General features: G+C 34.0%; 1 long non-coding RNA gene across 1 annotated transcript; it reads right to left on the reverse strand.

Annotated features, from left to right (window-relative positions):
• Window positions 1-6,829: 6,829 nt before the first annotated feature.
• LOC308633693 lies at window positions 6,830-20,784 on the reverse strand. Its single transcript, XR_014018844.1, has 3 exons — window positions 20,652-20,784; window positions 7,986-8,075; window positions 6,830-6,953 (listed from the first exon to the last, which is right to left on the reverse strand). It is a non-coding gene; the product is annotated as an uncharacterized lncRNA (long non-coding RNA).
• Between the last annotated feature and the right edge of the window lie 51,305 nt (window positions 20,785-72,089).

Raw genomic sequence — 72,089 nt, forward strand, 5'->3', positions numbered from 1 at the left:
TAAGCAGGAAGTGTGAATCAGGTGGTATAGCAATACCAGACTTCAAACTATACTACAGAGCAATAGTAACAAAAACAGCATGGTACTGGTACCAAAACAGGCAGGTGGACCAATGGTACAGAATAGAGGATACAGAAACCAACCCACAAAACTACAACTTTCCTATATTCGATAAAGGGGCTAAAAGCATGCAATGGATGAAGGATAGCATCTTCAACAAATGGTGCTGGGAAAACTGGAAATCCATATGCAACAAAATGAAACTGAATCCCTTTCTCTCACCATGCACAAAAGTTAACTCAAAATGGATCAAGGAGCTTGATATCAAATCAGAGACACAGCATCTGATAGAAGAAAAAGTTGGCTACGACCTACATACTGTGGGGTCGGGCTCCAAATTCCTCAATAGGACACCCATAGCACAAGAGTTAATATCTAGAATCAACAAATGGGACTTACTCAAACTAAAAAGTTTTTTCTCAGCAAAAAAACAATAAGAGATGTAAATAGGGAGCCTATATCATGGGAACAAATCTTTACTCCTCACACTTCAGATAGAGCCCTAATATCCAGAGTATATAAAGAACTCAAAAAATTAGACAATAAGATAACAAATAACCCAATCAACAAATGGGCCAAGGACCTGAATAGACACTTCTCAGAGGAGGACATACAATCAATCAACAAGTACATGAAAAAATGCTCACCATCTCTAGCAGTCAGAGAAATGCAAATCAAAACCACCCTAAGATACCATCTCACTCCAGCAAGATTGGCAGCCATTATGAAGTCAAACAACAACAAGTGCTGGCGAGGATGTGGGGAAAAGGGTACACTTGTACATTGTTGGTGGGACTGCAAATTGGTGCAGCCAATTTGGAAAGCAGTATGGAGATTTCTTGGAAACCTGGGAATGGAACCACTATTTGACCCAGGTATTCCCCTTCTGAGTCTATTCCCTAAAGACCTAAAAAGAGCATGCTACAGGGACACTGCTACATCGATGTTCATAGCAGCTCAATTCACAATAGCAAGACTGTGGAAGCAACCTAGATGCCCTTCAATAGATGAATGGATAAAAAAATGTGGCATTTATACACAATGGAGTATTACTCTGCATTAAAAAATGACAAAATCATAGAATTTGGAAGGAAATGGATGGCATTAAAGCAGATTATGCTAAGTGAAGCTAGCCAATCCCTAAAAAACAAATGCCAAATTTCTTCTTTGATAAAAGGAGAGTAACTAAGAACAGAGTAGGGAAGAAGAGCATGAGAAGAAGATTAACATTAAACAGGGATGAGAGGTGGGAGGGAAAGGGAGAGAGAAGGGAAATTGCATGGAAATGGAAGGAGACCCTCAGGATTATACAATATTACATACATGAGGAAGTGAGGGGAAAGGGAAAAATAATACAAGGGGGAGAAATGAATTACAGTAGAGGGGGTAGAGAGAGAAGAGGGGAGGGGAGGGGAGGGAATGGGAGGGGGATAGTAGAGGATAGGAAAGGCAGCAGAATACAACAGACATGAGTATGTCAATATGTAAATCAGTGGAAGTGTAACTGATGTGATTCTGCAATCTGTATACGGGGTAAAAATGGGAGTTCATAACCCACTTGAATCAAAGTGTGAAATATGATATATCAAGAAGTATGTAATGTTTTGAACAACCAATAAAAAAAAGTTACTAACCCACAAGGACAAAGAAATGGGAAGGAGGTGAACTTGATTCAAGATAGACTTGGAAGATATCACGCAGAAAGTGGTAAATGACTTAGAGCTAAGGAAGCCACCATGTGGCATGCCATTCAGTGCCACAGCATCTCAGAAAATGCCCAGGACCACTGTGGGCCTGGGTACAGAGTAGAGCTCAGTGAAAAAAAGTGGTTTAAAGTTTGTATAGGAAAATCCTGAATAAAATGAAACACAGAGCTCCCAAAACCAAGGACACCAGAAACAGAGAAAGTTTGTGCTTGTTAAATCTCCCTACAACTGTGCGAGGGAGGTGTCTCGACCTCTTCTTACAGGTGAAGATACTTCTTTTATACTAAAAAAAAAAAGTAAAGAACTTTTTAAACTAAAAATAATGAGAAATCTCCAAAAACTTTTGTTTATATGTGTTTTATCTACTGTTGGTTAGAAATTAAACCTGAAAATAATATCCCCCCCCAAAAAACAAATATTGTATCCTCAGTGCCCAGACTGGTAGTTAAGCATAGTAAGTGCTCAAAAATTTGTCAAAATGATGAATAAGAATCATTTTAATTCAAAATCAGAACATAGTACAACTGAATATTTGTTCTGCCTTTTGTAGAGTGGAAATGTTGGAAAAATTATACTTTGTGTGAACTTAAACCCTACATACATCCTCTAATGTAGTTTCAGAGACAAAGTGAATTTACTGTCATATACATATATTTGGAAATACAAGTTAAACCCACAATATAACCCACAATATAATATAATAAATGTTTAACCCATCCCTTCTTTTTCTATGCAGTAGTACCTAGTGATTTTTTAAATCATTATATATAAGTTTACACTTTTCAGGATTTTACATAAATGAAATAAAATGTAATACATTCATTTTTTTCTGTCTTCCTTTAAAATTTTAGGAAACAACTAGTAAGTTTCCCATTATTAGTTTTACCATTTTCCATTCCTACCACAGTATATGAGAGTTTCACTTCCTCCAAATCCTCATTATAGTTAGTATTATTAATTTTGGGAATTCTAATATATAGAGCATGGCAATATATTGTGGGTTTAACTTGTATTTCCAAATGACCAGCATCTTTTCTTGCGTTTGGTATCTATAGATGTTCCTGGGTCAAGTGTCTGTTCAAAATTTCTATTAATAAAAAAAATTTAAAATGGATTTGTTTTCTTATTGTTGTATTAGAGAGTTAATTTCACATTCTGAATACAAGACCTTTTTTATATGTATGGTTTCCAAAGAGTTTCTTTCAGTCTGTGGCTTTTCTTTTAATTTTCTTAAAAGTGGAATGAAATTTCTGGATGATGCTTTTAGTGGAGAATCTAAAAATCTTTAGTTCAAAGTCAAATTTAAGTCAGAATTTTTGTTTTTTGTTTTATATTTAGACATATGATTCATTTTCAGTTGCTTTGCAAATATTTGGAATATATCAATCAGTGGTTTATCTGTGATTGTGATATTGTTGGCATATGGATATCTTACCTAGTTATTGAAAAAAACTCCTCCACTGACATGCTTTTGTAATTTTGTCTCATGCCATCCTCCATAACTGTATGAATGCATTTTTGGATCCTACATACATCCCACTGATGTATAGATATATATGTGCTATATATATATATATATATATATATATATATATATATATATATATATATATCCTACCTTAATATCAATATCACACTGCCTTGGCTATTGCTCATTTATAATAAGTCTTAACATGATTCTACTTTCCTTGCATTTCTATATAAATTTCTGTATTAATTTTAGAATCTTCAAAATTCTCATTCAATTGCCTAGATCAGGTTTACCTGAAGTTTAACTCAGATATCCAAAAGTATACTTCATGCCATTGCTTCATTCATCTACTCACTCTACATATTAAGTGTCCACTATGAAGCTGACCCAGTACTATACAGTAGGTTCATAAGTGAACCAGATTTATCAAGTTTATTTCTTTGTATTATAGTATACTATGTATACATTTTTTTTAAACAGACAACCTCATAGGAAATAGTAAATGATAAAGAATCCATAATAACCAGAAGCCTCTTAAGTTTGTATTTTTAGGATATTTACCATAATGTTAATTATGATAATGCCACTACCATTTTCAGGGAAAAAATATAAGAATTCAAGATTATCATAGAGTTTGTATATTCATAATGTACATTTTTAAGTTTGCTAGTGGTTAAATCAATTATAGAGTGATGCTTTATGATTGACATTTTTGTGAAATTCATCTCTCATTTTATAACATTGTTCCAGGGCTATATTTAGAGAATGAATTCAGTAATAATAATCTATAAAATAATCACTATATTTTGTCTATGGTTTATGTTAATGATGCTAAAAATAAATTTCTCTATTGTTTAAGTATACACAGTTCATATGAAACACATTGTCTTTTGTTCCATACATGCTCATTTGTCACGTAATCATTGTCCTAATAATTCAGGGGATGTGTTAATTAGCTTTCCATCATTATGACAAAATGCCAAGATAAATTTCAGAGCATTCAGTCCTTTGTTGCTTAGCTCCATTGTTTTGGGAACTATGGTGAGGCAGAGCATCCCTCGGAGAGCATGGGGGCAGCAAAGTTGCTCACTTTATGGCAGTGGAAGCAGAAACAGAGAGTGGGAGAGGCCAACACCAAAAACACACCTATAATTTTATATCAGATCTTTAATGATAGTACAGTTCTTCATAGTTAATATCAGGCATATCTCTTCCATAACAACTCTTGAGTTTTTCACTTAAATCCTGATCAATTCTTAGGGATTCTCTTTGAAATTCTGTGGTTTTACAGCTCAACTTTATAGACTTCATCACCAGGAGCCATTAACCTTGAGCTTCTAGTTAATATAGGTTGTAGAATCAGAAGACTTGGGGACCTGGTAGTGGATTTATGTGTTTCCAGCTACCTTGGAATATACTGACTCACTTCCCTATGATTTCTTCATGCCTAATGAGGAATGAGATTTTGACTATAGCTAGACATTGGAAAATTCATATGTTTTTATTGTTGTTGTTGTTCTCTTAACTCCTCCCACAACTCTTTAAATACAATTTTCATTAAATTATCTTCAGAATTTCAGATAAATGTATTTTTATTATTCTATTAGGACCCTGTGTGATAACACAGTTTAAAGAAAATGTAATAATATTACATAAAATAAACCAACACTCCCAAGTTTAAGTGAACTGTTCAAATTTCTATACTGTGTTATATGTGGGAACTGATTTCATTAACTATAAATCTAAAATATAAGACTCTGAAGTTCTAGTCTTTATTAATAACTAGGTCATTCAAACATGATCTCTGTCCTACAGAGAGAACAGGTGGGTGAAAAACTGTTTTCCTTTAATTTGGTATATATTGAGATCAGCAAATTCAGTAATAGGAAAAATTATATATTAGTCTTGTAGTGACAGCAAGGAAATGTGTCCAAGTATGATTGTAAGTCAATTTACAATGAAATTCATAGAAAAGATGAAATATTTTTAATTTATTATATTGAAAGTGGATTTGAGTTTGGCATATTTTAAAGTAGGCTTATATTTTTAATTGTGGCCTTTGTCTAGGGAAGATGCATCATTAAAAAAATCATTACTAGACTCAAATACTAAGAAGTGTTGAGTAATGCTTTTTGGCAAAACAGTTTCCTCCATTGAATTTTCAAAGAACCTTGAAATGATTGACAAAACCAAGTTTCACCAAAAAGAGATGAGATATTATAAGAAACTAAGATGACTTGATCAAAGGATACTTAATGTCATAGGAAAATAATCAAAATATAAAATTAATTTTAAAAAGTCCCAAACAGGCTTAGAGTATATATTTCATACATATAAGGGATCAATCAATAAATGGTTAAATGACCAGGAAGGAGGGCCGGATTCTTTCCACCATTCCAGCCCTACCCAAGAAATGCTACAGAAAAGGATCTTTTACTTGAATAAAACAAACAAACAAAAATGTAAAGAAGGCTGTGGAAAATAAAAGGAAGATTATCAAATGAAGAGAACATTCCATCCCAGAGTGAAGAAGGGTGGGCTACCAGAGCTGCAAATAGTTCAGATGAAAGGTTTATTCCTCCCTACTAATAACCTAAGAAGGACACAGCAATACCAGTCCAGGATTGTAAGGCATACAACACGAAAATGGCAGGAGAAGCAAATAAACAAGTGGAAGAAGACCTCACACCAGTGATTTCTCCATGCTCATTCCTCTATCATTATACTCTGAGAGCCCAAAAGTTGCCATTTTAGCAGAATATCAGTGCTCAGAATGGAAATATACAAAAGTTAACATATCTGGTGAGAAACTATGAAATAATTTAAGAGAAAAGGGAGAGAGGAGGTTTAACTCTGTGTTGTTCCAATTCTTTTCTACTCTCAGAATTTCCCCATCTTCCTACTTTATTCAGTAGCAAATTCACCATAAAAAGCCATAAGAAATGGCAGGGTTTGATCTTGATTGCTGGACTTCTGTTTGCCCACATTGCAAGCTGACATTTAAAGTTATAAGAGAAAATGAGTTCATGTACAAAAGTAGGCACAGATTGCTCAACATCAAAAACTCCATACTCCATACTCCTGTCACTGAAGCAGATTCTCATATTTTTGCCCTGCTATGAAAAAATAGGTAAGATGAAAGTTTTAAAAAATTAAATAATATATTAGAGTCTATTTTATATTTATTTAAACATTTATTTAACATTCCTCCTCTACATATATATTTTTTTATTTAAGTTAATTTGATATTTAAGAGGACTTACCTCAATGTTTAAAAATTTTATCACATTTCCCATTTATTACAAAGGACTTATTACAAAGTTACTAAAAATATGTGCATTTTATTTGCTTATATTATTTTTATATGATTAAGGTAAGATGAACAAAATGAAAATATTTATTAGCTGAGCTAACAAAACACTCTTCTAACTCTCAAACTGTTCCAACATGATTACTTTTAATCCTGTAGTTTTGAGGTAAATAAACTTTAGGGACTGAAAGCATTATTTTTATATGTTTAATCCTTCATTAATAAGTTCTGTAGAGTACCTGCCTGGTCCCTGGGAAGTGCTTGTTTTGCATTCCTTTTTACCTGAGAGTCTCCTTCCCAGCAGTGCTTCAGAACTGACAGCTTTGCTTGTGGTGATAAGAGCTTGAAGCCTCAGTAGCATGCTGAGTCCTCTAGGCTTCCAAAACAACAAACCAAGGCCCCACACCTATAAAATCAGAAGAACAGCAAGACACTGACAAACCAAAAGTACTGTAGTGATGCAAAAAGAGAAAAGCAGGTAAATTAATCATAATCTGTCCTTACCTTTGTAGAGGGTTCAGGTTAGGCTATTTTGTGTAAAAGTGACTCTACCATTAATTTCCAGGTTTACTTTAAATTCTGGATGAGAGCCAGGAAGGAGGAATGCTGTTTATTAACAAAGTCTAAATACGTGAAAACTTTTCTAAAACTGTCACTGAAGCAGGTTTCTAAATGTCTTGAAAAAGGCCCAACCCATATGTTTAGGAATAGTTAAATTAGGATGGTGAGAATTAATGATTAAATGGGCCAACCATTATCTACTCTAGCAGCTTGTAGATTTCAGCAATCAACATCTTCTTTTCTTTCTTTTTGAATCAGTTTTCTATAGACCCAAGAGAGGAAGGATTTTTTTTTTTTTTTTTCCACAATGATTGAGTCCAATCCAGGTTTCTCAGGCGTCCCCAACTGTGTTTACAGATAGGGTTTCATAATAGGATTAACCAGGATGTCATGGCCTCTTTCCTATAACCTCAGATATAAGAACTGCAGTCTGTCAAAATAATCCTTCTAAATATTTCTGGGGCATCTTTTATGTGCTCATGGCCATGGCCTGTCCTGCCAATCATTGCTGCTCCTAAAGGCTTGTGCTAAGGGCAACCGTATCCAGAGAATCTCATCTTCTGCAGAAGTACTAACTAAAGTTTCTGCAACAAAATTATTACTTTTTCTCCTCTGTTTTCCTCTCTTCTTTCCTCTTTTCTCTCTTCTCTTTCCTATTCTAGCCCTTCCCATTTTCTTTTCACTCTTTTCTCTCCTCTCTGACCTTTTCTCCTTCTTTCTTCTCTTTCTCATTCTCTCTCTCTCTCTCTCTCTCTCTCTCTCTCTCTCTCTCTCTCTCTCTGAAAAATTGGGGTGTTTTTCATTACTTCTCTATCATTATCAAAGTAGAGTAATATTTTAAGATATTATATATACATATATACATACACACACACACCTTATAGATTATAAAATAAATTCTTGAACTTTCAATTCTTTTGTTTTTCTTTTTTTCATATAGTCCACACAGGTTCAGGAAATTCTATACCTGTAAAAATATTTAAATGGTATTATTAGATTAAATTTTAAGATATATCAGTAGCAAATGTTAACTCAGAATTAAAAATAAATACTTGAGACATTTTAAGCAGAAAAAAAATTAAAATGCTATATGCATGAATTCTGACTTAAAACATTTTGTTTCTCTTGATTCCACAGCTGGCATCTATTTAGCCATAAATCAAAGTCAGAGTCTTCCTTTAGATTTTTTTGTCTTGTCACTGTTGATCTATTTATTTTTAGTTCTTTCCATGAATACATGTCCCAAGGGCCTCATATGAAGCATGAGTACAGTGGTATGAAACCACTTGTAGTCTGGATAACAAATACTACACGGAACTGTGTAATTCCCCTTTAAAAACCAAAAAAATTTTACTGGGTAATACACAGTGTACCTGAATCTCGTGAAACATCTTAGCTCTGATGTAAATCAGTTCTGGTGACTTGCTTCAACAGTTTGTCAGGCATATTAAAGCTTGTTAGATTTTGCTTAATCTTGAGCTGTAAATGTGATATAACAACCTCATTTTACCTTTAATTTCAAAGAGTAATCATGTTGGTATTTCTTTCTAAAAAACAGCGACTATAAAGTCTAAGTCACTCTGGCAATTTTATACTGATTATGTGATCTTCCATTTCAACCAAATTTTATGAAAATATCCAACCCAAACTAGGAACAAATTTGAGGGATTTTTTTTTTCTTGGCTTTCCCATTGTGGACTTAGTATGATATTTTGGTTTTACCAGGGGAATATGTGTAAGACATTTTAATCAATAATTGTGGTCTCAGCTCTTATTAGAGATCATTTTCAGATGCTGAATTCCCATCCTCGTGTATTGTTGAAACATATTCCTTCTCTACATTCACTGGAACCATTATCATCCATCAAATCAACCTACAATGAAAATCAGGGTTATATCTAAAGGGAAAAACAATCTTAAATCAGCAGTGTAAGAGGTTTAGGAGCATTTGGCGAGTTTCTTGTTTTAGAACACAAAAATTTGCTTTAATTATTGCTGTGGCAGTTTTCAACACTATCTCCTGGAGCCATTACTCTCTGGTGGGTATCCTCACTTGTTGTATCATTTTCGGATACCAGTTTAGCCAAAGACATAAACACAGGATCTGTATCTTAAGGTGTCTGCCAAAAGTTCATATGTTAGAGAACATAAGAATATTCAAAGGTGAAGTGATTAGATTATAAGAACTTTAATCAATATAATTAACAGTGAATTAATTCACCGGGTTGTAACTATAGACAGGCAGGGTATGCCTGGAGGAAGTAAGCCACTGGAGGCTTGCCTTTGGGGTTTATAGTTTATCCCTGATAAGAGGAGCTCTCTCTCTCTTTCACCATGCCCTGAACTTCTTTCTTCTGCCATGATGTTCTGCCTCACTTCAGGCCCAAAGCTATGGAATTGGCTGATCATAGATGGAAACTCTGAAACCATGATCTTTAAATAAACTTCTCCTCCTCTAAATTGTTCTTGTGAGATCTTTTACTCATGGTGATGAAATGCTGACAAAACAGGAATTGGTACTGAGAAGTAAGGTTGTTGCTGTGACTAGCCTGACCATGTGGTTCAGAAATGTTTGGAGCTGATTGATGGGAGACATTTTGAAACATGTAGAGACACCAGCTGGATATGCATTAGAAGGTGTTTGGGTGGAGCCAAATGGGTGATTCTGGTTTGAGCTCACAAGACCAGAATGTTGATAGTTTATAGGAATTCTGACTGTGGAAATATACAGGGAAGCGTTTTTCTGGTGAACAAACTCGCAGAGAGGAGGGGGTAACTGGCACTCTGTTTCCCACCCTTAGAATGCCCTGCAGTTTCTCCTAGAAACTAGTAAGATAACTAATACATGTGCTATGTCTAGCTGTTATAACCAAACCCTGCATGAGGAGGCTCTGTGCTAGAGAGTCTTATCAGCCTTGACCTTGATCTCAGGCACACAGCTCCTGGGAATAAAAGAACTCTCTTGTTAGACAACCACAATGTTTCACTGAGCCCAAACCTGTCCACATAACAGTAACTTTATACAATGGACTTTCTTGAGAGCTACACAAAGTTCCTAATATTGTGCATTGCAACTTAGGATGTAACTGAGGAAGAGGCTTCATAGTGTTGCTAAATCTGTAATCTGCCTAGTAATACAATAAACAATATGTACCAATGATGCCAATGACCTAAAGTAACCTATTGATATAAATAAAGCTTGGTAGCTTGGCCTCTCTGCCATTCTGCCATCTTTCCTGCCCCTGCATCTTGTCTCTACATCTCTTTTTATTTTCTTTTCAGGTAGTAGAAAATAAGACTTGGACTCAAGAAATTTCAGAGGAGGACAACTTAATGGAAATTTGACTAGAGGTCTTTCATGTTACATTGTGGCAAAGAATTTGTCTAAATTTTGCCTATGTCCTGAAGCTTTCTGTAAGGTTTAATTTAAAGACAATGAACCAATTAATCTGGTGGAGAAAACTTCAAGGCAGCAAAGCATTTAAACAGTGACATGGTTATTGCTGGTGGCTTTTACCAAGGTTACTGTGATAATCAGTAGCAGAAGGCAAAGTCTACAGATTTGAAAAACTTACTTACAGTTTGGTCAGGAAAGTCTGAGTAAAACTAGAGCTAAAGAAACTGTCATTGTTAAAGAGATTACAGATACCTAAGAGATGCTGAGTTCAGAAACAATAGAAAAGATGCTTAATAGCATCTCAAGAATTGAACATTTCAAGAATTTGCAGGAGCACACCCATCTCAGGCTCAAGTGTATAAAAGTAAAATTTCCTTTCTTTGAAGAGACAATAGCGTTAACTCTGCCTAGAAAAGGGGGCTGAGGAAGTTGTTTCACTGTGCTCAGCTACCTGGGTATTCAGTGGCTGCTGCCGTCATGGTTCCAGGAGGCTTGGCTACTACTGGAAAAAGTGTTAGATCTTGGCATCAAGCACGTGGTGCTCATATCACAAGACTACATGATATTGGATTTAGGTGGTCACTGCAGCTTCCACCAAGATTTCAAAGGAAGGCCTGGGAGATTATACAAAGCATATAAGGGTTGGAATATCTGCAGGCATCCCTTGAGAAGGTGATGCATAAAGTTGTCAAAGGAAACCAAAAATGTAGTGGAGATTCTCAAGATTAAGAGATACTATTAATGTGGAATCTTTGTGGAAAGCTGTAAGAATCCAGTAGAAATAAACCAAGACATCAGCCATAGCGGTGGGGCTACACAAGCCCTGTGGAGAGAACATCAGGATGCCATGTGCTCTAGATGCTGGATGTGGAGCTTCAGGACTTGTTTGCCCATCTGGATTTTTAGTCTTGCTTGGTTCCATTCCTTCTGTCAATGCCCCAACTTATCCCTGTGGAACGGGGATGTTTACTTAGTGCCATTAGAGATTAGATACATTTTACTTGATTTTGATCTCGGCAGGGGCAAACATCCAAGAGTTTTCCTTTTCTCTCAGGTGAGATTTTTGCATTTGGACTTTAGGCACTGCTAAAACTATTAAGACTATAGGGACTCTTGAAAACAGAATAAATGTATTTTGCATTGTGAGATGGGCATGAGGTTTTGGGAATGAGAGGTGTGGTTTGGATATAAGGTGTCCCTCAAATGCTCGTGTGTAAGAAAATGAAAGATTTTTAGAGGTAAAATAATTAAATTATTAGAGCTTTAATCTAATTTAATCTACATTTAATCCATGTAATCAGTAGATTAATTCACTGATATGGATTAACTGGGTGATAACTGCAGGCAGATGGGGTTTGACTAGAGGAAGTAGGTCACTGGGAGCATGACTTTGAGGTTTATATTTTGTAATTGATCAATGGAACTTTCTCTCTCTCTCTCTCTCTCTCTCTCTCTCTCTCTCTCTCTCTCTCTCTCTCTCTTCCTTCCTGGTTTTCATCTCTTGAGCTGCTTCTGCCCCCACTATAACCTTCTATCATGACTTTCTGCCTAACCTTGGGCCCAGAGCTCTATAGTTGGCTGATCGTGGACTGACCCTCAGAAACCATGAGCCAGTATAAATATTTTTGCTCCTAAATTGTTCTTGTTAGGTCTTTTTGTCACAGGAAATAAAAGCTGACTAAAACAACTGACCTATAATTTTTTGAAGAAATAAGTGGTTTGCTTAAAGCAGTACCATGCATGAATCATTTTGGAAATTTGACTTAAAAAAATTTATAGCCTTATGGTAATGACCTTATGCCTTATGGCACACTGAAAAGGCATAAATCAGCTGAATCTTGAGATTTAGTTTCATTTCCCCAGTTTCTTAATAAGTGCAGTGACAAGAATTCTGTTAAAACTTTTTATTACAGTAAAGATAGATAATCCCCCAGATAGCTTATCTTCAGTTCTTGCACAATTATTCATTATTTTGTGAATGTAGAACCTCCTTCAAGGTGTCAAGTATATTATCATCATTGACCCAGAATAAGCAACTGAGTAATCAAGCAGACTATGTAGGTTATATAATTTCTACATTTAAAAATTTTGTAAAAGAAATAATTACTTTAAAATTTAGGAAGCATTAACAATGAATGTTTACATTTAAGATTAAAGATTAAAAACCATTTAAATAGTTTTAAAGATATTAGAAATATTGTATGTGTATGCATATGCATGCATTCTGTTTTAAAATACTTTGTTCCTCTTTTTTTCTACAATATCTTTATTTATTTATTTTTATGTGGTACTAAGGATCAAACCCAGTGCCTCACACATGCAAGACAAGCGCTCTACCACTGAGCTACAGTCCCAGCCCCAATACTTCATTCCTCTTAATTGCAAAGTAGACCTTATTGATTTAACTGTTCATAAAAATAAGAATACTGTTAGGTCAGTGCTTCTTTAGTATTGTTCTGCTTATTTCTAATTCTTCCCTCCACATATTATCTCTCTCTTAGGAGTCTTATATTTTCTGTTAACTCAAGATTCAGACTATATCACAAAATAACTCAAATGCTGAAATGTGGGAAGATTTACTTCTTTTGATGTTATTTTATTGCTACTGAGGCATTCAAAAACAGAATTTACACATTTTTGCATATAGAGATTTTATAATTCTCAAAAGTGGATTAATTATGTATTTGTGCAGAATTTTCAATACGATAATATATTTTTCTGCACATAATTTCAAGGTTGTTTGTTTATATACAGTCTAAATTACACTAAGCTTTATTATATTTATAATTAATAATTTATATTTAGTAGGGCGCTGAACAAAACACTAAGACAGTCCCAAAGCTCCTTATACCTGCTTGTTCCCCAGGAACTCTGATCAAGAATTTACACCTATGATTAGGTTATGTTCCATGGAATAATTGACTTTGAGAAAGGAAGATCATCTAGAGTGAGCCCTTAAAAGAAACTGGAATATAATTAACATCAGATATTCAAAGCAGGAGAATCATTTGACAAGGAAAATTAGTAGTCTCTAAAAGCAGAGCATATCTGCCAGCTGCCAGACAGCAAGGAAGCAAGTGTTTCTGAATTACAAGAAATTCAATTCAGTCCACAACCTGAATGGGTTTGAAATAGGAATCTTCCCAGTAGGCTCTGGAAAGCCTAGTCAATGCCTTATTTTCAATCTTGTAAGACCTAAGCAGTGAACCAGCCATGGACTTCTGACTTTCAGAACTTTGTGCTAATAAGTGTGTATATTTTTCAGACACTAAATTTGTGATAAGTTTTTATGTATCAATTAGCAATTATTAATACAACAGTAAGTATAATGTACCAAGGTCTTCACACTTACCTCACTTAATGATGAATATAATCCTGTGAGATAACTACCTGTGAGTACTTGTGTTTTACCGTGCAATAATAAATAAATAAATACAGCTGAGAGAATACCTTGCTTGAGTCAGTCTAGAATTGGATTAAAAATCTGGTGTACTTAAACCTAAAACTGTAAGTCTCTACTGATCTCTATTTTATTTTGTTGTATTTTCTCCCCGTATTGTGATCTGATCCTAGAGTTTTCATGATCTTTGATAATTAAGCCAGTAAATAGATGGAAGTCTAAAAGATGTTCAACAATGGGAAAGTAAAAAGAAGGAAACAGAAAAATGGAAAACAGCAAAGGCAAACATAAAACAAAAACCAAAATGGTAAACCTAAGCTTTAACACATTATTGAGTACATTAAATATAAGCAGTCTTAATATATGAATTATGCTGGCAAGGATGTGGTGAAAGAAAATTTTCATGCTATTGGTGGGAATGTAAATTAGTATAGCCATTAAAGAAAAGCCATAGAGGTTTCTCAAAAAAGAAAAAAAAATAGACCTACCTATAATCCAGTTATTCAATTTTTGAATAAATATCCAAAGCAAAAGTGATCAGCATAACAAAGACATATCTGCACTCTCACGTTTATTGTGGTACAATTCATAATAGTTAAGATATGAAATAAACTTGAGGAATACTTGACAGATGAATGTGAAAAAGTGTGGTATGTTTATATAATGGAAAATTATATATATATATATATATATATATATATATATATATATATATATATATATATAATGAGATCTTGTCATTTATAGCAAAATGAATTGAACTAGAAGACATTGTGTTAAGTGAAAAAAAGAGACACAGAAAGACAAATGTCACACATTTCTCTCATATATGGAAGCTTTAAAAAGTCACTATGAATGTAAAATAAAGATTATTAGAGGTTGAGAAGTATGAGACTACAAGGAGGAAAGAGGTGGGGATGGATAATTGATACCAAAGCACACATAGAAAAAAATAAGTTATTGTGCTACACAGCACAGTAAGATAACTATAGTTCACAGTAACCTATTATGTATTTTTTGAAAATATAGAAGAGAGGATTTCAAGAATCACAGCCATGGGTATGGAGTGTCCATGTTTCTCCTTTGCTAGCAAAGCAATAAAACATTTTTTTCTTTTTCTCAAAATCATGTCCTCCTTATTGGATTTGTATCAGGGATGACAACGGAGTTTCGGTTACAAATGTGATACCCAAGTGGGACCTGAAAGCAGCCCCTGATCCAGCTTTCTTGGGCAGGTCTGGCTCTCCAAGGAATCCCATTTCCATGTTGAGAGCCAACTGCTGGAGAGTTAGGAGAAGGTGAATTTGCCTTGGATTGCAAAAGAGGAGCTATTTCTGTGAGTAAAGGGAAGGAGTGGGGGATTGTCCCAGCAGCTTCCAAAACTCCTTTTGCTTTGGGGAACTCCCACCTTCTCTCCCTGAATGATATAGGCTGCTCTATCATAGTCCACTTTGAGAAAAAGAAAACTGAACTCAGTAAAGTCAGGACACACTTGGCCATCTGATATTTCCCCCAGTGTTCATACTGAAACCCTTGATTTCACACATTTGGTTCCTCTTTGGGGAAACATCTGGTCCCTCTTTGTGGGGACATCTATGATGCCACTGCTGTAGAAGTCATAAGTAGAACTGGAAAACCTAGGTATATTTACTCCTTTCTGGTCTGTTCTATCTAGGCTCTCCTGTTTGTTAGTCTTGGGTTTGAGAATTTCCTCTAGTTGTATGTCTATGTTTTTGTTTTGTTTGTATATGTTATTCCTCCTTTTAAGACATGGTCAATACTGCATTGATTCTATAGGTAGTTTCTTGGGAAAGATATTGACTGGTCAATTTAAAGGTTCTGGCCATTTGTCAGCCATGGTTTGGGTCTCCTCTCTCTTTATGTCTTTCTTTTTTGTACAATCTTGCAACGAAAGTTGGTCTGTGAATAAAATAATGTTTTTTAAAAAAATAGGAACCAGGATATCAATATTTCTGTTTTAGACAGCTCGTTCTTTCCTTCCTTCCTTCCTTCCTTCCTTCCTTCCTTCCTTCCTTCCTTCCTTCCTTCCTTCCTTTCTTTCTTTCTTTCTTTCTTTCCTTCCTGCTAGGACCAAAGACCTAACAAGAACAACTAAAGGAGAAAAAGTTTATTTGGGGGATCACAGCTTCAGAGGTCTCAGTTCATAGATAACTGACTCCATTCCTCAGGGTTCAGGGTGAGGTAGAACATCATGCATGGTGGAAGGGTGTTTTAGAGGAAAGTATCAGGATGTGGGCATCAAGAAGCAGAGAGAAAGAGAGGGAAGGAGGGAGGTAGAGAGGGAGGAGGGTGGAGAGAGAGAGAGAGAGAGAGAGAGATTGATTCCACTCTCCAGAGACAAAATATGTACCCCTAAGGCATGCCTCCAGTGACCAACCTCCTCCATTCACACCCTACCTGCCTACTTTTATCACTCTGTTAATCCCCATCAAGAGATTAATTCACTGATTGGATTATGGCTCTCATAATCCAATCATTTCACCTCTAAAACTTCTTTAAATGTTTCACACATAAGCTTTTGGGGAACAACTAATATCTAAAGTGTAACAATCTCCAAACATAAAGAAATGATAAGAAGATGGAAATGTTAATCACATTGATTTAATTAGTGCATGCTATATGTAAGTGTGATAATATAAATGTCATATCCCATTAATAAATAAAATTATTACATGTTATTCAAAAATTTAAAAAATAGTGATTATTAAAAATACAGAAATTATAAGATGCAGATGGAAAGACTGGGTTGAATAATGGAAAGACTGGGTTGAATAATATACCATTATATGTTATCAAAAGAAAATCATTTTAAATGTAATTGAGGAAAACTGAAATAAAAGTGTGGAAAAACATAAAATATAAAACATTAATTATAGAAAAACAGGCATGTCTACATATTATATTATATAAAGAATACTTCAGAGGAAAGAAAATGTTGAGAAACTATGTTATATAATGAAAAAATGGTTACTCCACCAAAAGTTACATTCATCTTAACTCTGTTTGCCAAATAGTAAAACTGCAGATTTTGTGATACAAAAACTAATAGAGCTGAGAGAAAAAATACACAAACCCACAGTTACGCTTGGTGGCTTCAATAACTCTTCTCAACAATTCATAACATAACCAGACAGAAATATTAACAAAAACATCAACATAAATCATCTTCATCATTGAGTTTATAAAACTGACATTAACAGAATATTTCACCCCCCCAAAATGGAAGAATACACATTTTTTAAGTTCCTCCAGACAAGCTATCAAACAAACTTCAATAAATTTAAAAGAAATATAATACTGTATTATATGTGTTCAAAAATAAATTAAGCTATAAATTGATAACAGAATGATAATTGGTAAAATACCAAAACTTAAAGGCAAAATGACATAATTGTAAATTAGTTGGGAGTCCAAGAGAAAATCTCAAGGGGCACAACATACAAACAAACAGCAAACAAACAAAAACTACTGAAATGAATAAAATTTAAATGCAACACAGAATTTTTAGACTCATCTAAAGCAGTACATAGAGAAAGAGAATAATAAAACTAAGAGCATGAATTAATGAAATTGAAAGTGTAAAAATAGAGGAAAATTAGTAAATCAAAGAAGTGCTTCCAAAAGGGATTGTAAGCTTAAATTCTAGCAAAACTGAGAAGGAAAAAAATAGCAAGACAGATTGTCAATATCTGAATGAAACAACAGATATCACTATAAACACTGCACACTCAAAACAATAGTGAAGCTATACCATGAGCAATTATATATACATAGAGTATATATGAATGATTTTTCAAAAAAATAAAATTCCACAATTTAATTCATATAAATTCATTCATAGTATGATAGTCTATTAAGAAAGCCGAATTTATAGTGTACGATTGACCCAGTTTATTTCATTGAGAAATTCTACTAAATGTTAATTGGAGAAATGAAAGCAATTTGTTGTACATTTTTATGTCTTCTTCAACTATAAAGTATTTATTAAATCCCTAGTTTATAAACTACTATAAGCTAAATTATTCTTCATGCTTCTTCAACACTTTTTTCCCCTAAAAATAGCTCCTTGTGGTTTCAGTCAAATTCACTAAATAATCTCCTGTATCTGTAGGATGTTCAACCAAAGAATGATTCATGCATGCTTAACAAGTTAATTCTGCTAAGGGGCTGGTAGAAGGTTGAGAATGTTTGGGGAACATATGTATATGTTTTCTTGGCCTCATGGGAAGTCAACAAAAGCCCACTATTTAAAAAAGACAGAATGTTAAACACATGGCACTTGTTTCATCCTATTATATTGAACCATTCAAAATCTGCAACCTCACTGCCCACTCATGACAGCACAGAGAAATTAAAGCATTGAACCTTTACATAGCCTGGTAATCTCCACATTTGTTTCATCTTAATGATTCATATTTCTATAATACATATATAATTTTCAATATAAGATTATGTATATAATCTTTGAGCTAGTGCCTGTTTGAGGAAATTAAGTACATGCATGACCAGTTATATGCTTTTTGTTTTTACATACCATAAATTAAGTCTCTATGTTTCTTTCTTTGAGGTTATTGTTTTGTTTTGTTTTTGCTTTTGTGCTGGGGACTGAACCCAAGGTCTCAGGCATGCTAGGAAAGTGCTCTAACACTGAGATACATCCCCTTTCTTTGAGTTTTATTAGGTCAGTGCAATATTTGTTAAATTAATAACATTTCTTCTTAAAACTATTTTAGGAAAGCACAAGTAGTAGAGTGAAATTGAGGTGAGGGTTTTAGGATGGCACTTTCTCTTGTAGATTCCTGATAAATGATAAACAATTCCACACAAAGAGCTAGAAGGTGTGCTTTGCTTCTAGAGTCATGTACACTTTTTTGACTCCTGGACTCATTTATAAACCTATTCTTCTAGGTAAACTAGTCTTTCTTCTGATACCCAAAGCCTTCTCTCAGGAATCTCTCATTCTGGCATAATTAAAAGAGGGGATGGCATAATGAAACTATGAATGCAATTTTTGCCTAAAGCCAATACAATAAAGATGGAAAAATTTATTTTGCTTCAACTGGCAAAGAATTATTGATTGATTGATTGATTGATTGATTGATTTCACTGTTCTTGCAGTAAAACTTAAAGAAGAAATTTGGAGGATACATTCTAATCTCTGTGTGTGTATGTGTGTGTCCATGTACAGTATGCATGTGTGTGTATATATCATATATATGAGTAATACATACCTCTAAATATCAACAAGGATTCAAATATTTTATTATGCCTTTAGTAATATCTTTTTCCTGGATGAGTGCTATTTTATCTCTCCTTAAACAGAAATTTTTAAATCATTTTAAATGCTAGTTAAATATTGCATATTCCATACACTTTGACCCTTCCTATTGTTATAGGGAAATAACAAGCTGATTTAAATTGATTTATAAACTCATTTCCTATGAAGAGAGAGTGAGATAAAATCAGTAGTAAAATGTTTGCAAGCAACGTATTAATTTGCCTTTGCCCAGAATCTTACCTTAAGTCAGGCTGCCTTACCATAATTTTATGACTATGATGTTTACTTAGATACTCAGAAGGGCGGTGGAGGTGAGAGAGGTGAAGCATGCACAAGGGAGGTAGCATGAGCAAATAACTGATTTAAATATTCTGTTTCATGTTGTTTTACTTTATTTTTTGAGCTTTGATATATCTATTTACATGAAGGCAATATTAATGTCAAACATAAAATCTATGTTGAGAAACTGAAATGAAAGACATAAAAACATCATCTTATGTCTAACACATAGTAAATATTCAGTACAATTTCCATTCTTGCATTTTATAGTTTATTAAGCTTAATTCATAATTTAACTAGTATCTAGTTTTCATTGAATATATATTATACCAAAGGCATAATACATTGTGCTACAAAAATTAAAAAAGATTAAAGTGACACAATTCTTTATACCTCAAGGAATTCAGTTTTATTTTGGGGGTGGGGGAAAAGCATGCACAAAAATAAAACAAACACAGAGAATTTCTTCATATTTCAAGACAATTAGAGTTGTCATTAAGGTTTATGACCTTAATTATTAATTTGGAGAGACATTTTTAAATTAAGTATTTTAGAATTTACAGATGTATAAATTAAATACTTCTATAAACAAAACAATAGCCATATTCTGGATCAATAGAGAGATAGTTTTTTTCCAGAATTGTGCCTTACAATTTAAGAGTTGGTGATGATAGACAGCAAGACTGTCATCAAGATTTAGAGACTTACATTCTTCCATAAAATTTTGGTCACTTATGTTTTCCCTCAGGGAAGGTGGAAAACAATCAAGAATTATTGCAGGCTGGGTGTGGTGAGGAAGGAGAATTTCCTTCAAAACCTTGCCTCAACAATTTAGAGAGGCCCTAAGAAAAGAGCTGATTGTTTAATTGTTCTGTGTTACTTCCCTCTCCTCCAAGTGGCTTCAGTTTCGAGGGCAGTTTCAAGAAGTAATCAAAGAGTTTTATCAGTTGATTGTCTGCTCCTTTTGCTTCCTCTTGACCTTCCATTTCAACAATTTCCTCCTACAGAAATCTGTCATCTGTATTCCATGGATAAGATGTGTTCTTAGTTATTTGTAACTGAATTTTTGGTTAGTAAAACCATGGTAGAAAAATAGTGAGGAAGACATCACAGTGTCCTCACACTTTCCAGCGTGTCCCCTGTCCATTTATAAACGCCTGAAACTTACCAACAGGAGTCAGGATCAGGTTCATGTTCCACAGACTTGAAGAATGAACACCACAAATGCCAATGAGGTAAGCAAGCCAGCAGGAATCCTATTAAAAAGGCCAGTGAGAGAAAGTTTCAGAACTCTAAGCACAGTATGCCTGGGAGGGGCAAGAATGCCACTTCAGTCTTACAGCCTTCCTGCTTTTAAAGACATGTAAGGAGAAATTGATAAGTTCCTCTCAAGTGTTTTTTTCTGATATTTCAATTGTTCTGTGTTGGGCATGGGCCAGATTAAACATCATGCAGTCACTTTTCCAAAGATGGAAATTTACACCCTTACTGAGAAACAAGAATTGTTTTATAGCATGTTGGGATGTGTTAAAATAGTTGTTCTCATACTTGCCCTCTTCTTGACCTTCATTGTCTCTTCCCCACTCTCCACTGCTATACTTTTTTACCTCAATCCCCCTCTGACAAGGAAACCCTTGCTGCTGTAAGGGTTTTTGGGTGAATACTGCTCTAGGTACTTCTAGCTGAGAGGAGGCAAAGAGGGGTAAGCAGTTCAAGTTTCCCATTAGGGACGATTAGGTTGATCAAAGGGTCCATAATAAAAGTCATCTGTAATGTTCATGTGCAGACACATTTCCATGACCATCTGTAGTTTAATGCCTTCCAGTCTGCCAAGAATAAGTTGAATTCACATATTGAGAATGAAGAATCCAAGGATTATATGTACAAGAAGAATTAATACGGGGCCTAATCAAGGGAGAAACCAAGTTAATCAAGAAACAGCTATTCTAAGTGCCACTTGGGGTCAGTTACCTTGTTATATCAATGAAGCCATATTGCCTGCGTATAGATGTTTTATATTGATTTCAAATGTACCTGAATTATTGATACATGTGCAAAAAGGTTTGTTGATTACAGCACAAACTTCTCCTTCACTTGCTAGTCAATACTCCAAGGCCAGATAATTGTCTGTGACCATGTTAGCCCAGTATTTTCTGCAGGCACTTCCAGGGTATTTGTGAGATTTTTGAGAGTGACTTGATATTGAGCACATATAGCTCATGGCACAATAAGACCTATAATGATTCCTATTCCCATAAGAATTAATCCCAGGGATTTGCTAGTGGTGTGGGCCAAGCTATATTGGCAATAACCAGACTCCATTTTACACTGAGACTCCATGTCATGTAAGAAATGCTTCTCCCATGGGAAGACCCCACCTCTGTATCCACCAACAATTGCTTAGCAAGACATATTGGCAATGCAAAATGGCAAAATTTTTGCTTCTATTCTTGTATACTCTATTTGTTCAATGTATCCTAATCACATAGAATGTTAATGATTATCTAGACATTAGTAACTATTTTTTATTTTTAGTTGTAGATAGACACAATGCCTTTATTTTATGTATTTATTTAAATGTAGTCCTGAGGCTCAATCCCAGTGTCTCACACATGCTAGGCAAGCCCTCTACCACTGAGCCATAACCCCAGCCCAATAACCATTCTTTAAATTTTACCCAACTAGGGTCATTTTGACCTACTTCCTCTTCTGCTTATGATTTTAAGTCTCATGATTTTTCCTTATGGTTTTGAATTATAGCAAGAGCCACTTATGATTAATGTACTGAAATGCTTTACTTGTGGTTTTGAACTATAAAAGGTGTGCTCTAACCCTTAAAGGGGCTTGAGGAGTACAGACTTGCAGCCTACCTCCCGGCCCACCAGCTAATGAATAAAGGTTCCATCTCCTGCATTGAGATCGGCTCAGTGATTTATTATAATTTCCCCATAACATTAGGCCTTGACAGAGTGATATTATGTATGATGACTCCCACTGCCTGTTGCCTGAGCATTCCAAAGGCACATTGGCCTGAAAATTGAGCATAATCAATGCGGGGATAGGCAATGGCTTGGCCTATAATTTAGAGCAGTTGAAGTGGGGTATAAACTCAACACATGGGAAAGATCATTCTGTCTGAAAAGAAATATGTAAAGGTCTTAGATTAGTTGGTCCTGAGATGAGGGAGAGGGCTAAATTCCTATCATGCATAGGAGCAAACATGGAGATCCTAGCAAGCATGTGAAGTGGGTGACAGATTCAGTAATTAGAGAATCCATTCCCAGACTTACAGTCTTGAGAAATTAACTAATGATTAGTCTTTCCATGGACCTAACACAGAACCTGCATATTTGTCTGGCAAAGGAGATGGTAATTTTTACAATAACAAAGGGGCATAAAAGTAATATGGTCTACTCATAATAGGATAGGCAGCCACTCTAGGATATAAAACAAAGTTATTATGCTTAGATAGGTTAAGGCCAGAAATATTCTACAGGTAGGGCTCCAGTCCTGCCAAGCTCTTACTGTTAATACAATAGCAAGTAGTAAAGCCAGTAGTATTGCAATGAAGAGACCAATGAATTTAATCATATCACTTAGCTCAAAGAGGAGCTTGAAATCTTCTGTTCATTTACAGATATCTGGAGGAGATTTCTCTGATAAGGGTTTAAATTCATCTAGTGCAGTGTTAGAGTTGGATATCTATCAGCTATTTCTGGAGTGGTGGATCCAATTTTTATTGTCCAAGTATTTTATTGCAATGGGGAAAGATAAAGTCATACAAAAACGTCCCTTCCAGATAGGGTCTAGATTAGGGGAACTTGGGGATATGGTCTTGACCATTACTAAGTCTAGGTTCATACAAGTATGGGTGAAATAATCGGCCCATCTGAGGGATATTTATAGATTTCAGTCTAGCTTTGTGAGATGAGATACCAAATCAGCAGTTTATTGATCTTTAAGGTTATCATTGTTTAAGAATGATGTCCTATATAAGAGCTAGAACTGTTGGGTGTGTGGGAGACTCTCTGTTGAAGTTAAGTTTCCTCTCTGAGAACATCACAGAATCCCTTACCCCTCCCCCTCCTCTCTGAAAGGGTGCCAAGTTAAAGAGTGCCAAATTCAAAGGTTTTCTCAACCAATCCCTGCTGCACGCAGTGTCTGCTCGCAGTTCCTGAGTCACCCTGCCAATCAGCACCCGCCACGTCATCTATGCAACCCTTCTTAAACCCAAGCTTGCAAGCTCGCTCTGTCTGGCCTCTTCTTCTCTGCTCTCTGCCCTCTTCCTTCTCTCCTCTCTCTGCTCTCCTTCTCTTTCTCCCTGCCCTCCTCCTCTCCTCTCCCTGCCTCTCCTTTTCTTCCCCCTCGAGCAACCCCCCAATAAAATCTCTTGGTTCAATCTCTGTCTTGGGTGAGTCTCTTGTCTTTCGCGAACCAACAAAGTCCTAATTTTCCTGGGATGTTTCTGATTCCTAGGAAGGCTAGAGGAAGCATCTTGGGCCAAGATTAATGAAGTTTTTGAGTGAGTTTCCTCAAATGCCTCTTTAGAATATCATTAGCATTTTCTGCCTTTCCTAAAGACTGACTTCTCTGGGCACGATAAAGATGATATCGTATGCTTAAGATTTTTGATATTCCCTAAGTGACAGCTGCCTTGAAAGCTGCTTTATTATCACTTTGTAGGCTGTTGGGCAATTCAGATTGAGGGAAAATATCTTGTAGTAAAACCTTTACCACTTTTCCTGCTTGTTTAGTTTGGGAGGGAAAAGCCTCAACCCACCCAGTAAAGGTATCTCTCATGAATTACAGATATTGGAACCTGCTGTTCTGAAGCATACGGGTGAAGTCAAGTTGCCAATTTTCTCCAGGGATGTTTCCTGCTCTCTGAACTCCTGAAGTCATTCTGGTAAAGTGAGTGGGTTATTTCTTTGACATATTTCACAAGCCCTTAACAGCTGATGAACATTTGGAGGTATGCCTTTTCCTTCAAATAACTCTCAAGTTAGCTTGAGAGTATTTTCTTCTCCCCAATAGAAGGACTGATGTTGGGTATGTAGAATTTTTCATCAGGAGTTAGCAGGTAGGCAAACATCATTATTTTCTGTCTGTGGATCCAGAGTGAAGAAGAGTGCCTCCTTTAGATAAAACATGTTCCTCTTGAGTATATTGGGGTATTATATCCAGGGGATGTCCTCTCCAAAGTAGAGGAGCTAAAGCTGATGGCTAACACAATTTTCCCTTTGAAACCTCCTTAGCTTGTTGGTCAGATCACCTATTACTTTCTAATATTTTATCTATTCCTTTTTGGTGTCCCCAGCAGTGAATTACTAGGTAGATGGATAGCTTCCAATTATTTTAAGATCTGTTCATAGTTCTTTATAGGAGTAACTCCAGCTGTTTGAGATCCCCTTTCTCTCCAGATTGCTGCATGTGCATGAAGGATTAAATAAGCATACTTAGAATCAGTATAAATATTAACTTTTTGTTGTTTTCCTAAGTCAAGTGCTCTAGTTAGGGCTATTAACTCCACAAGTTGTGCATTTGTAAGTGGGGGCAGAAATTGTGCCTCTAAGGTATCATATCAATTTACCATGGCATACCTAGCTTTGTGATCTTATTGTTCCATAAAAGAACTTTCATTTGCATGCATAGTACGATCTGGATTGGACAGTGGAAAAGTTTGGAGGTCTCCCCAGGCTGAATAATGTATGTCTAAGGCTTGTTGACAGTCATGTTCAGGTTTTCTTCTAATGATTCCAGAGGAAAGTGGCTGGGTTTTAACATGAGCAAATTTTTATTTGAGGCACTTGCTGTTCTAGGAGCAAAGCCTGGGATTTTATAAGTTGACCATGGGAGATCCATAATCCTCCTTTAGCATTTAGAACTTCTGAAAGATCATGAGAAGTGTATTCAGTAATATCCCTTACTAGGGTTATCTTAATTGCCTCAGGGATCAACAAGATTACTGCAGCCACCACTCACAGGCAATGGGGCTATCCTTAAGATACTTTATCAAACTCTTTGCTAAGCTATACTACCAGCTGTTGAGCTGGCCCACTCCTTTGTGTTATTACCCTAGGACCATTCTTCCCATTTAGGTCACAATTTAAATTTTTCCTCTGTAAGCAAAAACAGAGTAAAAGCTTGAAGTAAGGCCTCCTACAGCTTTGAAACTTTTAACATATTCTGGTTCCCATATTAGGACTGTTGTCCCCTGGGATTTGGCTTTCTTAAGGAGTTGGTAAAGGGTCTGGCTATCTCTCCATACCTAGGGATCTAAAGCCTACACTATCCAGTTATCCCCAGAAAACCTTTAAGTTGTCATATGGTTTGGGGTGGAGGATATCATCCTATAGTGACAATCCTCTCTTTCCCTAATCTTCATATTCCTTAAGATACTTGTAACTCAAATAATGAACCTGTGGTTGGCATAGTTGAGCTTTCTTTTTAAAAGCTTTATACCCTCTATCAGCTAGGTAATTCAGGAGCACCGTAGTGGCCATTTGACATTCCACCTGGTGGTAGCCATAGAAGGATGACATCTACAGATGATCTGTCCTTGAGTTCTGCTAGGTCCTTGGCCAAGACTTGCCCAAACAAGTGGGGATTAGCTCTGAATCATTGGGGGTAACACTGCCTAGGTTTATTGACATCCACTGCTTAACTCTTAAAGAGCAAATTGATATTGTGATTGATTGGCTAAGGATATACCGAGAAAAGGCATTCTTTAAATCTAATAGAGTAGAGGAAGCTGGAATCTCAGAAAACAAAGTACAAGGGTTGGGCATCATAGGGTAAAGGGTGATGACTGCTTCATTGATTATCCTAAGGTTTTGGATTAGGCACCACTCCCCATTTGGTTTCTGGACTCCTAAACTGGGAGTACTGCAAGGGCTATTACAAGACACTGCAAGTCCCTGTTGTTTCAGGTTTTGAATGATCTCCAAAAAAACCTAATTTTGCTCTGAGTACAAGGGGTTCTATCTTTGGTATTGGAAAATGGAAGAGTCCTCAAAATTATTTTACCTGTACTGCACTCTTTGCTCATCTGCTTTTGCCCTCAGTGGCCCATACTTCAGATTTTATCAGGGGTATATCACATTCTAATAGACCTAGACATAATGGACCCTGGGGTCCCACATTCAAGGTGATATTGGCTTGAAGTTTTGAGAATATATCTTTTCTCAATAAGAGATTAGACACTTGGGACTATCAATAATGCATGATAAAACATTACCCCATCCCATTCACAACATAATGGGGGAGTACGATATCTAGTGATAGGACATCCAGACACCCCTCCACAGTCATAGTATCAGAGGAAGGGGTCCAGGGTAAGACATAGGTGCAGAGAAGCTGGTGCCAGTGTCCAGAAGGAAACTGGCCCTTTCATTCCCTACTGAGAATCATACCAGGGTTTATGGATGGTAATGGGATGCTCAGGAACCACTAAGGTTGATCCTGGACCCCTTTAGACCTGGTTGGGAAATATGGCCCTATAAACCTGTGCCACAGGGGACATTCATTCATCTAGAGATTACCTTTACAGAGAGGACAAGGCCTTGATGGTAGTGACTCAACCTGTTGGCATTCCCATTGGTTATGTCCCTCCTTTCCACAGCAGAAATCATTTTCTTTTGTTGTTAGGGGTCCATTCCATTTACCTCCTTTATCACCCAAGAAGCTTGCACCCTGCAGGACCATGACCAGTACTTCAGCTTTCCTTCTATCTCTACATTCCCTTTCCTTCCTCTCCTTCTAATCTGTTGTAAAAGACAGATGTTTCGAGCCAGATGATGTCATCTAAGAAATGATCAGGGCCATATGCCATTTTTTTAACTTCCTCCTAATGTCTGGGGCTAACTGAATAATAACTTTATCCTTTAAAATTATTTGGCCCTCTGTGATTTAGGATACATTGTGGTGTGCTTTATCAATGCCTCCCTGAGTTTCTCCAGAGAGGTTGGGTGGTTCTCCTGAGGGCCCTGATGGATTTTAGATATATTATATTAATTGATAGGCTTCTGCTTTGATCTTCTGAGACCTTCAAGACCAAAGCCTAAAAATATCTCATTTTTCAATCATTCTGTTATCATTTGTATCCCATTCATGATTATTCCTAGGAGCTACCCGTGCCCTACATGGATAATTAATTAGATCTATCCCTACTTTGTGTTGCAGGGGCATGACTGAGATGCATATCATCTCACCTAGGTTGGCCCAAACTCCTCTCCTTGTATTTCCCAAAGTGGCAGTAGGTTTAATCCTTCTTTAGGGGTGAACAATGCGAGTCCTAAGTAGGGAGGACATGGGGACTATAGGCAAGGGTTAGTAGGATTGGGGAATCCTTGGGATTTCTCTGACTGTACTACCCTGGTAGATGTCTCCTTAGTCTTGGACTTCATCATGGCAGCAATGTTAGCAAGGTCTGTCTTACACTGCTGATGTAATTTGGGATTCTCCCTCAGAGCAATAGAAGCCTGAACATAGGGCACCTTCAGACTGTTTTCCTTTCTTCTTATGGGGGAAAAAAAAACTATGCTTCAAGAGTATACTAAAGTTTATACTTCCCTTTGGTGACCATGATTCTCCATTGGAGAATTTGTATTGAGGCCACAGCTGACTACAGAAAAATATCAGGTACTTTTTTCTGAGCATCTGTGGGTCAAACTTGTCCCAGTTTTTCTGCAGATAGGAGTGCCAGGTGAACCTAGCCTTAGCCACGCTTCATTGTATATATCTCTTTCTGTGGATAGACTTTTATTTATTAGGGAAGCACTCAGGAGGATCAAGTCTAAGGGAGGAGGTTCAGGAGGCTCATAGGGAGGTGCCCACCTAGAGGAAGATTTCTCAGCACCATGATCCACCAACCACAACAGGATATTTCAAGGGACTGGTGGGAAATGGCCTCCAAAGAGGGATTTTGGAGAGTCACCGAAGAGGAGCCTCAGTTAGAGGTTACTCTTCTTCACTCTCAACTTCACCCAAATCCTTGCATTCAAGGGCAGGTCATGATCAGGGAAGATTGCCTACCTACTCCAGGATGGGACAGAAAAGTAGGAAATGGTGTAAGGTTATGCCTGATCCATAGGGTAGGTCATTTGGAACCATAGAAACTGAGAAACCTTACCCAAGACTTGAGACTGACAGCTGCTCTAATCACTTTTAAGTGGTTGGTGAGTGCCCAGTTTTCCTCCAAAGGATATGGAAGGCAAAGAGAATGAGGTACAAATGACTTACCATCATAGTATTTGGGAATCCTGGATGAGTTGAGATCTGGTTCCTCTTCTACTGACTCAAATAATGAACACTGAGAATGCTGCTGAGGTAAGGAAGGGGAGATTTTATTAAATAGATAAGGGAGAGAAAGATGCAGAACTCCCGGAGCAGCATACCTGAGAAGGGTCTTGCCACTTAAGTCTTACAACACCTCAGCTTTTAAAGGCTGCAAAAATTGATTGGTTTTTGATATTTCAATTGTCCCATGTTGGGCCCTGGCCAGATTATGAATTATGCATTTGCTTTCCGTGAGATGAAAATGTATGCCATTTCTGAGAAAGAGGAGCTGTTCTATAACATGTTGGGGCATGTTAAAATGGAATGGTTGTTCTTTGCTTGCTCTCTTGATAACCTTCACTGCCCCTTCTCTACTCTCAATGCCTAGCCTTTTCTATCTCAATACCATAGGTAGTAGCAAAGTCATGCTCTGAATTGGTCATAAGTTGACATCAAGATGATTAAATATTACATTTTCTTAGTTTGACATTGGCATGGAAAATCCTCAGCTTTGATGTCTTTTTTAAAATTAAATGTCTGAGATACAGTGCAGGTCCCAATCCATCAACCCCTGACTCCCACTTGCCCTGGAGGATCTTGACTCTGGACATAGAGCTGAGTGTAAGTCAAGGCAGGTCTGTATCAACCCAAGCAGGATGCCAATCCCTCTTTTTTCAGTTCCTTTGTTTATTCTTAATGTTCTCCTTCAATAAGTAAGTAGTGACAGTTAAAATAGAACTCTATGATATCAAAGTGATTATAAATAAAATTAGATACTAAAATTGTGAGGAAGTAATTATAAGATGATTAGTTAGATGTAGTATGTTGTATTTGATTTTTAAGATTTTCATTAATTTTACCAAATATTAAAATAAGCTTACTATCTTAAATTCAAAATCTGTTGAGTATCCAGGGACTGCATTTTGAAAAACAGCATTCAATAAGAAGCAATATCAAACAAATTCTATTGCAAATTTTCTCTAACTCCATAATTAAAGCAAAGGGGGAATAATCAGTGGAAGAATGACTAGTATTCATCTCTAGCATCTTTCTACATTACAGATTTTTATTCATTTCAAACATAAGCTAATCAGAATTTGAAATCAATCATTTCTAATTTTGATCTGTTCTGCTTTTACTATCATAGCACTTTATTTTATTTTCTGTATACATAAGTGCAAGGGTGTATAATCTCATCTGAAGGATGCTATTGCAATTTCATGGTTATGATTATAGTGCCAATTGGACTTTCATGAATAACAACTGCTAAAATTGTAATCTGATTTTTACCACTTTGAGATTTAAGAAGACCCTCTTAAAAGTAGAGATGTTTTGACATCAGTTAATAGAATCAATGTGCTTAACTTTAAAGCAGTCATTTTCTTTATAATTATAAAATGACTGTGTCAAAATGACTAATTATTAGAACAATTGCTAATAATTTAGCTTGCTATTCCTTTATTTGCCATTTAAATGCACATAACTCCCCCTGGGATACAAGCAGGCACACACACCACACACTTGGATTATTCTTATTCATCTTTCAAAGTCACCACTTTTGTGAAGATTTCTCTGACACTTCCATACTAATAATTTTTTTCTCTTTGCTAGATTTCACAGCATTTTGTTATTTTATTATACCACTGATCTTTCAAAGCTTAATTTTAAGTTGATAAAATGTGTTTTCTTAACATTAGTATCTGAATCAGTTTTATTTATATTTGGAAAATCAGTACATCTATTCGGTGTTATCAAGAAATATGACAAAAAGTATGTCAATGTGTGCATATGTGCACATATGTGCATATATAAATACACATGCACATTTACATGAATTTTATTATTAAAATATTGGGTTAAAGTTCTAAGAAATGTCATTTCATTGGAATAATGAAATTCATATATGTTTATGCATTGATTGTGAATGCTCAGTTGTAATGATTAATTTCTAATGAATCTGTGTTCATGCATATTCATAAAATATTTATATGTGCTATATTTGAGTATTATTTTATTAAAAACAACCTAATGTAGGTGTAAGAAAATGGTTTTATCAGTAAATAATAGATTGGTAAATATTAAAGTGGTCAATCTCAAAATGTTTTAGAGAAGATAGTAAAATAAGCAAATTATTGTAATACAATGATAAAATATTGGGTTTATAAAATATAAATGACCTCTTCCCTTAATCCCAATATTATAATATAACTGAAGCTAACTTTAAATCTATGGACTCAGTGTATATTTACACAATATACAATTTCATTATACTCTTGAGCTGAGATTATTTTTAAATGCTGTCCTTGATGTATGTTAAAAGGTGTACCATGTACTAAAACTAATAATTTCCTTGTAACAGTACATCTTTTTATAGATGTGTGTAGTTCAGAAAATTTCTGATAATGATGACATTTATGTTTTTTAAATTACTTAATTAAAGGATTTTTAGGTTACAGATCAGGGACTAAGCTATGAAGAAAAGGGAAAACGTAGACTTTCGTCAGCAGCTGAGAGCTGTCAGGAATAAGCAATTATTGTAAAACATTGTTACTGGAGCCTGAACTCACTAGCAAAATGTCTGACCTCATTTTCAGATTTATATTTCTGTTTTCGTTTTTTTTCTATTCCCAAGATGATGTTTTCCTCAAAGTTAGTGTGTACTATACCCTATCATTCTTCTTTATCATTTTCATTCCCTAATATTGCATCACAGAACTTTGTATCACAAAATAAGTTTTTAAAGTTTCTTCAAGGTATTGTGATCTGATCTAACAAGAACAATGAAAATAATAGTAAAAATTCAGAGGTATTATAATTTTTCTATTTTATATACCTATAAATATACTTTGCCTGCCATCCCATAACAGTTTAGCAATTAGTTATTTATTTTAATAGCATTTCATTTAATTCTTAGAGTCAACGCAAGGTTTCTAGAGGATGTTGGCATTCTCTTCAGTGTTGCCTTTATGAACAAAGATATCCCCTTACCCTAAGTGCTCTATATTGTTGCAGAAATATGTGATGCTTCTGAATAGTGTAGTAAGGGGTAAGAAAAGTCCTCAGTCTTCTTCACCGCCTATTTAATTGTATCCTGTTGGCTGTCTCTTATGGTACTGTGTATCTATGTTTCCAATAAGATCATTGTAGTTTAAAGTAGTAAAATGTGATTATTTAATATGGAACTAGAAAGTCAAGATGAAACTCTGCCAAAAAGAACAACAAAAGAAACTAAAACAAAAAGAAACAAAAAAAAATATTCATTTGCCCTTTAAGTTCAGAGAAAAAACTCAACATGGCACATAGTTTCTTTTATTGATCTGACTTTATTTAAAGAAATGGTATGACTTCATTTTCATTGAAGTAGGACAAGTTGTTTTCAGCATATTTCAGCTTCAGCCACACATTAGGGATTTAAACTTTTGAAATTTTAGTATTCAGAAAATTTTTGAAAGAAACTTAGATTCTAAATTATAAATAGGGGTACGAATACACCCCCACACACACCTTCCTGAAAAATTATCATTTATGTGTTGTAGAATCTGCCTCTTTCCCTCTGAGAGACTGCATCAAAAGTGTCTGAGAGGCCAGGGATATAGTTCATTGGTAGAGTGCCTGCCTCACATGCATAGGGCCCTGGATTCAATCCCCAGCACCCCACCCCACCTCCAAGAAAAAAAAAGTGTCTGTGAAATTCTTCATTGCTTTTCCATTTATTTTTTGATAAGCAGTATCTGCTCTTAAAACCTTTGTGTTCCTGATCTAAGAACCATGGTTGCATTGTGCTGCCTCTCCTTTATTATGATACATTTTTACACTCTCCTTTAAATGTTTTTGTTTTGTTTTGTCTGTTTTTACTTGTGTCAAGCATTTTAAAAGTAAAAAATGGGGCCTTACACTTCTGTTTGTCACTAGTTCAGACTCAAGTGTTTAAATATGGCAAGCTTGCCTTGTGATGCTGCTTGCTCACTTAGATCTATAAGGAATTATAGAGGTCTTAGAAAACACTCTTTAGGATTAATCTTTTTTTTTCCCTTCAGTTTCTATTGCAGGATTATTTTAAAAGATTTGTCCTTGCTCTTAAATAACACGAGTCCAATATGAAATTATCAAAATTGTTAACTGTATTGAAAATTACTTTCTTTTTATGAAAACATGTCAAGCATACTTGAAATATTAAATCATATTTAACTCATCTCAAGCATTATCGTTTTCACCACAGCCATCTTTTTAAATTGATTTCTTTTTTAATTGGTGCATTACAATAACACATAAAAGTGGACTTCATTTTGATATGTTTAACATGCACGTGGCCATCTTTTAAATCTGCCACCAGTTGTATATTTACAATGTGGAGGAACTAGTATTAGTCATAATGTATTTTTATACTCTTTCTATTCCAAGTGTATAAACCAGATTTTTTCCTTAACTTCTAGGCTTGCATCCTATTTAATCTATTATTAGTAATTAAGTCAGTCATTTTTATTTGTATAGTTATAACTAAACAAATGTACAATTCCACAATCTAATCCTGAGTGAATGATTATTGATTTGACATGATACTGTGAATTTGTAAAGATACCGCCAAGGGGGACAATCACTGAAAACTCATAATTGCCACATAGATTATACAATTTCTACATATTCCCCAAGTATATGAATTTGTATCATTAGTGACTTTACATACTGCCTATGTAAGTCAGTGGAAATATGGGTATCAGTGAGGGGTGGTGATCTCTTAACAAGTTATCATTAGTAAACCTACCTTATAACATGTAGCATCTTTACTCCATTTCTAGTAGAAAAAGACTATGACCAATATTATAAGCAGTGTCTTTAATGATCAGATAAAGTGTCTTTGGTACTTTTATAAGCACATGTGCCAGAATTAGTTGACTTGATGAATACCAACACAGGGAAGGGAAAGCAAAAAGCAATAAGCAGTTAGGTGTGTAGACAATAGATCAGAGGGGAAAGACTAAAATAAGCACAACTAATGCTGAAACAAGGATAAAAGCTATTTTAGTTCCATAATGTATAATCTACTATGAAATAGAGATCTAAAAGTAAAATATTGTCATTAAAATATTAAATGCAATGATTGTTAGATTATTGATATGACACAGTTAAACAGTTATTTTGTCAACTGGAATATTGATTTAATTAATGGTTTTTGGACAAAATTCAAGTATAAAACATGAGAAAAAATTTGGAAGATTAAAAACCCAAGGTACTTAATAAATGAGAATTGGAAAAGGAGAAGAAAGATAAAGGGGACATAGGAGAAGAAAAGTCATATATTCTTGAAGAAATTTTAGAAAAATATTTTTGAACTAAATTAATCAATATGTCAAAGCAATTATTGAAAGTACAGAGATGTCTCTTTATGCAGTTGTCAAAAGGAAAATAAGCTTCCAAAAATAATTAATTCTTTCTTCAAATAATTATTAGTGCACTACTAAATATTTTCTTATTTAAAGGCTAATTATATTTGGGGAATTCAGAATTGTTCATATTTAAAAAGGTAATAGTATCTATCATAAGCTTTCACCTTAGGTAAAGATAGTAAGAAAGATGAATTAAATCTAAAATTAGTAGGGGAAAATAAAATTTAAAAGAAGATAAATAAATCAGTAAACCTACCATACATGCATATTATCTTTACTCCATAATTATTAGAACAGAAGTTATTTTAAAAATCATCAGTATTGCAAGCTGGTTCCAAAACATAAACAGTAAAATTGATAAAACTTTAGATAGGGCAGCAAGAGGAAACCATAAAAAGCCTAAATTACTACTAATAAAAATAAAAGGCTGGTAACATAAACAGTTAGTAAATGAATACTACAAAAAACTATGTGGCCATAAATTTGATAATTTAGATGTAATAGTCCAATTCTTAGAAAGACCAACCACCAAAACTCATGTGAAGGAAATTAAATTTCTTGACTAGCTCTTTACCTATCAAAAACACTGATTAGTAAAAACATAATAATTCAAAAGAAGAAAGCATCATATCTAGAGGCTTTCACTAGTGAGCTCTATTAAACTTTTATGAAATAAATGTCATTTGTCCAAAATATATTCCAGAATGCACAGAGGGAGCACTAAGTTATTCTATAATGCCAGCAATGACCTAATAACAAAATTAAATAAAGACATTATAAGACAGGAAAAGTAAATACTATCTTCCCATAAACACAGATGAAAAAAACCACAGAAACAGTGCCTCACCAATGTATAAACATTGTACACTGTGAAATGTATTCCAGGCTTGCAAAACAGACTTAACATTAAAAAATCAGTGAATTAAATGTTCAATGACAACCAGCTGAACAACAAAAATCTACATATGGTTATATCAAGCTACACAGAAAATACCAAATCCACAATAAAATCTATAACCAAACTGAAAACTGAAGGGACCATCCTCAAAATGATAAAGATCATTTATGAAAAATTACATCTAACATTAAACACAATGATGAAAAAATAGATACTTTGCTCTCAAGATTACAAGATTAATGGGTAACAATGTCTTCTTCTGATGCTTCAATATTGTGTTGGAAATGATAGCTTGGGAAATACATAATATGTATACATATACATATATATACACACACATATATACATATATACACACATATGTATATCATTATACATACAAACAATACATACATGTACATATATACATATGCATTATATATAATGAAATATATATATGTATATATATTTATGTATGTATAAAGTGCATACAAACTGAGAAAAAGGAAGAAAATCCTCTTTTTCTTCAGAGGATATGACTGCCTATGAAGAAAAACCTAATCAATCTCTAAAATGATCCTGAAAATAGTAAGGGAGAATATCAATGTCACAGGATACAAAAACTATTGTATAAAAGTCAACTGGTGTCTTTATAGTATCAATGGACTACTAAAGTCTGAAATTTTAAAAATATCTTTAAATCTACCAATAGTGAAACACAAACATCTAAAAAGAAATTATACATGATCCGTATACTGAAAACTACAAATCATAAAAGAAATAAATAAAATATAATGTTCTTTGATTAGTAAGCTGAATTTAAGATAAAAATTCTTCCGAATTTGAACTATAGACTCAATATAATCCCAAATTAATCTCAACAAGCTAGTTTGTAGTTATTGACAAAATTATTTTAGTTTATATGGAAATAAAATAAATGTAAGATAATCAATGTAATACTGAATAAAAAAAATAAATTTGGACAACCACACAATTTTAAGACAATATAAAGCTTCTGTGATCAAGCCAGTGTGGTGTTGGCAACAGAGTAGATTCAAAGATTAAAGAAACAGAATAGAGATCCCAGAAACAGAGGTACACAGATTTAGTCATTTGATATCTGACAAAGGCAAAAAGCTTTTAAAGTAGTCAGGATATTCTTCCCCCCAAAGGACACTGTATTTTAATAACAACCTGCTCTTACAAAATGAATGAGAAATCTACATAAAAAAATGGAAGAACTATAGGAAAGAAAGTCTGAGTTTCTCAGTTATAGGCTGAGGCTGAACCTACTTACTATTCGGATGACAAGAAACACTGCTTTTATCCAAGAAACTACGAGAATTTTTTTTTTTGTGTGTGTGAAGTTCAGAGTCAAATTGTCCCACAGTCTCACTGCATTCAGAATGTGACCACATCTTCTCCAGGAGAGATGTCTGGGTCTCCTGCTAGACTTCCAGATCTCAAGACAGTGTGTGGAATTGAGATGATATAAATGATTCTTAGAGTTTGGGCAACAATATTGATTCACTACTTGATCTTTATTCTAGTTCTTCATCTAACTCAGCTCTCTGTGGCCAGTCTGAAAAACAATGTCACTTGCTTTAACTCCAGAACTTTTTCCATATCAACATATATATGCATCATGGTTTAAATTTTCAAAGACTGCTTAAAATCCTGGGAGATTACAGATAGTGATGATTGCTAGAAATAGTGGTGAGCCAGAAAGGCGAGGCAATAATAGAAGGTAATGCTTGAACCAAGAAAGACTTTACCTCTAAACTCAGGGAAGTTAGTGGTTTTGAGCAATTATATAGATGAAGCTCAGAGGCCAAACTCATTCAGGTAACAAGCAAATAGTGTGGGCAAGGAATCAACCTCAAGTTGTGCAGAATCAGAAACCCTTATTCTGTGTTCCTCAAGGAAAGTATTAATATTGAAATTCTCAAATGATCATATTGTTATAAACCAGAGATTACAATAACCAAAAAAATCAAGAAGCAGCCGTAGAGGAAAAAAATCACATGGCTGTTCATACGGCAGCATGGATTGGCAAGTTCCCAAATGACATAATGTTTTTACTAGATCATATCTAAAATGAACATTTATTCCTTGGTCCTTCAAATTGCACATAAAAGACATCTTGCATCAAAACATGATAATGCCTCATCAAATTCCATTATGTATTTAATTAAGATATTAATGAGACAACTCTAAAAATGAATGAGAAATTAACTTACTAGTTTATTGGTAATAGCCAAAATGATTAGCCCCCTCCTCTGCTTTCATGCATCATACAATGCTTGGTAAGTTAATTTTCACTTACTTTCAGGACTCTTCTCTATTATTTGTTATTTCTTTTCATATATCTTCTAAGAACCATTTAGAAATGGCTCATTTAACCTTTTCAAAATGTAACAGTGTAATTTCAAACTTAGCATTTTTGTCTTTGAAATTGAGCTCATTTAACATTCTTTATATTTAAGTTTCATGGTCCCTTCTTCATTTAAATAGATGTCTTAATAATAAGCGATTGGCACACATCTATAATACAGGTTACAAATTATTTCCCTGACAACAGATTTTCATTTAAATTGAAATATTGATAATGTTACCATTATATTATTTTTTTCTTTTTAAAATAACAAGGTTATCTAGAGGATTATGGCTCCGCATCTATAGAACTTCATGTTACAGACTTAAATTATTGTGTACAGTGGTTATTTGACATTTTATATCTAATCTATCATTCTCAGATTTTACCTGGGATATTTAAATGACGTAAAATTAATTTGATTGTGAGTGGAGGTGGTGTGAAGTCTATTAATCTCACAATGTTTCTCTTGCTCCTCTGTCTTTTATTCTATTTTTATGATTTTATAAGACTTAATTATTTTTCATTATTTCCTTTCACTTTCTTTGTTAGTGTATTAGGTATAATCTTTTATTTTCTGTTTTTCTTTGTTAGTTATTGTATCTACAGTGTCCCTTGAAGAGTAACCCAAAATGTAGTTTGTTGGCTTGTTTTGAATATTTGTTACTTCTTGAGTAAAAATGAGACAGGGTCATAATTTATATTTCGTTTTCTAGTGCTAGAATCAGCCATTTCTTTAAGGAAGCCTAGGTTGTTTTATCAGATTAGCATAAGAAACAAAGATGTGGGTGATAATCATGCTCATTGCTGCTGGGGTTTATGAATCTATAGGTAGTATCATATTAGTGTATATTATGCAAAGTAATTTGAATTTTTTTCAGTGTTCACACAACACAGAATAATTTTATACAAATTAGTACTAATTTTATTCTCTATTTTTCTTCCCTTTATATACTCAAGTTCATGTTCTGTTATCCAAGGTCTATTTTCTATTATTAGTCATAACATGGAATTGTTTATAGACCTTGATTTTTTTTTTTTTTTGGATTTCTTTCTTACTTTCATTTCTTTTCTTTTTTTTTTTTTAAGACTGGTTTGCTTTGGGGGAAATACAAGATATGATAGAAAGAAGGGAAAAAGTACAACTGAAAATGGAGAATGAGAGAGGACATTCCCACAAAGTAAGGAATGGAGCATGAAAGTTGTCCAAGAGTTTGTGACCTAAGCTCATTTCCTTTTTAAAAGCTTGATGGAAATAGCAGAGGTTCAGATAGAAGTTGAGGGGCATTGTATTTAGGCTGTGGAGTATTTGCCCTCAGAACTATTCCTCCTCTTCCACACAGAGGTAAACTCAGAAGCACTTATATTTTAGCACATGGATTTAAGCAATTGGCATCAGAGAAATAAGATAAGAATTTTATTCATAAAAACCTCAAACTGAAACCCCCCAAATGTCCTTTGTTGGGTGAGTGGTTAAACAAACATGGGTACATCCATACCATGGAAAACTTCTTGATGATATAAAGGAATTAACCAAATGATACATTAATATTCCTTGGATAAGCCTTAAGAAATTTTTTACTTGAAGGGTGAAAAAAATCTTGAAAGGATGCATATTGCATGATTTGATTAATATGATATCTGTGAACTGACAGAAAATGGAGTAATTTTGATAATGGAGTTGTGGAGGTGACTGTGGCTACAATTATTTAGAATTAGGGAATATTATGGTGTTGGTATTGATCAATATCTGATTGTGATATTTTTAGTCAGCTTTTTTGCCATTGTGACCCAAAAACCTGATAAGAACAATGTAGAGGAGGAAACATGTATTTAGGGCTCATGGTTTCAGATGTTTCAGTCAATAGACTTCTACCTCTATTGTTCTGGACACATACCTAAACCATAACAGTGATATTTGTACAAAAGCACACACATGATAAGATTTTGTACAGCTACATACATATACAAATATAAGTTCATGAAGAACTGGTGACATTTAAATAAGTCATGCAGATTATGTAAATATTATTTTTCTGATTTTGACATTGTTGTATCAATTATGCAAATTAATATTAATTGAAAGCAGCTGGAGAAAGGGTACATAGACCCCGCTATGTATTTCTTAAATATATTTTTTTAATATTTATTTTTTTTATTGGACACAATACCTTTATTTTATTTATTTATTTTTATGTTGTGCTGAGGATCAAACTCAGGACTTTGCACATCCTAGGCAAGCGCTCTACGGCTGAGCCATAGCCCCTGCGCTAGACCCCACAATGCATTTCTTTGAACCTTCCTGAAAATAATTATTGCAAAATATAAAGTTTTTTTTTAAAATGATAATGAAAAGTTTTGATACTTTCTACATTATGTAATTATTTTTTAAACTTGAACCTTCAAATAATTCAACTATTTGTTTTTATGTAAATGATATATATATATATATATGCTCATTGTATAATTTTCAGCATGATTTCATAAATATCCAAATAACTTTTATAATCCGATGTTTCCTGCAATATTTAACCTATAATAGAGTGAACACTATAAGTTCTGTTGCTGGAGTTGATGTTATATGAAAATTCGAGCTCAATTTATTTTATAACATTGTATGCAACATTTATCTATATATGATTTAGAGTTTCCATCATGCAAAACTACTTCAAAACCCATCAAATAAATCCTATGAGAATCACTTTTTGGGATAGAGTAGATATTATGATAATGAAATTTTTTTCCAACTTTTCAGAGTTGCTGCCATTGGAAGATTGGTTTTATTTGGTACTTAAGGATAGCATACAAGTATAGCAGAAGCCAAAAATTACTCACCACAGTTAAAGTGAGCTATTAACAGAGATTTTGGACATATGTGTTTAATTCTATGTTAGAAATTATTACAAGGAAATATTAGGATAATTTTTAAAAAGTTTGAGGAAAGTTGATATTATACTAAAATAATATTAGGAAGAAAGTAACATAAGTAACAGACTATTATTATTGAACATGTAAAGCTACATCAAACAATAAACTAAACTATGGCAACACCTACAAGAATATTAAACCACAGGATTAAGTTCAGACTTGTATTTTAATACAATAGACTTCTATTGCAATATTATTTCTTATCAAGTGCTCGTGTACAATCCATTTTGGGTTTCTGACTTTAAAAATAAAAACCTTAAGACATATCATACATCATTTTTAATTTGCTATGGATACTTTAGAGATAGCATATTTGTCCAAAACCAAATGGTACTTTTGTCTGTATTGGTAGTTACAATTGAGCAGAAAAAAGGAAGATATTTTTTGAAAGCCAGATTTCATGTATTAAATCCTCCTGTATTTTGTCTTACTTTAAGTTTTATGCCAAACTTTTAATATAGTTACTACCATAGCCATTTTAGAGAATAAAAATTTATATAAAAACTGTAGTTAATGTTCAATTTTCAATTTTAAGTGGAATATTTAAGATGATAATTTAGGCTTATTTCCTTTTAAAGCTGCAATAAAATCTTTCAGTATCCAGAGGATTAATAAAAGAAAAAGAAAAAGAAAAAGAAAAAGAAAAAGAAAACAAAATGAAAAACAAAGAAAACAGGACTTCAGGGATTACTGACACAAAAATTCAATGTGTAGTGTAACATTCTTTCAAAATACCTTTTTTTTTTTTTTTTTTTTTTTTTTGGTAACAGGAACTAAACTCAGGGCACTAGACCCCTGAGAAACATCTCCAGCCTTATTTTATATTCTCTTTAAATATAGGATCTCAATGAATTGCTTAGTGCCTCATCATTTCTAATGCTGGCTTTGAACTTGTGGTTCTCTTGCCTCAGCCTCTGGAGCCACTGGGATAACAGGGTTATGCCACTGTGCCTGACCCAATCTACCATATTTTATGAGAATTTTTACATTTGCAAAGTATGCACCTTATAATTCATTTTAATTGTCAATTGTAAGTTAAGTCCTTTGAAGAAAAAATATTGAAGAGGAATATCTTAAAGGATTAAAGAACTAAAATTATAAGAAATTCTTTAAAACATTCAATGAAATTTAATAAATTATAAATCAATTTAATAGTAGAAAATAATATTTTTTAAAAATAGAAAGGGAAGCACAATTCTAATCAAAATCTGTGCTAGTTTTTTTTTTTTGCAGATTTTGAAAAATTCATTATAAAGTTTATATATGAAAAGGACAAATATCAGAATAATTAAGAACATATTAATAAGACACTATCTTTCTTCAATACTTATTATAAAATCATAGTAAAAAATTAAATGGTCACTTATTTGTTAAAGAATAGGCAAAAAATAGCCATGGAACAGAACAGAAAACCCATAAATAAATAAAATTAGTGAACTAATCTTCGGCAAAGGAACAAAGTCACTTAAAAGCAAAAGAGGTTATTTTCAACACATGGAGCTCAAACAACTAGGTGGTCACAAAAATAAGAAAATAGTAATAATTATTATATTTATTATATTATGATTTATATGATGCATAAAGATAATATTTTCATTATTTTTAATGAAATAATTGATGCAATATCACTAAGAAAAAGTAATTCAGATTAGAGTTCTAAATATAAAACACAAAGCTATAAAACTTCCAGAATATAAAATAGGGGAAACCAAGGAGATCTTTAGTTTGACAATGAGTTTTTAGTTTTTGGTAAAAACACAATGCTTGAAAGAAAAATAAAAAATGAGGACAAGTTGTATTTCATTAAAATTAAAAATCTATGCTTTGCAAAAGACATTATTTTAGTATAAGCAATTTATTAATACATTATTAGACCCATATATATATCTATATAAAAATACAAATATAATTAAGAATTTAAGAGTCCTTGAATTTATATTTAGAAACTGATGTTTTAGTATTTTAAATTATAGATGATTCAGATGTTTCTCTAATCAATGCATTCACAAATATGTATCAAATTTATGGGAAAAACTATGTTTTCCATCTTTAGCAGCTATTTTCAGGTTATGAATGAAAACCAAAATGTCAGACAAGCATAGATAACATTTAAGCCATTTTTCCTTTAAACATAAAACACTAAGAACAATGTACATTGTACTTTAGACATCTTAAAAACACAGTTACAATCCCACTTGCTAGTAATCTACCAAATAATGTATGTTAAAATTTTTAGGCATCTTTACATTTATTTTCCCCCAAATTTTATTTTATTTTTTTATGTACTGGGGATTGAGCCCAGGGACACTTTACTACTGAGCCACATGGCCTCTCTTTGTTTTTTTGAGGCAGAGTCTTGCTAAGTTATTTAGGGCCTCAATATGTTGCTGAGGCTGGTCTTGAACCTGTGATCCACCTGCCTTAGACTCCTGAGTCATTGGGATTACAGGCATGCACTATTGTGTCTGGATTCACAATAAATTTAGATTAATTTATTTGTTAAAAATGTATCTAAGTCCTGTGCTGGGGACTAAATGGCATTTGTGTTCATGTCTTTTCGATTTATCAGCTTTCTTTTATTTCTAAACCAATTCAATACCATGTAGGCACGATATACAATAATACACATATATAAGAAGCATACACAAGAATAGAAACAAATATTTTATATCTCATCTAGATTCACTATTTGTCATTTTTTTAAAAAAGCTAGATGGTTTATATGATTATCTTAGTCCTAAAAATCCTTAATTTTAAATCTGTACTTCCAAAGGTGTGATTTGGTCAAAACAAGTAGAAATTGTACATCTCATACACAAAAGAACTTAGTCTAAACATCCCTGAGAAGGGTGTATCAAAGGTCCAGTAAATGCAAGTTTTAAAAGTTGGGCTTGCTATGCAGACTTAAGTTAATATCTTTTCCCACTGTAAGGGAAAAGATAATACCTTTTTAAAGGAAGTTAATACCTTTTCCCACTTTAAGAGGTAATCAATAGAGGAAGACACACTTACAGAAGAAAATTTCTTTTTTAAATGACTGGGATAATCATATTTTGGAGAACTATCTAGTTAATAAATCCTTTAATTTGTCTTTAATCAGAGGTAGACTTTAATGAGTGGGGCAAAGAGTACTTTCTATGTGTATCCAACTTGAGAAAGCCACCCTTGAGCTTTCCAAAGCTTGGTTAATAAAGTACTATTTGCAGAACTCTTTGTTAGAATCTTGACTGTCAATTGGTGCAAGAATCAACACTGGGGTTTACAGGTTTCTTTTCAGAAAGTCATAGATGTGCCAGATATCCCCTTTAATCAAGAAACAGAAAAGGAAGTGTCTTGTGAGACTAGACATGGAAAAGACACAAAGACAGACCCTCTGTTTTTATATTTTTCATAGACCAGTGTCAGTAGCCACCCTGAACCGGAGCTATGCACACAAGTTTAAGTCCTGAGTAAAGAGTCACTGGACTGGTATTGTACCCTGCAATGCAAGTGGTCTTTACCTCCGCTTGGATAAAAAGGTACAGCTCTGGGAGTGGGCGTTACCCAATTGGAATGGGCTGCCTCCTTGTTTCTTTGTAATCCTACCTTTTTGCCATTTATGGGATAGAATGTTCCATGGAACAGTCTCCCCCAATAAAACCTGGGTTTAAGGTGTGCTCCCTCTCTCTCTTGCCTGCCTTGCCTCCTTTGTGGGAGCTGGGTCAGAGAGGACATCACAGAACCCAAAGAAAAAGGTATTTCTCTTTCTTTCTGTCATTATTTCATGCTAGCCCAGGTTCACCTGGAGTGACCCTGACTGGTTTAGTCATGTGTCATGGCAGACCAGGTATTGGATCCCTATAGATAGGGGATAAGAAAGATACAGATGCTTACTAAACTGAGTGCATGCCAAATTTAGAAATCCAGAGCCCCAAACCTAGCCTGTCACTGATATCTATCATGAGACACAGGATGGATACACAGGGAAGGCTTATACAGTTGGAGATGGACAAGGCAGAATCTACCCATCATAGTTACCATGAAATCAAATGTTCAGGTGGCACCTTGTCATACTGAGGTGGATCCATGTCAAATATCACCGCTATGTGTCCTCTTCTTTAGAACTCTCTAAAGGGAAAGATGTTCATTTGTCCATTTGTACCAAGTGATTTTGAGAATAATGGTTTAATATAATAACCCTTGAATGACCATTTTTAAACAGTCTGAAGAGGATTGAAAAGCTTGATAGACCTCTATTCATTTTCCTTCCCATTTACAGGACGAGTGTCCATTCTATAATTTATATTTGGGTCAAGCCATGTTACAGAATAAAGTCAGTGTCCTTTTCTTAATTCCTCTGCTTCAACATAAACCCCATTAATTAAGATTTAATGGAAGAGTCATCTCAGGATGTGGATGTATAATTACCAATTTGGAGAGAAGACAGAGTATTTGAGACAATGAGGTGTCCCATTGTCTCTCTGAATATACCATTTGGTTGGGGTGTCCCAGACTTTGGGGCATTCTGGCCTTTAGCATTGTTACCTGCACTCCATCTACCATTGGGTTGTCTAATCTCGAGGATTCTCATCTTTCATAGAGTCCTCTCTCAAATATTCCCAAGCAAAAGATGTTATTAAGAAAAGAAAAACACAACTCACAGACTAGAGGAAAAACATTGTTAAAAAACACACTTCTGATCAAAGCTGACTACACAAAATACACAAGGAACTCTTAAAACTGAAAAACAAACAACAAACCTAAAACATCAATCAGATAACCCAAGAAAACAGAGAGAAATGATTTGAAGGGATAGCTCATTAAAGAAGATATACAAAAGACCAATAAGCATATGAAAATTCAGCCTACAAGCAGAGGTATGAAAAATTGTGGTATATATATATATATATATATATATATATATATATATATATATATAAAATAAGAATTGTAATGCAAAAAAAATAACAAAAACAAAGTACATGTATAAAGACATGAATTGGCGTGAACATACATTATTTACAAAGATATGAAAAATTGTGCTCTATATGTGTAATAAGAATTGTAATGCATTTCACTGTCGTGTATTTAAAAAAATCAATAAAAATTTTAAAATCATCTACTATTTGAGAATTTCAAATTAAAAAAAAAAGGGCATACCAATACACAATGATTAGAATAGTAAATTCTAGACTGCTTACACCAAACTCTGGTGAAGAAGTGAAACAAGAGGTACTCTCATTCATTATTGGTCAGAATTCGAAACAGTGTGTACACTTTGGAAGAAAGTTTGGCAGTTTCTAACAAAGCTAAATTTCATCCCACCATATGATCCAACAACCGTGCTCCAAGGCTTTTACTAAAATGAATTGAAAACTTGTGTCCACACAAAAATCTGAACATAGATATTTATAGTAGTTTTACTCATAATTGCCCCAAATTGGAAGCAACCAAGATGCTCTTCAATAGAGTAATAGATAAACTGTGGTACATCCATACAATGGGATATTATTCCAGGATGTAAATAAAAATCTGCCAAGCCAATAAAGATGCACAGGGGCTTGAAATGTGTATTTCTAAGTGGAAAAAAAATCTGGAAAATGGACATAGTGTATAATTCTAAATATACAAAATAGGAAAGGCAAGAGTGAATAGAGGAAACTATTATTTCAGAGGAAAAATGATTAGATGGCACACAAGGGCAAAATATGGCAGTGTAACTATTCTTTTTGTAGGATACTGCAATGCTGGACACATGGCATTAGGCATTTGTCAAAACCTAAGGAACTGTAATGCAATATAAGTAGTAAATCCTAATGCCTGTGAAATTTGGTTAGTAGTAACATGTCAGTGTGGACTCATCAGTTGTAACAACTGTAGCACAACAATGCAAGTTAAGAACCATCAGAAATCCTGAAAAAATGGAACTTTGCAGGGTCTTCAATTTTTCTGTAAACAAAACTGCTCTTAAAATTTATTAATAATTTAAACTAATTTAAAGGCCAGTATTAAATCTTGTTGCATACATATTTTCTCCTTAGAATAGAAATGGAAATGGAAAGAATGCTAACAACTCATCAGTGATTAAGTCATGAATAAGGCACATTTGTAGGTGCTGTCATTTTACCATGGCTTCATATTTAGAGTCCTGGTAGAGCTTTGATCACTGCATGGTTTTACTTTTTGTGCCCTTGTATTTCATACTAGACACAAACAAATATGCTTCTACAAATATATCATGAGCTTTGAATTTGTTTTGTTTTGTTTTGTTTGGGAGAATGTCCTTCCTTTGATTAATCCACATTCTTTCCCAACTGATCTAAAATCCTAAACTAGACATGTGGCTATGAGTAGGAATGAACCTGAGGCCAACAAACACAGCAAATCTGTTTCTCCCTTCAAATAGATTTCACCAGGGATCATGTCCTCTTGTTAGTACTATGCTCCAAACCAAAAAGAAATCCAAGAAGGTAATGATCTCACCACTCAACACACTGGAGCTAATCCCCAAGCTTTCTCATCCACACCTGCAAAAGCTTTGCCAAAAGCCATTCATTTATTAATAGCTTAAAAGAACGAAAAGGGATGGAACTATTATTTACAGAACAGTGGCAATTTGTTGTGCTTTTATGCAACATTTATATATTTAATTCCACCTCAGTTGTAGTTTGTATATTCCACAATATACCTGAGTTTGTGTGGATGTGTCTATTTATAGATGCAACAGTGCATGCCTTCTTGTGAATTTGAAACTTTGTGTAATCATGTATAAAACAAGTAGCTAAAATAATCTAAAATATTGACTTTATTCTAGCAAATTTCCCAATAGTTTATCTTCAACAGTTACATATTTGAGCTTCCAAAGTGCAACAGGCAATTATTGAGCCAGCTGCAAATAAGGATAAAGGAAACCCAAAGTCATATTCTGCCCCAAGTTTTTTCAGCAACTTTTCACACTTCTTCACTAGGTGTTGATTTTTGTATTTGTCAGGTTTAATAATCCTTTTTCATTAAGAAAATAATGGAAGGTGTAGTGGTTGCCATGACTAGGAAAAGAAGGCATTTGTGTAATAATATATTGAAGTATTGCATTGATACTTCTGGGACTCTCTATATATTTTACTTTTGAATCTTTTCCAGTACTTGCTTTATTTTCTCTTATTGCATAAATTTGGAATGATGGCTATGTTGTGCTGTATAAATATATCTATACAATATTGTGACTAGAGAGAAAATGAAGTTTTTATATCATTCTGAAAATTTTCAGGGGAAATCAATGAGTCACAGTCTCTTGGACTTATCACTATCTAGAAAAGAAAGATTCTGTGATTGGCACACCTTGGCCACATGACTTGTAATCATCCAGTAGGTAGTGTAAATTATTAATAAATTATTATAGTTGTGACATTTATAAATTTTAAAATAATTTTATATTAGAATATACTTGTAATCTAAAATCTCAAATGCATTATAAAGGATTTGAATGTCTAACTCATAGTAGGAATGCAACTAGCAAGAAATGTTGGATTCTGCTGAATCCCATACCCATAAACAGAAAGCCTATTGATTTCTATATCTGAGAAAAAAGTTTTCAAAACTTCTTAGCCCCGTAACTTACACAAAAGTTTAACATGTACTTCAGCTATAAATGAAAAGATCTATGGAAATACACTCAGGGGATTAAGTTCACTAAACACATATATCTTTGGTTTTCATGGGGTGAAGATTGTTCAAGGATGTGGAAAAATCTATTATTTTTTTTCTAGTTTTGGAAAAGGCTTTGTGATACATGAAAGTTACATCTGTTAAATGTTACATAAATCTCAACACATCGGTTTCAGAAGAAGTTCTATTGAATTTAATTTTTTAAAATCACCAAGTGGATTCATGTAGATAACACAATTATACATAGCTCTTATTTTTTTTTTTTATTTGCCTGATGCTGTTTACATTGTACATATCAATTTGTTCTATTTTGCTAAGTACACAGTCCCCTGGAGTGACAGGCACACTAGAAAGAGCTTTGTATTGAAAAGTTAGAAATAACTGGACACTGGGGACTATGGAACAGCTTTAATCATGCCAGCCTTATCCCATCATTAGAGTTTTCCTTACCAACCACAGAGTTCAAGACTGACAGGGACTAGTCCAGTTTTGGCAGTGCTTAAGAGTTATTTCAGGGTACAAGGAAGGGAAATTGCCTCCAGGCCTATAAATTAACTATCAATGTCAGAAGGAATATACTAACTCAAAAATCATTTTAAAAAATGGATATAAAGTTCTAAGTAAACAAGTACATCTCACTGGACTTCTTAATCTCTCCTACTCCACTTCAGAGACTTTCTCAATGTTCTATAATTACAGCAAACATTGACAGTAAGAAATTTTTACTCCAGGAATACAGGGTCACAGTTCATTGCATTTTGTACTGGTCAGGTGGAAACAAAGTCTATATTCTTATTTATTTATTTTTATTCTAATTTGTTAAATATGACAACAGAATGCATTATAACTCATATTACAAATATAGAACAGAATTTTTTATATCTCTGGTTGTGCACATATTATAGTCATACCATTCTTGTCTTTATACATGTACTTAGGGTAATGATGTCTATCTCATTCCACCGTCTTTTTTATCCCCATGCCAACTCCCTTTTCCTCCCATCCCTTTGCCCTATCTAGAGTTCCTTTAATCCTCCCATGCTCTGTCCCCTCACCCCATTATGAATCAGCATCCTTACATCAGAGAAAACATTTGGCATTTGGTTTTTGGGGATTGGCTAACTTCACTTAGCATTATATTCTCTAACTCCATCCATTTACCTGCAAATGTCATGATTTTATTCTCTTTTAATGCTGAATAATATTCCATTGTGTATATATAGGACATAGCCACATCAGTATTTATCCCAGAACAATTCACAATAGCTGAACTGTGGAAAAAAGTCTATATTCTACTCAATTATCTAATATATAGCCACCATATATATGTTTGTTTTATTGTCTCCCAATAAAAACAGAATAACTCAGTAAGAATAATCAAAACTCCTATTTCTGATTCTTCTATTATTTTATGTCATAAAGTAAGACTGACCATGAAATCCTGTATTACTTGTAAATTGAATATATGTAGCTCTGACTTTACAGTGGACTCTTAGCTCAAATATGAGTTAGCATGTCAGCATTAATTGCATACTCCTAATAAAATAATTCTAACATTCTTTATGTGCATTAGGCTTCTCTTCAAGGGGTTAAAAAGACTTCCCTAAACTATATGATTGCCAGCTGAATACTGAAGAAATAAGTAATATAAATAAGAAACCCCAAAGAGAAAAGAAAAAGCTGTTTATTCAGACCTTGCAAGAGCAAGGAGTTAATCACTATCACCTACATTTGACAGAGAAACAATAGCAGGCAACAGAGTTTGAAAGCTTTCTAATGGAAAATGGCTTCAGGTATGCTTGGATTAGAAGGTTTGGGCACAAGAAAATTGAAAGCAGGATAAATAGAGGTGGAGTGTTTGACAAGATTGATTATCATATTTGACTTTCACTTGTTCATTTGGGAAACTAGGAAAAATTGGGAAGCAATAAGTTATGGACCAAGACCTTGCTCTTTTTTTGCTCATTGCTACATGAGTATCTGCTATAGACATTGTGGATGAAAGTTCTACTTTTATATATAGAATGATCATTGTAACTTTGTATATTAAGCTTCTTAGTTACCCCTTCTTCTTTTGATCATTTTCTCAGTTGTGGAAGGTTGGAAAAGTTCGAGCAAGCCTAGAGATCCAGATCTTCATTGTTAGATATTATTAGTCATCTCAACAATATTGCAAGATCTTCTTGACCTTTTTCTTCTTATGACATCATGGCAATTATCTAATGAGACAACTGCATAAAAATATGTAAGATTCTGGGTAGAACAGAATGAGCCATGGTTATCAATACTATGATAATAAACAAACAAAAACTAATAATAAACCTTGTAAGATATTACTGAACCAGGGATACTAGCTGTCCAATCAAAGTCAAAAGACTAATTTCATAGGCCATGGTATTATTATTTCTCATAAGATAAACCTTACAGAAAAAAAACTATCTTATTCATTAAGATGATGTATAACCTGTTCCACTTTGCTATTCATTAATCTGACCAAAAGCACAACACAAAGCAAAAACATAAAAGACAGGAAACATTAAAGAAAAGAAATGACATGATTCTACCAAGAATGCCAAACAGATAGGAACAAATAATCAAAACCAAACACCAAATTGAAAATAAATACGCAAGAAACTCAATGCAAAGAGAGCAGAGTTCATACCTGGCACTGAGTTACCACAAGGCACAAGGGATTTCCAGGGGTACCACACCTAGTTGAAGTCTGTGGTCCACAGTGATGGGCCATATAGAGCCATATACATTACATCTTGTTGAAACCTCTAGGAAAACTGAAAATGAATGAAGACAACCCAAATGGGAACAAGTATTTATTTAGAGCTTGGAAAAAGAGACAGACCATCATTTACATATGATAGAAATTAAAGATAGAAAAATGTGGCAACTTTATTGTGGAAAAATAAAGGTTAGGTATTTCATGGTGAAGCTTGAAGCTGGCTAACTATAAGCAGGGTATCTTCTGTGATTGGTTAAAGGTACATAAATTGCTTTCTCTGATTGGTCCCAAGGTAGAAGTAAAGGCAAAAATCAGAGAAGCTGTTAGTTATTGACCAAGTATTGGCTATATTGATCTAAAAGCTATAAAAGTATGACTTGCCCTTTTCCACGGGTTGCAACAGTACTTGAGAGTTAGTGGTTTATTTTTACATGTGGTCTGGACTTACCTATTTTTGTATTCAACTCCTCAAGACCTTTATGGATGGCCAAAATGGACATCACAATTGTTCTGTTGTTGTTTCATAGTCCTTTGTTCAGAATTGATTATAAGAAAGAAAATACGCACCTGAAATTTTTTTCTCCTGTTTCTATCATATACTAACTTCAAAGAAGCTGGAACCTAGTTACACATATTTCCTAATGTTTTGTGAGAATATCAAGGTCATTATCATCAAATCATATATTAAAGATATGTTTATTTTCCCCAGAGTAGGATGGGCCTGGGAAATAAGTGTCCCTAAAATATTATGTGAGTTAGGCTCAGCATTTAATGCAGACAGTATGGGAAGGCACATTAAAACATAAGCAAAATGTTCCTGAAAGCATACAGAAGGAGAAAAGAGTGAATATCTATAATGGGTACACTAAAAATTGCTGTAAGATCAAAGAGAATAAGTTCTATAAGGGAAACACAATTACAGAGAAAGGATAGATGTTAGAGTAGTTGTCTTGATATGTGGAAAAGTGTCATTTCTAGTTGCTTTCTAATGATAGTGTTTAGATACAATAAGAAACAAAAGCAAACTTATAAATTAGTATATCTGAGGAGTAAGAAACCATTCTCTGAGCTCTGTTGCCATAATAAAAAGAATGTAATCCCTGAACAGCATGGCATTTATTAGTTTAAAGAGCATCATTTGTTTTAAGACAAATGTTTGAGACATTCTCAATATCAATTTAACATGACAATTGTACACAGCAAAAGATAATAATAATTTGAATTAGGCAGTAGCTCAATTAAATAATAATAGGATTTATTATTCATGTTATTAATAATTACCTCTTCATAATTTTAATTATGCTTCTAAGATTGTTTTAAATGTTCAAATATACTTGTGAAATACATTTTATAAATGTACAAACTTGATATTAAAAAGACATTCAAAATTTATTTATTTTTCTGTTTTTAGTGGCTCTAAAAGAAAAAAAGAGAATTCCTGTATTCTTTAGTTATTTTATTTTCTTCTGTTCCAAACACTCCACACATATTTGGACCCATAACACTTTGCAAGTGTATAAGTTTCTGGAATAATTTTGAAGAATAAACATTTTGATCTGCATTGATTAATATCACACTTCTTTGAATACATTCTTTTTTTAGCATTCCATACAAATTCCTATACAGGACTTTCTTTTAACTTTATGCTATATAACTATTAATCATAGTACTTTTAATATGTTTTCACATTACAGATTTTTATTAATTGTGCAATTTAGTGCACTCTAAGTGATTTTACTAAAGTTTAAATATTACTACTTCATTGCATCAGAAAAAAGAATTTAGCATTTCCAGAAATAATTTTTGCCTGCCAGATTTCTTGAATGGTTTAAGTAATTACATTACCATTTTTAAGCTCACTTATGTTGTCTACCATAATATCCATTTTATGAATTGGAAAGTGACTCTATCTTTACTACACTCTAGGCAAATGTTTATATACTGAACCATGGGAAAATGTATTATTTTATATTAAAATATGTTACTGATGCTGCCTTTTCGGATTACCTTCATGACTCCTGCTTCTTCCTCAAATGTTGAAGTATAACACCAGAGAAGCATGCCAAGGGCATCCATAGAGTAGAAAGTAAGAAACTTTTTTAAAGGATAGCAAAACAGACTTCTCCTAGGTGGAAGAAGGGACCCAAAGGTGCATCTGTGAGATGAGGAAGTCCTGTCCCTTTTATACACTTAAAGTCTCCCTGTTCTCCTGCAATTCTTCTTCCTTATCTTGTCAATTTCCCCTCCTCCTGCATAGAGATGAGGGGATGTTGGTGGAATGGCCAGGGGGTGAGCAGGTGAGCTGGAAGGGCTTAGATGGAGTGCTAGGCAGGAAGGGAGTGGAAGCACAGGGGACATTTATTAGTAGCTCTTTGTCTGCTCAGCAGTTGCTTCCTTACAACCTTTTGGGTTTGGAGTAGTATCAAAGGGCTCTGTAGACCTGAACATTCTGATCTCCCAGAGGAAGCTTTCAATTTCCCATACTCAAAGTGGCCTCTGTTTTCTCAATCTGACCCAATTTACCTCTTTCACTGACTACCTATCTTTAAATCTGGCTTCATTACTTCTGATTGATATGAAATATGGCTGATTCTGGACTCTAGAGGGAAGCATCAAGTATACAATGAAGAGTGTTGAAGGTCTTTAGTTATGCTAAAGAATATTTATTTTATTCTACTTTTGTTGAGGTTACATTTCTGCTCCTAAGTTCTAAGTTCTCTTTTAGTAAGACATAGCATTTTGAGACAGAATAGATTCACAAATACTGTAATCAAAACATGACATATGTATGTCCTTTTAAACTTGGAATGTGCAATAATAGCTAAAATAACAATCTCTGAATCATTAAAAAAGAAAAGGAAAATTTAATGTAGTATGTAACCCCATGAAATATAGATGATCGGTTCTCAGATTGCTCTAAAGACCAGATACAAATGAATTTCTTTCTGTCTTTATCTCTCTTTTTTTATTTATTTTTTTTCTTTTGGTTATACTGTTACTGGAAATGAGTTCCATTTCCCCAGCTGTTAAAGACTGAACACCAGAGAAATTCCAAGGCAAGTGTAGAAAGTAAGTTTCATTTAAAGAATAGTAAAGGACTTCTCCACAGAGAAGGGGGCCCAGAGCTGGTATCCATGAATGGGGTGAATCTTGTCTTTTTATAGATTCCAGGTTTTCCTTACTTTTATCCCACCCATGTGGCAAAAAGGTGAGAAAGGGGTAATTCAGGGATACTTCTCACCATTTTACATGGTCTGTCAAGAGGAGCCAACAGTGAGAGGAGGGGGATATGTCCTGTAGGTATTAACGTCCCATTCCATTTCAATCAGCTTCTATCTTCCCCTATTCTGCTTCATTCTCCTGACCAGAAAAGACCATCTATCTACACTAAATGCCTGACCTTTGTTCTTGCTTCAGTACCCGGGAGGGAACCCAGTTGAGGCTGCCTTTGAAATTGCAATTCTCCTGCCTCCTTCTCCTGTCTCCTAAGTAGCTGGGATTGTAAATGTGGGCCTTTATGCCCACCAGGAATATTAATTTTTGAGATACTTGAGCTCATGTTAACAAACAAAATGTACAAAGTTATATAATTGCTCTACTACATCAGGAAATATCATTTATAGAATATCTCCAAAACAGGTTTAGCAGTTACTATATTGATTGAACTATCAAAATATAAATGATAATACTTATATGTGTAATATAAAAATCTTGAACTCACAAGTAGAGAATATAATGGTGGTTGTCAGGGACGTAAGACATGGGATTGGGAGATGTTGGCCAAAGGAAAAGACAATTCAAATAGAAGGAAAAAAGTTTAAGACATCCTATTATGCAAAGTACTGGTGATAGTTCATAAGAATGAATTGACCCTGGCATGGTGGTTCTCATCTCTGCTCACAGCTGAGGAGGCTGAGTCAGGAGGATTGCAAATTTGAGACCAGCCTCTGCAACTTATTAAGGCCATGTCTCAAAATGAAAAATGAAGACCAAGGGCAGTGGTGTACACTGTAGGTATTCTGACCATGGAATTGTACAGGGAAGTATTCCTCTCGTGAGCAAACTCCTGGGGGGTAACAGGCCCTCTGTTTCCCATTCTTGGAATGCCCACAGTTTCTCCTTGAAGCTATTAAGATAACCATACAGGTGCACTATCTAGTTTCTATGGTGATGTCCTTGGAGAAAATGGGTTCTGTGTTTATATTTACCTGGACCTTATCTCAGTTAGCTGGCACTTGGGATTAAAGGAAGACTAAATCATAATGTAGTCATGGTAATGACAAGCTATGTAACTTTTGAGATAAATAAATGTGGCTGAGGGGAGGAGCAGACACTTCTTTTTTCTTGCCTCTTCATTGTGTGTGTGTGTATCCTTTGTTTGCTTTTTTCCAGTATACCTGTTATCCCAGCAACTTAGGAGACAGAGGCCAGATGATCACAAGTTCAAAGGCAGCATCAGCAATTTAGCAAGGCCCTGAGCAACATAGCAAGACCCTGTATAAAACAAAGCAAAAATATTTGTGATATAGGTAGAGTGTAATAGTATGATTTTATAGAAGGAAGTTCTGAGCCATGAAGAATGAATGATATTGAAGCTTGAAGCAAACAGAGGATGTAGATTATTGAAATGTGCTATTTGCAATATATAAGTACAGATTATTTGAAAAATCTATCTATATACATGTTCAATAAATTTAAATATATTGAATACATATATACCATATAATGTAATTATTGTTATATTTGCATATGTAGGAAGTACTATGGATGATGTTGTGATATGCACAGGGGTGTGGAATTGCTTTATTGGAGTTATGGGTATATTTTAGACATAGGCATAACCTACATGATACACATTATATAAAGAACATTTTGTTGACAGTGTGGTAAGTGCATTTGAAACAATTAGGAAACCATTGTTGTGTATAGGGAAGAGTAATCACAGCTGATTCAATAGATTAGCCGTGGTAAAGGAAAGGAAAGAATAGATTCATTATATGTAAGGTAGAATAGAGCCTCATGATGGATTTCAGCAGGATAGAAGAAAGAGAAGCTAATGATGGTTTTCTAATTTTCTGCTGTTTCTAATTGTTTTTACTTGGACATGTACATATTTTTATTATCTTAATCATTTATGCATTGGTTCACATAAGCAAATTTTTAAATTAAATATCTCTTGTATAGCAAGTACTGTGCTATGTGCTAGAACAAATTATATAAGATCACTTATTTGATTATATTGTGAACTCTAATTTCTAAATTAGTTCCTATAAAAGTAAAAAGCATGTCAAAATTTATGATTTCTGGGATGACTGTGACATGATTTATGCATGATTATTACAATTCCTTATTCCAGAATGTGGTCTATCCACCTGGCAATGTCTCTGAAGTCAACCCTATAATTACATCTGTGGGTGTATCTAGTATCCTTTCTTTCCATGTGTCACTAGCTATAATGAGCACTGATCACATCTTGAAATTGTACCAGAAAATGTGAAAGTTATGTATAGCTTAAATGAGTTGGTAAGATAAAGTATATAATAAAATGTTAATAACTGATAATAATGATTTAGTGATTTATTGAATTAATCAACAGAATTTTGCATGCTACATTTTATTTGCATTAGCAATCATTTGAATTAAAAACATATCATTTTCTTATTTTACAAAAGAAGAAATAAAAAGATCAGAAAATATGATATTTCCTCAAACCACAATACTTGACCTTTAAAAGTTAAATCTAAAATTCAAACATAACTTTTAACTCCATGCTTAACAGTGTTTCACAGATATCATACTACTTTTCTTTAAAAACACATACTATCACGTAGCTATGAAACCCATTGTCATCAGTGTTTGAAAAACTGAAACAAAATAAACTTGATTTGGCAATAAGGTATATTGAGCTTAGAACTTTGAAATTCATAGGCCATGAGTTAAAGGAATCTCTTTTTTTCAATAATTTGGGTATTCAACTAGATCTTAGGATATTTTACTCAGTTATCTCTAGGACCTCAGTGAAAGAGGAAAAAAAATAACTAGAAATGGTATAAGAATGGGGAAAGGAATATAAGATATATAATTGTTTTATTCACTTTGGTTTCTTTCATATGGCTAAGTGCAACCTTTTGGAAATTTTTCATTGTTTATTCAGTTAGTTATTTATACATGTTTTAATAACACTTAATCTTTCTAAATTTTTTTCTATCAGTAACATTCATGTGTTTAGTCATATATTACTGCTAGACTGTGTTAAAATAAGAAATGAATTTTTAAAATTCCCCATGAACTACTCCTTTTCCAAGTCTTATCAGGGAATTCAATTCTTGGCCTCAAGTAGATCTACTCTGGTATTTTCCCAGTAAGGTAAAACCTGATTCGTATTCACTACAGGTTCTATTTCCAATCATGCTTTCTGTGATAGTTCTGTTTTGAACATTGATATTACGCTGACACTGCATTACCAAAGTGAATGATTCCTGGCACTAAAAGAAATCCCAGGCTGCTGACCTAGAAAAACTTGGCTCTTCTTTGAGTCTGTCTTGTTTCTTTCAGTTACTGAGAAAAAGCCCAGGTTCTAAAATCCATCCTGTCATTGTGCTATCTTTTTTAAAATTCCCAGGTTTCCCAGAGATTAATGGAAGCCATTGGACAGAGCTTGGCCATGGGCCCTGTATGTACTGGAAAGTGGTTTCTCTGTCAAAATGTTAAAGAAATGAGGAATCTGGATAATAAATGTCATGCATATATATTATTAGTTTAATATGTATGAATTGTTATGATGGTTCTTCCAAAGAAGATAGCATAGCTGAAAATAGTTTCTGAAGTTATAAACATCAAGAAAAATATGCAGGACATATAACTAAAGACAGGTTATTTGGTCCAGTTGATCCCTCTCAGATCAGAACACTTTCAGATATAATGCATATTTTTAACAAATAAGGAATTGAAATAAGACGCCTCGCAAAGAGTAATATAAATATTTCAGAATATTGTAAATACCTTACACTAACTTAAGAATTGTCATGATAGAAAAGGGTTAAATTGCATTCCTATTTAAAGAGTTCAGATTACATCTCTTGAATTTATTACACTTGTGCACATGATTTCCATTTGATGCTTGACATTTCCTTCTTTCTTTCCCAATTTGAGCCCTTTTCTGAACCACAAAGAATGAACACACTAGCAGTCCTTGTCAGGAACTAAGTTCAGTGACACAGCAGAGAATCCAATTTTCTGTTGAGGTTTAGAAGCCAAGGGCATGTTCGGTTTATTTCTAAAGGTTCAACTTTGAATAAGAGTCCTTTGAGTGACATGACCCCAAAACAGAAACTTCTTATCAGATTTCTAAATCTAACAAACTCAGAAGAAAACTGAAGACAAAGTATCCTTCATGCTTACTACCAGAGTGAGTGTATTCAGGATGCTCAGGTCTCCATATATACACTGGATTTATATTGGGTTCTGTAAGAGACAGCTGTAGTATTTTAACCATGATTATATGCCAGTTCTCCAGTACTGTTTCTGTTTCATCATGTCAATTTCTCAAATCAAGCCCTAATTAGAAGGACTAGCTATAAACTAATATAAATTATTTGGGCCAGGATGAGATCCATTAGTTTGTCACTGAAGATGATGAGGCATGTTCATAGAAGGGGTAGATTATGGTTACTAAAATATCAAAGGTTGATTTGGAGGTGGCCAAATAAACTAGTTTATTTCCTTAGTGTCCTTTTTGCTTGGAAACTAATATGTTATGAATGACTTAAATCACAAAACATTCAATGAACATCTTGTGGTGAAGCCAGATGGTGAAGTACTTAAGTTTGTGTACTGTGAGTAGAATGGACAGCAAGTGAATCTACTTTTAAAATTTTAGATTTAAAAGTTACAAAGTATATTAATCCATTATTAGGTAATAATTCAGCATCAAAAGATAAGTTATTTTATTTTACTTTTCAGGCCAGCATAGTCATTGATACCTGTTTATAGTGACTAATGAGCTCATGGAAAGAAAGGTAATAAAGGGGAAAGAGTAGTTTTTATGAAAGTAAATTTCTGAGTACATAGAGTGTGGTTAAAGGAAAAAATTAAGAGACTTACTTTGAGAAGGTAGAAAAATTATGTTTATTAATGGTGAGATTTAGTTTATGCATTCACATGAAAAGATGGAGTATTTGGAGAGTTGGGGTAATTGATAGTAACATTAATAAACTCTGGCTATTTAACAATGAAAACAGTAAGATGCTCTACAAAGTTGAGTACTATATAATCAGAATGGTAAAGGGTTGGAAATGATGGGGATAAAATGAGCTTGGAAATTCACAATGACTAATGACAGCTCTCGGCAGAATTGTGTGCATTTCTCCAAAAGTAATTTTTTTAGAACTCCAAATACCTGAGGAAAAAAACAGGTATTTTTAAGGACTGATGCTGGGGTGGCTGTTTGAGGACAACAGATGCAATATAACAAGAATGTAATGGTACAAAGATAGCTAGTAAGAGAGAAATTATGTAGCTGGCTATAAAATAAAATTTCAATACAAGAGAAAATCCAATCAGTAGGTATCATATAAAGTGATGCTTACTAGAGGGTAAATGCGTAAAATGCTTTGATGATGTTAAAAAGAAAGAAAAGTGACACAGAGAAGACAAATATGGATACAGATCTCCGACTGCAGTCATGAATATTGGGATTTATTATTTCTGAGGGTGATTACAAGGCTGACTTTTGGCACAGGGATGAGAAGTTGAATTTGAGAACAATGAGGGTCATGTATCTAAAAAGATAAAAATTGATTTTAGGATGTTTACTGTTGTATTTATATAGACACCGAAAGCTTTCATGATGCCAAGAGATGAAAGGTAGAGGAAAGAATCAGAGCCCAGTGCCAAAGTCAATGAATGTGGAAGGTAATGAAAGAATTAAGTACATGCAGGATGAGGTATTAGAGAAAATTTTAAAATGTACAATTCATAGAGAAACCAACATGTTATAACGCTTTTTTTCAAGAACGTATATTTCTATATGCTTCATAACTTAAGAAAAGAGACATTGATACTTTACACATCATTTCAATTTCTTTCATCTTATGTCATAGGAATTTTTATCATATGATTTCTGTATAGATAATTTATCTGAAATTGTTTTAACTATTCTTATAATTTACAAGCAAAAGAGTCTTAGCTAAACTGTGCCTATGTTGGTAAGATACAATTGAGGTACAAAAAGAGTATTAGTACTCCTCACAGTCAAAGTTAATTATTTCAGACTGTACTAAGAATTAGGAGAATAGACAACACAAAGCTATTGCTAGTATATGAAAATTTCTGGAAAATTTTCTGTACCTAAAACTATATCAAGATCAATGACTGTAGCTACAAATTTCTTAAGTAGTTATTAATTGAGAAAGGCTTAGGGCATATTTACTAAGTTCGTTGTGTTTGAGATTCTTCATTGAAAATAATGTTTAATATAGGCCATATTAAGCAAGGTCTGCTACAAATGAATACTTGTTACTAAATAAGACATTGAGCAACTAATACAATACGATTATCGTGTTTTTATATTGAACATAGGGTTAAGAGAGAGCTGAATATAAGCACATTTTAAACACATTCATACTGGAGGAAAATAAACCACTTATTTCTTACTCTCTCTAAGAAAAACACAGAAGGAGATGTGGAGAGAGCACAGAGAAGAGATGGAAAAGATGATTATTGGCATGAACAAAACAAAGGTGTCTCTATTCTATGCCACCTTCGGTAAAAGACTTTGAAACAATGACGAAGCTCCCTAACAGACTTTATTAGCCAGAATGGTTTCAAGAAAGAATTAGTGAATATTTCTTAGCACATAATACATATTCCTTTTTTGAGAGAGAGAGAGAGAGAGAATGAGAATTTTTTAATTTTTTTTTTTCTTTTTAGTTTTCGGTGAGCACAACATCTCTATTTTTTTTTTTTTTATGTGGTGCTGAGGATCCAACCCAGTGCCCTGCGCATGCCAGGCGAGCACGCTACTGCTTGAACCACATCCCCAGACCTTTATTTATTTATTCTTATGTGGTGCTGAGTATTGAACCCAGTGCCTTACACATATGAAGCAAGCACTCCACTACTAAATTTCAGCACCACCCTATGAGTGTGAATTTTGACTATACTGAGGACAAATACCAAATAAAACCACAAGCTTTGTGAAATAGTTGTATTTGCAAAATTTTTATCAGCCTGGATTGAAAGAGAGCCAGAAAGTTTAACAGGAAAAAGAGTTCTCCCCCATGTTCTACATGCAGAAAGCAAATGGAGAACACTACTGAGCTATGAAGAAGACATTCTATATTATCCCTTGCATAACAGGCCAAGTTGGAGGACAGGAATGATTGACAATTTCCAAAAGATAAGCTTAGAACTTTGAAAAACTATGTACTAGGGAATAGAACTTAGGCAAAATCAGATATAATCCAGGTCTCCAGGAAAAATGGAGCTAAAATCATTTCTCCATCAGGATTTTCTAACTGCAAGCCAGTAATTCTTTTGCAATTCTTGTTTTATTCCTTTGCAAATGGCAGTGTTTAGTGAAGATTTTGTTCCTGTTTCATCATGGGGTAGGTTCAGCAAATAACTAGTCTGTTCATAAATTTTCAGATCATAAAGAGCTATGTCCAACATAATATAGAGCATATTAAGTTGGACCTCAAGGCTAATAACATAAGTAGATGAGACTTTGCAAGAACTTAAGGAGTAAATATATTTTCTGTATGAGAATAGTGTAATTGTAGCCAAGGTGATGAACATGATAAATTGAGCAATGAGCCTTTATGTTTACCCATAGCATATTAGCCATGTCATTTCATATTTTTTCTCAATAGTGGAATAGAAATATTCATCCCCAAACAATTTGGGTCTCAGCTGTTAGAATAATTTTGGCCAAAAGAGTGTAGTAAAAGTGACATGAATCAGTTTAAACAATAGGTTTTTAAAGGAATTGTGGTGTGTTTTTTCTTTGCTCGTTTGACCCTCTGCCAATACTGTGAAGAAAATTCCCACTAGATATTTGCTATATTTTCAGCCTGGGTCTTGAGGTAAATACTTAGAATAATACTTAGGATGTGTGTGCATATGTGTGCCTGTGTATGTGAGCCTGTGTGTGTGTGTGTGTGTGTGTGTGTGTGTGTGTGTGTATGTGTGTGTGTATGTATGTGTGTCTTTAAAACAAAAGAGACAGTCCCATGTGCAATAAAAATCCAAACCTTAAGATTTATAACTGGAAGTGAAACAGCCCAGCTGAGCCCAGCATAGGTCACATGATCTACATAAACCTTAAACCCATCAAAACAGATGAAATGCCTGTTCTAAAAGTAGCTAGAGAAATCTGCCTCATCCATCATATACCCCTGATGCCTAACTAAGTACATAGCTTATAGTATACATGTATATTTGAATTTATTTTTGGTCCCTTTTGATTTTAAATGGCTATGTAGAATGTTTCATGGTATTAAATATCCTTTCCCTTCCTGTAAAAAAATCATTTTATATATCAATATTTGTATTTTTTACTCACCTAAAGATATGTCTATATTTCTGTGTTTACCCAAATATATACACATATCTTCTTTCATTTGTTTTTGTGAAATTAAAATCAACATTTGATTTTAAATTTCTATGTACAATATTTAATGGCATTTAATATCCTTTCCCTTCCCTGTAAAAAAAAAAGCATTTTATAAATCAATATTTCTATCATTTATTTACCTAAAGATATGTCTATGGTATTTCTTGTGTTTACCCCAATATATACACATATCTTCTTTCATTTACTCTTGTGAAGTCCTGTATGTGCGTATATATGTGTGTGTATATATATATATATATATATATATATATATATATATATATATATATATATCACAATTCTGTCCTTTAACTACTTAAAGTCAGATATGTTCACACACATTTATCTTTTATGAGACACACATCACACACACAAAGCTGTATGTGTGTGTTTGTGTGTGAGTTATGAAACTAGCAATTGGAAAAAGAATAGAGAGTAAAAATATAAGCCTCATGAAATTTCCTTAAAGGGAATTTTTTTTTCTTAAAATATTAGTATTATGATGAAAAACACATCCTGGGATTTTAATGATTTTTACTTCACTTTTAGATTTAGATAGTTTTTCATTACTTATGTATAAAAAAGAAATAAGGTGATATAATTTATTTTTGTGGGTATTGATTTGTACCTTTTTCGACCTCAGGTAAAGAGAATTGATTTAATTATATTTGTCAGCTCCAGGTATGCAATTACCATCAGTCCATGCATAACCCATCTCTTATTTATTCATTTTGCTAATTTCCTGTAGTCTCACTCCAACTCCATTTCTCTTTTACACAACCAGGGGCCCCTCTGATATGATTATTAATGCCATTTTTGTATATGCTCTTAAGCATTGTGAGTGGCCATTCTGAGCACATACAATAAATTTGTATAAGTGGCACCATTTTATTACCATTTCATTAAGCCCTATGCTTTTAAGAAACATCCAAATTGTTATTAGCATGCAAAGCTTTCATTCCTTCTGCTGCATTTACCACATGCTATATATACATTCTTCCAGTAATTGACAACTAAATTGTCTCCAACTTCTTAGCACCAAAAATAATGTTGCAATTCTTCCCCTAAAAGAATCATTTAAATGAAGGGAATAAAATGAGCTTTCTGCATGTTGCAAAAAATCAGCTGTCTACATACTGTGCTTTATAAGATGAGAGATGTAAGGTCCTGTCATATATACAGAAAGATAAATTGAATGGAGCCAGTAAGACATGGGAATTATGGATCATCTTCCAAACTATAGTTGTTCATCCTTCCCAGTATGAAACTTACTTATTTTGAAAAGAATAAATAAATAAATAACAAAATGTATTACATGTTTAGGTCAATAGTTTGTAGAGTAAGTTCCCTTTCCTGATCATCTACATAATTTTCCAACAACTTTTATTATATAATGAGATTGCAGCCATTTGGTCATATTTTTGGGTTCCATTTTTAATTCTAGTTCTCTTGTTGTTTCTACTACATTGGTAGTTGCTTCTTCCACTGCAATCTTGAACCTATCAAAGCCATCCATGAGTGCTAGAATCAACTCATTCCAAAATCTTATCATTAATATAGATATTTTGAACTCCTCCCATGAATCGTAAATATTCTTAATGTTACATAGAGTATCCTTTCCAGAAGATTTTCAATTTACTTTGCACATTAGAGGAATAGCTGTATGACAACAATAGCCTTACAAAATGTATTTCTTAAGAATCTTAAAGGTCCATTTGTTTCTTGGTTCACAGAGTACAGAATGGATGTGGAGTCAGCAGGCATAAAAACAATATTAGTGGGGCTGGGGATGTGGCTCAAGCAGTAGCGCACTCACTTGGCATGCACGGGGTGCTGGGTTCTATACTCAGCACCACATAAAAATAAAATAAAGATGTTGTGTCCAATTAAAACTAAAAAATAAATATTAAAAAAATCTCTCTCTCTCTCTCTTTAAAAAAACAATATTAGTCTCATTGTACATCTCAGTGTACATCATAGTGTCGTCACTGGAGCTCGGACGTCGGAATTCCTTCCCAGCGGAATCCACGTTAGCAGGCATAGTTTAACAAAACAAAGGAGAGACATCAGAGTAATACAGAAACAAAACAAATCTATAGAAGAGAGCAGAAACACGACAATCAAAAAGAGCTGGAAAGTAACGTGGACAACATGAGAAAACAAGGAAAAAAAGGATTACAAACAATGCAAGACAACTCAATGCTACAGGAGGACATAGAAACATCAGAAGCAGGGATAGGGAAAGAACTCAAGGCATACCTAACTCGGATGGAAAGGAATATTAGAGAAGACATGAGACAGCAAGTCCAAGAAATAAAAGTATATTTTGAAAATGAATTAAACAAACAAATTCAAATGGCAAAGAACAAGCTCTACCAGGAGATAGAGATCTTAAAAAAAAAATCAAACAATAATCCTAGAATTGCAGGAAACTATAAACCAAATTAAAAACTCAAACGAGAATATTACAAATAGACTTGATCAAGTAGAAGTCAGAACATCAGATAATGAAGACAAGGTTTATCAACTTGAAAAGAATATAGTCAACACAGAAAAGATGCTTAAATCCCACGAGCAATCTATTCAAGAGATATGGGATGTCATAAAAAAAACAAATCTGAGAGTCATAGGGATAGAAGAAGGCACAGAGATTCAAACCAAAGGAATGGACAGCATATTAAATGAAATAATTCTAGAAAACTCCCCAGAGATGAAAGATGGAATGGATTGCCAAATCCTGGAAGCCTACAGGACCCCAAACATTCAAAACCATAATAGACCAACTCCAAGACATGTAATTATGAAGATAGCCAACGTACAGAACAAGGAGAGAATACTAAAAGCTACGAGAGAAAAGAGGCAGATTACATTCAGGGGTAAACCAATTAGGTTAACGACCGATTTCTCATCACAAACTTTGAAAGCGAGAAGATCCTGGAATAATGTATTTCAAACACTGAAAAATAATGGATTCCAACCAAGAATACTATATCCAGCAAAATTGAGCTTCAAATTTGACAATGAAATTAAAATCTTTCACGATAAACAAAAGCTAAAAGAATTTGCAGCAAGAAAACCAGCTCTGCAAAGCATTTTGAACAAAACACTACAAGAAGAGGAATTGAAAAATAGTGCCCAAAACTAACAGCAGGAGGTATCTCAGTAAAGGGGGAGGAAAATAACCAAAAAGCAAAACTAGCCAAACTAAAATAAATAAATAAAGAAGCATGACTGGAAGTACAAATCATATCTCAATTGTAACCTTAAATGTTAATGGCCTAAACTCACCAATCAAGAGACATAGGCTAGTAACCTGGATCAAAAAAACAAATCCAACAATATGCTGCCTTCAGGAGACTCATATGATAGGAAAAGACATACACAGGCTGAAGGTAAAAGGTTGGGAAAAAATCATACCACTCACATGGCCCTTGGAAGCAAGCAGGAGTGGCCATACTCATATCGAATAAAATCAACTTCAAACCTAAGTTAATCAAGAAGGATAAAGAAGGTCACTATATACTGTTAAAAGGAACCATCCACCAACAAGACATAACAATCATCAATTTGTATGCACCAAACAATGGAGCTGCAACGTTCATAAAACAAACTCTCCTCAAGTTCAAGAGTCAAATAGACCACAACACAATAATTATGGGTGACTTCAACACACCGCTCTCGCCATTAGACAGATCCTCTAGACAAAAGCTGAATAAAGAAACTATAGAACTCAACAGCACAATCAATAACCTAGACTTAACCGACATATATAGAATATATCAACCATCATCAAGTGGATACACGTTCTTCTCAGCAGCACATGGATCCTACTCAAAGATAGACCATATATTATGCCATAAGGCAACTCTTAGTAAATATAAAGGCGTGGAGATAATACCATGCACCATATCTGACCATAATGAAATGACATTGGAAATGAATGATAAAAGAAGGAAGGAAAAATCCTACATCACATGGAAAATGAACAATATGTTATTGAATGATCAATGGGTTATAGAAGACATAAAGGAGGAGATGAAAAAATTCTTAGAATCAAATGATAACACAGACACAACATACCGGAATCTACGGGACACAATGAAAGCAGTTTTAAGAGGGAAATTCATTTCTTGGAGTTCTTACCTCAAAAAAAGAAAAAACCAACAAATAAATGAACTCACGCAACACCTCAAAAACCTAGAAAAGGAAGAGCAAAACAACAGCAAATGTAGTAGAAGACAAGAAATAATTAAAATTAGAGCAGAAATCAACGAAATTGAAACAAAAGAAACCATTGAAAAAATTGATAAAACTAAAAGTTGGTTCTTTGAAAAAATAAATAAGATAGACAAGCCCTTAGCCATGCTAACGAAAAGAAGAAGAGAGAGAACTCAAATTACTAACATACGGGATGAAAAAGGCAATATCACAACAGACACTACAGAAATACAGAAGATAATTAGAAAGTATTTTGAAACCCTATATTCCAATAAAATAGAAGATAATGAAGATCTCGATAAATTTCTTAAGGCATATGATTTGCCCAGATTGAGACAGGAAGACACACACAATTTAAACAGACCAATAACAAAAGAAGAAATAGAAGAAGCCATCAAAAGACTACCAACCAAGAAAAGCCCTGGACCGGATGGGTATACAGCGGAGTTCTACAAAACCTTCAAAGAAGAATTAATACCAATACTTTTCAAGCTATTTCAAGAAATAGAAAAAGAAGGAGCTCTTCCAAATTCATTCTATGAGGCCAACATCACTTTGATCCCAAAACCAGACAAAGATACTTCAAAGAAAGAAAACTACAGACCAATATCTCTAATGAACTTGGATGCAAAAATTCTCAATAAAATTCTGGCAAATCGAATACAAAAACATATCAGAAAACTTGTGCACCATGATGAAGTAGGATTCATTCCTGGGATGCAAGGATGGTTCAATATACGGAAATCAATAAATGCTATTCACCACATCAAGAGACTTAAAGACAAGAACCACATGATCATCTCGATGGATGCAGAAAAAGCATTTGACAAAGTACAGCATCCCTTTATGTTCAAAACACTAGAAAAACTAGGGATAACAGGAACTTACCTCAACATTGTAAAAGCTATATATGCTAAACCTCAGGCTAGCATCATCCTAAACGGAGAAAAACTGAAGGCATTTCCTCTAAAATCTGGAACAAGACAGGGACGCCCTCTATCACCACTTCTATTCAATTTAGTTCTCGAAGTACTAGCCAGAGCAATTAGACAGACAAAAGAAATTAAAGGCATAAAAATAGGAAAAGAAGAAATTAAACTATCGCTATTTGCGGATGACATGATAATATACTTAACAGACCCAAAAGAGTCTACAAAGAAGCTGCTAGAGTTAATAAATGAATTCAGCAAAGTGGCAGGTTATAAAATCAACATGCATAAATCAAAGGCATTCCTGTATATCAGCAACAAAACCTCTGAAATGGAAATAAGGAAAACCACTCCATTCACAATATCCTCAAAGAAAATAAGATACTTGGGAATCAACCTAACAAAAGAGGTGAAAGATTTATACAATGAAAACTACAGAACCCTAAAGAGAGAGATAGAAGAAGATCTCAGAAGATGGAAAAATGTACCCTGTTCGTTGATAGGCAGAACTAACATCATCAAAATGGCGATATTACCCAAAGTTCTCTACAGGTTTAATGCGATGCCAATCAAAATCCCAACGGCATTTCTTGTAGAAATAGACAAAGCAATCATGAAATTCATATGGAAAAACAAAAGACCCAGAATAGCAAAAGCAATTCTAAGCAGGAAGTGTGAATCTGGAGGTATAGCGATACCAGAGGTCAAACTGTACTACAAAGCAATAGTAACAAAAACAGCATGGTACTGGTACCAAAACAGGCAGGTGGACCAATGGTACAGAATAGAAGACACAGAGACTAATCCACAAAGTTACAACTATCTTATATTTGATAAAGGGGCTAAAAGCATGCAATGGAGGAAGGATAGCATCTTCAACAAATGGTGCTTGGAAAATTGGAAATCCATATGCAACAAAATGAAATTGAATCCCTTTCTCTCGCCATCCACAAAAATTAACTCCAAATGGATCAGGGAGCTAGATATAAAATCAGAGACACTGCACCTGATAGAAGAAAAAGTTGGCTCCGATCTACATATTGTGGGGTCGGGCTCCAAATTCTTTAATAGGACACCCATAGCACAAGAGTTAACAACAAGAATAAACAAATGGGACTTACTTAAACTAAAAAGTTTTTTTCTCAGCAAGAGAAACAATAAAAGAGGTAATTAGAGAGCCTACATCCTGGGAACAAATTTTTACCCCCCCACACCTCCGATAGAGCCCTAATATCCAGAATGTACAAAGAACTCAAAAAATTAAACAATAAGATAACAAATAACCCAATTAACAAATGGGCCAAGGACCTGAAAAGACACTTCTCAGAGGAGGACATACAATCAATCAACAAGTACATGAAAAAATGCTCACCATCTCTAGCAATCAGAGAAATGCAAATCAAAACCACCCTAAGATACCATCTCACTCCAGTAAGATTGGCAGCCATTATGAAGTCAAACAACAATAAGTGTTGGCGGGGATGTGGGGAAAAGGGTACACTTGTACACTGCTGGTGGGGCTGCAAAATGGTGAGGCCAATTTGGAAAGCAGTATGGAGATTCCTGGGAAAGCTGGGAATGGATCCACCATTTGACCCAGCTATCGCACTTCTCGGACTATTCCCTGAGGACCTTAAAAAAGCGCTCTATAGGGATACGGCTGCATCAATGATTATAGGGGCACAATTCATAATAGCTAGACTGTGGAACCAATCTAGATGCCCCTCAATAGATGAATGGATAAAAAAAATGTGGCATCTATACACAATGGAGTATTATGCAGCACTAAGAAATGACAAAATCATAGAATTTGCAGGGAAATGGATGGCATTAGAGCACATTATGCTAAGCGAAGCTAGCCAAGCCCTAAAAAACAAATGCCAAATGTCTGCTTTGATATAAAGAGAACAACTAAGAACAGAACAGGAAGGAAGAACATGAGGAAAAGAGTACAGTAAACAAAGACGAATGGGGGGAGAGAAACGGAGAGAGAAGGGAAAGCACATGGAAATAGTAGGAGACTTTCAATAATACATAGAATTATAAGAGGTTATGAGGGGCAAGGGGGAGGGAAAAAAAGGGAGAGAATTGAACAACAGCAGGGGAGGTAGAGAGGGAAGATGGGAGGGGAGGGGAGGGGAGGGAGGATAGTAGGGTATAGGAAAGGTAGCAGAATACAACAGTCACTAATATGGCATTATGTAAAAATGTGAATATGTAACAGATGTGATTCTGCAATCTGTAATTGGGGTGAAAATGGGAGTTCAAAACACAATTTGAGTCAAATGTATGAAAGATGATATATCATGAGCTATGTAATGCTTTAAATAATCAATAAAAAATACAATTAAAAAAAACAAAAAAACAAAAACAAAAAAAAAAATATCTCTCTCTCTCTCTCTCTCTCTCTCTCTTTAAAAAAACAATATTAGTCTCATTGTACATCTTCATCAGAACTCTTAGGATATTAAGTACATTATCAATAAGCAGTTATGTTTAGAAAGAAAACTTGTTTTGAGCAATAGTTCAAAGCACTGTGATTACAATATTCAGTAATCACCAAGACTTCACTATTCTTTTTATGGAGCACAGGAAGATTAAATATAGTTCTTAAGTGGCCTATAATTTTCAGAATGGTAAGTGAACATTCTTTTCAACTTAGTCATCAGCTTCCTTAGCTCCTACAAGAATGAGCTTGTCCTTTAAGCCAGGTATTGACTTCTCCTCTCTGGCTATGAAAACCTTAGATGGCATATTTTTCCAATATAAGGCTGTTTCACCTGCATTTAAAAGGTGTTGTTCATCAGCTATTGCAGCTACATCTTCTGTGTGGCTTGCAATAGCATCTCCATGAGCACTCATTGCTTTACCTGGCACTTTCACGTTAGAGATGTGACTTCTTTCCACACACCACATAAACCCAACCTCTGCTAGCTTCACACTTTCTTCTGCAGCTTCTTCAAGTCTCTCAGTCTTCATAGAACTCAGAAGAATTAGGGCCTTGCTCTGATGGATTTCGCCCTGCCTTTAAGAGAATGTTTTGGTTGGTTTGATCTTCTATCTACACCACTAAAATATTTTCCATATCAACAATAAGTCTGTCTTTCTTTCTTATCATTCATTTGTTTAACACAGTAGAACTTTTAATTTCTGTCAAGAGTTTTTCATTTGTGTGCAAAAACTTTTGAGCAAATTGGACCCCTAAATCGTAGCCTTAAGCCTATATTGGCTTTTAGTGTGGTTTAAAAAAAAAAGTCAAATTTAGTCATTTCTAGATTTTTATTTAAAGTGAGAAACATGACTCTTCCTTTAATTTTAAAACCTAGAGATCATGTATGGTTATTAATAATCTTTATGTTAATATTGTTATGTCTCAGGAATAGGAAAGCTTAAAGAGAGGGAGAAAGATAGGTTTATTAATTGTCAATGGAGGCCTCAGAACAGTACAACATTTATCAAATAAGTTTGCCAGTTCCTATGGCCTAGATTTATGGCACCCCTAACTATTATGATAATAACATCAAAGATCACTGTTCACAGTTAACCATGACAGATAAGAACAATGAAGCAATCTAGATATTGTAAAAATTATCAAAATGTAAAAGTGACACAAAGAGAACACATACTTTTGGGAAAATGGCACTGCTAGAATTACTTAACACAGGTTTGCTAAAATCCTGTAGTTTGCAAAAGATGCAGTGTTTGTGAAGTTCAATATTATGAGATGTGTGTATGTGCATAGTGGCTAGACACACTTCAGAACCCTGAAAATCAATCTTTTACTTGATTATTTTGCTGATTTTAGTGGAAAAATAGCAACAAAATCTTCTTAAAGAATCAATTTTTAATTAAGTTTATTGGAAAAATTCATTAGAATAAGGTACATTAAATATTAATATTAAACTTAAAATTGTATTTTAAATTATTGCATTATTATTGAAAAGTGGTCATGTAAAACTTGTGGAATATGATTTTTTAAAATAATATTGATTACTTAAATAATGATAAATTTTAGGGAAATAGCAGATAAAGTGTGACTGGTTTATTTCAATCATGTTGCGAAATTTGCATAGAGTCACATAGGGAATAAACTATCATCAAACTAAGGGGAAATTATGAAAAGAAAAGTTATAGCTAACAATTTTTTTTCAATTTAAACAACAAAAATCTGGTTGTTACTATCATTATTTTCCCAAAGAAGTGGCAAGAATTGAGAGCATTATTCATCATTAACCTAAACTCTTTTACCTGTGGAATAATTGCAATATTTTAAACAACGTAGAGCCTCCCTGATTTTAGCCTAAGACCTGTCTTCCATAGACCCCTTATCAAATAGTTAATCTAAAAAATCTCCATGCAATTATCATCAAAATACAATGCCCCTCACAGTATTTTAATACTTTTTTATTTTTATTTTCAGGGGAAATATAAATATTCATTTCAATGATGACTTAATAAAATTATATTTTTCCTGATTTAAGTGCTCTAAAATATTAAAACAATGAAAGGTCATAAGCCTGAAAATGAGTTTCCTCTTCAGAAGTGCTTTGAGTAATCCATAAGATTGTGGTGGAACAGTCCTGAGCTTTTAAGTTTTATTGCTAAAAGTCCTGTCCCTTTCTCCTTTT

This window comes from Spermophilus citellus, assembly GCF_964194105.1.
Source record: "Spermophilus citellus genome assembly, chromosome: 14".
Taxonomy (NCBI): Eukaryota; Metazoa; Chordata; class Mammalia; order Rodentia; family Sciuridae; genus Spermophilus; species Spermophilus citellus.